This window comes from Onychomys torridus, chromosome 6 (genome assembly GCF_903995425.1).
Source record: "Onychomys torridus chromosome 6, mOncTor1.1, whole genome shotgun sequence".
NCBI classification, from domain to species: Eukaryota; Metazoa; Chordata; class Mammalia; order Rodentia; family Cricetidae; genus Onychomys; species Onychomys torridus.
Genome location: NC_050448.1, coordinates 37,538,012 through 37,610,100, shown reverse-complemented (window position 1 = coordinate 37,610,100; position 72,089 = coordinate 37,538,012). Strand labels below are relative to the sequence as shown.

Genomic DNA, 72,089 nt, shown 5'->3' with positions numbered 1-72,089 from the left:
TATGAAGTCAGCATGTGATTTCAGCTGTAGCAGCATTTCATTTACAAATGTGGTTGCCCTCGTGCTTAGGGAATAGACATTAAGAATAGAAATGTCATCTTGGTGTATTTTTCATTTGATGAGTATGTAATGTTCTCACCTGTGTTTTCAGATTAGTATGAGTTCAAAGTCTATTTTGTTAGATATTAAAATGGCTATACCAGGTTGCTCTTTATATCCATTTTCTTGTATTTTTTTTTTTTTTGAGACAGGGTTTCTCTGTAGCTTTGGAGGCTGTCCTGGAACTCGCTTTGTAGACCAGGCTGGCCTTGAACTCATAGAGATCTGCCTGCCTCTGCCTCCCGAGTGCTGGGATTACAGGCATGTGCAACCACCACCTGGCCTTTTGTAATATATATATATATATACCCAACCCTTATCCCTGAGGTAATAACTATACTTGATGTTGAGGTGTGTTTCTTAGAAGCAGCAGAAGGATGGATGATATTTTTGCATCCATTCTATTAGTTTGTGTCTTTTTTTAACTGTAGAATTGAGATCATTACTATTGAGGGTTATTAATGACCAATGATAATTGATTCCTGTTATTTTGTTGTTGTTTTTGTGGTGGTGTGTCTATGTGTATGCTTCCCTTCTTTTGACTTTGCTTGTCTGAGATTATTTATTACCTCTGTGTTCATGGTTGTAATTAACTTTTTTAGGTTTTAGTTTTCCTTCTAGCACCTTTTGTAGAGTTGGATTTGTAGATATTGATTTAATTTGGTTTTATAATGGAATGTTTTATATCTTCCATTTATGGTGATTGAAAGTTTTTCTGGGTATACTAGTCTGGGCTGGCATTTGTGGTCTCAGAGTCTCTAGCACATCTGTCCAGGCCCTTCTGGGTTATGGAGTCTCTACTGAGAAGCCAACTGTAATTCTTTTTTTTATTATTATTATATTTGTGTTTTACTTTTACACGTCAGCCATGGGTTCCCCTGTCCTCCCCCTTCCCGGCCAACTGTAATTCTAATAGGTCTACCTTTGTATGTTACTTGGTGTTTTTTTCTTGCAGCTTTTAGTGTTCTTTCTTTGTTGAGCACATTTAGTGTTTTGAATATTGAAAGAGACTTTCTTTTCTGGTCTAGTCTATTTGGTGTTCTGTATGCTTTTTTTGTACCTTTATAGGTATCTTCTTCTTTAGGTTAGGTATATTTTCTTCTATGATTTTGTTGAAAATGTTTTCTGTGCCTTTGACCTTGGGTTTGTTCTTCTTCTAGTCCTATTATTCTTAGATTTGATCTTTTCATAGGTTCCCAGATTCTCTGGATGTTTTTGTTCCAGGAGATTTTTGGCTCCATTTAAAAAAATTTTTTTTTTTTAAATTTTACTGATATGCCCGTGTCTTGTTTTGTGTCTTCAGTGCCTGGGATTCTCTCTTCCATCTCTTGTATGTATGTACTTCCATCTGTTGGTGAAGTTTGCCTCTGTAGTTCCTGTTTGAATTTCTAAATTTTTCATTTCCAGAATTCTCTCAGTTTGGGTTTTCTTTATTGATTCTATTTCTATGTTCAGGTCTTGAACAGTTGTATTCATCTCCTTCCACTGTTTGTGTTTTCATAGATTTCTTTATGGGATTTACTCATTTTTCCTTATTCCTATTTAAGGACCTCCATCATATTAAAAAAGCCTGTTTTAGGGTCTTTCTCTTGGGCCTCCACTGCTTTGGCATATTTAGGGTCTGCTCTGGTAAGGTTCCTGGCTTCTTGTGGAGACATGTTGTCCTGACTGTTATTGATGGTATTTTATGCTGGTGTCTAGGCATCTTGGATTGAGAAGATTGTAATTCTAGCTGTTGCTATCTGGCCTTGTCTTTGTTGGGTGGGTGTTTTGTTCCTTGGTTTCTGTTTCCTCTCTGGTTCTTAAGTGGCTGTGTGTTGCCTGGTAGGAAATTCTTCTGTGGACCAGATAGATCTGGTCTCTTGGGGTTCCAGGTAGAACATGTTTCTGATTATTGGGAGATGACACCTAGGAATATGGATAGGCTATTGGTCTGATGGGGCTCACGGGAGGGAGGAATGCAGAGTGTTTCACCAGAATCTGCAGTCTTGCAATCAGGAAGAGTGAAGAGAGTTCACCCCAAAAGGTCTGACATAGACCTGGGGATGAGCCTGGGGTTTTGGATCTGGAGAAATAGAGGTGAAGATCTGCAGTCAGCCTACCTACTTCCCTGGTAGTGAGCTGTGGGTTAGCAGGAAGTGCCTGCTGGAGTTGGGGGCTGGGATACAGTAATGAGTTGGGAGAGGGAGGTTAGGAGAAAGTCTGTGGGATCCACAGGAGATGTAGACTGGGGGGCAGGGAGAGGAAGACTGCATCAGGTGTTCTGTGCTAGGGATGAGACTTGGGGATTGGATTTGGAGAGGAGGAGGGAGTGTCGAAGGTCTTCAATTAGCTTGCCTTTTCCCAGGAGCTGCTCAGCTGGAGTGTTCCCAGGGAATGGCTGCTGATGTTGGAGGCTGGGTAATGGGGTGAGCTGGGAGAAGGAAGTTGGAGAAGAACTTTGCGATCCATTGGGGGTGGGTGGGGTCAGAGAGGAAAAAGAGAGCACAGCAGGTGCTCTGCTACAGAGCTGGGGATATGAGACTGGGGGATTGGATCTTTAGGAGCAGGAGAGGCCACTATCTCAAGTTGGCATACCTGCTTCGTTGGCAGGAGTCAAGGTATCTTTGTTGTTGTTGTTGTTGTTTTTCTTTGTTTGTTTTTGGTTTTTCGAGACAGGGTTTCTCTGTAGCTTTGGAGGCTGTCCTGGAACTCGCTTTGTAGACCAGGCTGGCCTTGAACTCACAGAGATCCACCTGCCTCTGCCTCCCGAGTGCTGGGATTACAGGCGTGCGCCACCGCCGCCCGGCATATCTTTTTAAAAGAGACTCATCTTTGGTTTTTGTGTTTTACATGAATACATTTTAAGAGATAATTTTATATTTATGGTATTCAAATGCAGGGGCTTCACAAAGGGAGCCAAGCTAGGGTCCTCTAACACAAACAGCCTTCCCGACATACATCTGCTCCAGAAGGCAGCCTTCCTTTCTCCCCATCTCCCCATCCTGATCTTACTGTGCAAACTTACCCCGAGGTTCAAGCACAGGGATGGTTTAAAACATCAGCTTAGGTTAATTGTGTGGGTAACAAATCCTTTTCCCAGGCAGGACCTCTGACCTCCACGAGCACACTACAGCAGTGTGCAGCAAGCCCCACCCCATGTCCACACAAAATAAAATGTAAAAAAAAAATGCTCTTAAGAAGGGATTAAGTCATTTATTTGTAAGGTAGGCCTTATCAGACATGGTTAAACGACAACTGGATATCGTGTGTCTGCTGCTGTGAAGTAAAGACAGGCTTCAGGAACTGTTTTGGAGTTTTCTGGCTAAAAAGGTGGAGTGAGAATTTAAGGCAGTTTCTAGAAACAACCCCTATTATTAAAGGACATGAATAGGAGAAGAAAAGCTTAGATCAAGTGGAGCATGGTTGTTACACCTGTAATCCTAGCACTTGGGAGGTGGAGGCAGGGTGGCTGCAGAGAATTGGAAATTAGCTGGGTTACATAGCGAGACTTCAGCTCAAAAAACAAGCAAATAAAACATGGAGGGAGGGAAAGAGAGCTAAGGGAGAACAGCATCTGCGTTTGGAAGCTGGGGTTTTTCTTGACAATAATTCAGCAAATAAATAAAGTAAAATGAATGCCTGTTAGTTTCTACAGATTTTCCTGTCCTAGTTCTAAGAGCCCAAACCAAGGTATCAGGGGAACTGTATCTCCTCCAAGACTGGAGGCAAAATTTGTTCCCTGCTTCTTTGAGCGTCCAGGTAGGTGTCCCATAGCTCGTGACCAGAAATAGAAAGGAGTTTATTTACCCCCTGTGATAGAGGGTTCCTTAGTAGAAGCCCCCAGCTAACTACAAGCTTAATGCCAAGAGACCAAACAAGACAACGAGGTGTACTCTTTCTCTTTTAGTCAACGTTCTGCTGAGGTCTCAGTGGTGTGATAGAGGAGACAGCGTTAATGTGTTAGCTACATACCTCTAGATAAGAAAGGAAGCTAATTGACAGTTGATGTAGTCCTCCTAGTTTATGAATGTAGAAACCCCATGGGGAACACCCTTCCCCATATTAGACACACGTGAGCCACCACAATAATGAAAGGGCCCAGGCTCCAGCACTCACACTTCAGTGTGGCAGGGTGTCCAGCAGCTGCTTCCAGTCAAGCAGCAGGCCGTCAGGGAGCAATCTGTGGCCCACAAGCAGAAGCACCTGAGGAGGAGGCAAGCCAGGCTGGGGCTGAGGTGGAAGAGAAACACCCGCAGAGGGAGGGAGAGTGCAGGGGGCTAGAGGAGGGGCAAGGGGCGGGTGGGGATTGGGGGGCTGGGGGGGGTAGGGAGAGGTGGAGCTGTGGCCCTGAGACTCCTTGGTAGTAGCTCTGAAGTGGAGAGGGGCCCCAGGAGAAGGTGGTTGCCCTGCAGACATGCCTCTGCAGAATAGGGAGGAAGTGCTGGATGACCTCCTTTTGATATGTGACATCTGGGCAGAGGTCCACAGCATAAATAGAAGAGGGTCGTTTGGTGGATTAGTACTATAGATGCCACCATGGAGCTTAAGCAGAACGTGTGTGTGTGTGTGTGTGTGTGTGTGTGTGTGTGTGTGTGTGTGTGTGTTTGTGTTTATCTTGATGTAAGGTCTGGCTAAGATGTCCAGGCTGGCTTTGAATTTTCTCAGTCGCCCAAGCAGCCCTTGAAGCTGTGGCTCTCCTGTCCTAACCTCTTCAGTAGCTGGATTACTGACCTATGCCACCAGGCCTGTCTTTATGTATCCTTATGAAAGATCTGGGGATTATTTCTGTATGTTACAATGAGTCACTTCATCTTCGTTGAGTAGCAAATCTACTTTTTTGCACAGACTTGGTCTTATTCAAAGATTCCATCTTTCTGTCTCAGATTTCTTAGTAATTTAATGAGTATATCTTGTCTATTTTGCTGTCTTTTAGCTTAGCAACATGAACCAATTTTCTTTCTTAGATCTAGTATAAAACTCCACACAATCCCTTGCAGGAAGAAAGAATAAGTAAAAATTCCCTTAATTTTTTCTTAAAAGTCAAGTGTTTTATCTATGAAAAAGGAGTAAATTGTTATTTTTAACTTGTATGAAGTAGCTACCAGCCTTGCAATTGCCAATTCACAAGTAATGTGTGGATGACTTCATTTATCCTAATCCAAATCACTGACTGGTAGGGCCCAAGAGCCTGTTCTCCGTTATTTGTTGTATTTATGAGGCTTCACGAGTATTGCAGAATATTATTTTAAGATGTATTACATTTGTTTAATGACACAAAGATGTGCTGCATTCTTTTATGTTGCATTTGTTAACTCTGTAAAGCTGTGTTACTGTGCCTAAAGAGCTGAACGGCAGGAGAAAGGATAGGTGGGCCTGGCAGGCAGAGAGAGTAAATAGGAGAAATCTGGGAGGAAAAAAAGAGCAAGAGAACAAGGAGAGGAGAAAAGAAGGGGACAGCCACCAGCCACACAGCCAACCACAGTGTAAAAGTGAAAGTAAGATTACAGAAGTAAGAAAAGGAAAAATCCCAGAGGCAAAAGGTAGATGGCTAACTTAAGAAAAGCTGGCTAGAAACAAGCCAAGCTAAGGCCAGGCATTCGTAAGTAATACACCTCCATGTGTGGGAGTGGGTGGTGGGCTCCCAAAGAGCCAAAAGAGTAAAAAAGTAGCCAACAACACACAAGTAAAGAAACTGTCATGTTAAAAAAAAAAAAAAAAGTACACCCTATTGTTTAAAAAATAAATATCTTAAAAATCTTTTCTTTTTGAGACAGGGTCTCATTATATAGCTCAGGCTAACATAGACTCACTAGATAGACCAGCCTGGCCTCAGCTTGACATCCTGTCTCAGCATCCCAAGTGATGAGATTATAGGTGTGAGTTACCACACTTGGCTTGAAAATCCACATTCCTGATGAATAAGCAATCAGCACTGATTTCAGAGAACTGAGTGCAGTCTGCTTGGGTGCAGGGTGTGTTGTCACGTGTTACCTGTCTTCTGCTCATCCTGAATGGCCAGTTGTTAACTACGAACCCCAAGATCGATCGATGTCATGAGCAGGAACCAGGTCCAGCTTCAGCAGGCTTGCTTTTGAAAACATGCTTTCCTTCCTTCGAGTCTGAACCCACTCAAGCACAATGTGGAGAAGAACGGCATCCCGGGTCCCTTAGAATCTAGATCTTGGGCAGATGACAAGCTCTCCAGGCTCTCTCAACGTGTCTCCACACTTGTCAAATGAGCAAATACTTGCTGTCCCAAGCCTTGGGGTAGTGGTGAGGCTCTAAGGGGTAAGAAGGAAAGATTTTGTCGAAAGGGTTGTAAATTGCCCAGTCTTTCTCCAGAGCCTCCAGTCAAAAGAAAAATAAGAAGGAAAAAGATCATGGTTTTAGTTAGAAAAGTGGTAAAATGAAAAGCAAGAATGGCCGTGAGGGACCAATGTCCCAGTTAAGTGATTAATTTATATGTTTCACCTTGTTCAATCTGTACATCAAGCCCATGAGTCAGTTATTATCCCTATACTTAATGATCAGAAAATTTAAGAATTAAAAAAAATGTATACGGTTCATGTGAATCTTGGCTCATTCATTAATATGAGTACTCGGTGCCATATATACGACTGTAAATATGAAAGTAGATCCCAGAGAATGCAGCTCTGAGGCCAATGTGCTGTGGAGGGCTATCAAAGGGCAAAGGGCATTTTCTTGTTTAACCTCATTCTGCTAAGCTCCTGCCTTCCCATATTGATGCTCTCCTGACCACAGGTCCCGAAGCTCAAGTATCTGTAGGTCTCAGGCATGACACCAAGTCTCCTGTGCCTGGGCTTCCCCATCCCGAGCTGGCAGTAGGAACGAGGCGGCAGAAGCTTGTTTGAGGGTGTGATTATCTGAGAAGAGAATGCCTCCAGGAAGGCTCATTTCTAAATGAGTCAGCTGGCGTCATAGCTATTACTGAATGCTGAACTGGGGTAGGTTCCGGAAGTTAGGTCAGTAGTGAACGAAACAAGACTCACAGGTTTGGGACGCCACTTGTTCACTCTCTCTAGAGAATAAGACAGGGCAGTTTATAAGGCACCCATTTTCATTCTGAAAATGGACCCCTTTTCAGATTTCCTCAGTGACTGTTTTAACAGTTGGCTACTAGGAGCAGGATGGAAGAGTTGAAAAAAGGGAGCCCATGCCAGCTAAGAAAAGTGGATGAGAGGAAGACCGCACAGACCCAGGTTCTTGTACAATCTAGATTATTATGCTAATGCTCCGACACTGAGTCCTTTCCCTGTGTCTGGAGAAAGTCCAAAAGGATGATAAATGGTCTTTGTGGAGGTCTGCTTAACTAAGGCAACAGAACCCAAGGGTCCCAATGTTGCTGAGCACGAGTTGTCTTGATTAGAAATAGTTTGCATACATTGAAGGTCATTCGCCCCTTGCTGTCTTTCTTCGTGAGCTTTCTGGCTCATGAGCTTGTAAGGAAGTGTGTGCAGTCACCATGGCAGAGGGTGAGCATGTAAAAGGGGACTGCTTGTCTGTGTAGTGACTCCCTGGCATCTTGGACAGCTTCCACTGCTTTGTTTCTAGCTGCTGCTGTTTCTCTTCAAGCAGTGCCAGTTGTGCCCAGATGTGAGCTTCCCATTGTGTCTTAGTTACTTCTCTATTGCTGTGGCAAAACACCATGAGCCAGGCAACTCATAAAAAGAAAAACTGGTTTACTTTGGGATTAGGGTTCCAGAGGGATAAGAGCCCATCACTATGACAAGATGATGGCAAGAACAGCTGAGAGCTCATGTCTCAGAAACACACTTTTGAAACCTCAAAGCCTGCCATTAGTGATGTACTTCCTTCAGCAAGGCCATGGTTCCTAAGCCTCCCCAAATAGTGCCATCAACTGGGAACCAAGCATTCAAATGCCTGAGACTATGGGGGACATTTCATCCAAACCACCACACGTCCCTACCCCTCAGTATGGTAACTTTTTTTTTCCTTTGTGAGATAGGGTCCCATTTCATAATCTGGGCTGGCCTTTAATTCATGGCAACCCTTCTCTTTCAAAATCCTCTTGACTCAGAAGTTACTCAGTCCTTGACTCAGCAGAGCATAGACCAATTGTTTTCTATCATCAACTTTTCTTTAGTTATTTCCTGGCTTCTCCCTATAAAGCACCTGAGGTTTGGCAACCCAAATGAGCTCACTTCATTCTTCCACAGAGCAAGACATCAGTTCTTGGCATATTTACTTTTATTCATTTGTAGGAACTCAATATATTGACACTGAAGGTAAAAGGAAGGAATAAAGGCCCTGCCTTTCTTAGATGACTATGTAACAGGGTGACTAAGCCTCCCCAAATAGTGCCATCAACTGGTGACCAAGCATTCAAATGCCCGAGACTATGGGGGACATCTTATCCAAACCATATATAATGAGGACAAGTTTCTCTTTAGAGGAGTGTCCCACCAGTGCGGGAGAAAGCACAACAGGACCCACAGGCACAGCGGACAACTCTCAGCAACGCCTATATCACAGAATAGAGGCAGCCAGGCGTAAGTGTACAGCAAGTATTATATTTGAATAAATTCTGACAAAATATAAATTTGAATCTGTTTAAGATTTAAGATCTGATTTATAATTATAGGGGACAGAGGACTCAACAAAAATGCTACCAGGAAAACTCAAGCTTCAGGAATAGCCACAGGAGAATAATGCAGATTATTAGAGGATTTGAGGAGGGGCATGGACCCTCCCGATGAAAAAATTTAGAGGCAAAACAGTCACTTACCATGTACAGTCATTTCTTCCTTTGATCCAGAGTCAAACAAATAAACTATAAAAAAAAAATGTGACAAGCAGGGAAATGTGAACACTGGCTAGATTTCCTGTGAGACAAATGGATTGCTCATTTTGAGGTAGTGCAATGGTATGGTTCCAAAGTCTTTGTCTGAAGTAAATGTGAAGCCTAGGGCATCTTTGGCTCTCTTCAAAATAATCCAGAGGATCATAGAAGAAGAAGATAGAAACCTTAGTAGATATAAGATTGGCCATGAGCAGATATAGTTTAAACTGGATGGTGGGTACATGGGCATTTACTCAACTACTTCTGCATATGATTGGGGATCTCCAAAACTAAGTGATAAAGAAAATGGTAAAACAACCACTAGGGTGAATAGACATGGGATGTATAACTTTCCAGCAATAAAAGGGGTAAGCAATAAATAAAAACTACCAGTTGAATAAGCTAAGAGAGGGGGAAAATGAGGAAGGTCTCAGAAAGTATTTTAAAGAGAAACACAAACACAAAAATTAGATGGCAAAAATACTCGAGACATACCAGCAATGATGATACATAGGAATGGATTAAATTCACTTGTTAAAAAACAAATTGGGTTAAAAACATTTTTAAAAAAATCAGCTATATGTTTTAAAAGAGACACCCCTAAAAATAAAGAGGACTTAATAACAAGTGAGGAAAAGTAAAAGAACTAGAAATGATATCCCGTGTCAATGAAATGATAATCAGGAATTAGGCACAGCACTCCAGTAAGAACACTGGGGTTGACAGCATCAAAGGAACATTGGTGGTCTCTGGACAATAGCTTCAGAGGTGCTGAGGAGCTGAGGTCAGACGGCATGGCCATGGTAGCTCAGTAGAACAGGGGAGGCAAAGGAGGAAGCAGGGTGGTGGTGGGGAACAGACTTGGTTAGAGGAGGAGTGTTGCTTATTATTTATCACTTATTATATACTTACATGAATAATCCAGAGGAGAGGGTGATATGAAAGCAGTGTGTGGGGGCGGGTGAGGAATGGAAAAACGTTCCTGGAACAGCCGTCAAGGAGGGAGGCTGAACATGAGACCCAGGGGAGATATCATTAACAGTAGAGAAGAGGAAAACACTTTCTATTTCATTTTATTTCTAATTTATTAATTTGTCATTACACAAACAGTACATGAATGCGGATTCAAAAACATCAAATATTACAGTTTAAGCTAACGCACACACCACCAAACTACTGTAAACAGCTTGGGTAGTAAGTACCCTTCCAAACCTTCTCTCTATATTTATATTGTACATAGATAGGGATTTGCAGAAGTACACTATACAGTATTGGGTATGGCATGGTTTTTTTTTTTTTCATTTTTAAACATCAACAGTATCATGTGTATTACATGTATTCCCCCCTAACTTTTAACAAATTTAACATTGCATCCTAGAGATCTACTGTCAGCACACATTCCTACTTTTTAATTTTTTTCCTGATACCTAATATTTTATAGCATTGAGCATATCCCATTTTCTTGGTGGATTTTGATTTTTCCAATTGTATACTTTTGCAAGCTGCCTTGTGAACACATGTGTGTTTTTTAGGATTGATATTAGAAATCAGAACCATTGGGTCACAGGGCATCTAAAAGTTCAATTTCCCAGCTGCCTTTAAAAGTGGCTGTGCAAACTTGTATGACATCAGATTCCTGTTTTCTCAGACTTGTCAGCTCTTAATCCTATGTATCTAATGCTCACCAACTGGATCTGAGATAGTGTGTTTCATGTGCACTTTGCTTTGCCAGGGATGAGCAGCTCTTCATAACTTATTTGTAAAATTACACACTTTCATGCATTATCAAGGCTTTGAATTTCACAAAGCAGAAGACTCACTTCTAGTGTAGCTGGAAGTTTTAATTTTTGTGAGAGAGCCAAGCTTACTTTTTTTTTTTTTTTTTTTTTTTTTTTTGTCAAAGGTTACACTGTCTTAATACTACCTGTTGACTAAGCCATTCTTCCCACCCTGATGGGAAATGTAAGGCTTATCACTTACTTAATGGTCTTGTATTTATCTCTGAATTCTCAGTTCTATTAGAGATTTATTTTTGGCATCAGGTACCTGAGTTATTAACTTCATTCATTGAATGATAGCTGGTTATGACAGCCAAAAATGCATTTACTTGTGAGACAAGACACAATATAATTCATGACATGTAAATTCTAGTCATTAGGTTAAATTAGATCCATTATCTACAAACTGAGAGTATTAAAAATGTGTAAACTTCTCTCAGATTAGTTCTTTTTTAGGGGCAACTCCCAGGCTCAGTATACGTGTGGAAAGTCTCCTTTTGCCTGGTCTCCTCTTCCAGGATTAATCTTGCTAAAGCATTTTGGTGACTTAGTTATTTCCTGGCAATGGCAAGGGGTTTCACATGACACAGCAAATTACTACTTTCATCTAATAAAGGACACAAGGTCTATAAACTGTATTTATTCTGGGTAAGCAACATGGTACAGCAGCTTCTACTTTCTCATTGGATGATGAACTCTTGAGGGGCACAGATCATGCCCTAAACAGCTTTCTGTTCTCAAACATTCAGTATAGGGGTAAGCACCTAAGTTGAGATAGAATCGAATCTCTTTCCAATGTTTCTAAGAAATAAAGCCCAAATTATTTCCCAAAACGTCAGCATGTATATTTGTCTATGTAAGAAAGACTGCAACCATATCAAGAGATTTGCAAATTTTGTTTCTCAGTGAGCTAGAACCAGATGCTGGCCTAGCATCACACATGCCATGGGTGGGAGATGCTCCCTCGTCTGCCGTCTTCAGGTTTATCTAGCTATAGATGAGCTGATTGCTTGTGAAACAGCAGTAGAAACTGTGATCTGGAAGACATTTTGAATTGCAGTAGGCAAGAGCACTTTACAGTTGTTTTATGGAAATAATGAAAGCATGCAAACAGTTGGAACTACAAGTGACCTCAACTTTCACTAAAGAGAAGTTGAAGTGTGTCATTTGGCTTGTCTGAAACTTCATTTTTCTAAGGTTAGCACATCTCCTTTCCTTCCTTCTTCCAGAGGAACATTATGGCTTCTGTGGGCAGGTTCTAGTCTGTAAACACAGGGACTCTGGATCCATGACACTGGGCAGTCAGAAAACACTCCAAACTGCCTACTTTATCAGTTCCCCTGGTAAGAAAAGGAAAACCAAAGCTAACTCACTATCCAATCATATTGAACAAATTTAGTGTCCCAGTGGACTGTGCCAGTGCGAAATAACAGCTTATCTTGCCATCACCAATCCTAAACGACTGCCGATTTTTCTCACAAATACATTAAAACACAGAAGAAAGACAAAGTACAGGTCTGTGAACTTTACATTGCTTTCTATAGTACTTTTTTAAAAAGCAATTTCTACATTTGAATATGGCAGACCAGTGATAGTCCACTAAGAGCACACTTGTATAACCCTTCACTTATATAGAAAAGATGTGCATTTAAAGAGATTTAGATGGAGAAATTTGTAACCTGGTATGGAAATATTAGACAGGGATGTAAATTGGAATGTCAGTTTGCCAACTGGTACAAATAAACACCAGAAGTGATTAGCACAGAAAACAGAAACATGAATTATTAGGGGCTTAAAGCAGGGGGCAGGAGAGAAAGTCTGTTATTGCATCAACAGAGTATGGGCATGAAGGCTGTGGGTTTGACCTAAGTTAGAGAATGAAAGGCAAAGCTAATGGAAAACCTATCCTTACATGTCAGTACCTGCACTGGAGTCAGAATTCATACTATCTCTTCAGAGAGCAAGAGGCTATGAAATTATGGTGATACCCATCACCAGAGGATGGTTTATCATTGGGCTGAATTTACAGAGGCACAGAGTGACCAAGTTCCTCTCTTTGCCCCACTCTTTTGTCAAATTCTTGCAATTCCTTCAACGGGAAACAAAGACATTAATTTTGCAGAGATGCATGGCTACTGGACATAAGACTGACTGAACTTTCCAGTATTGGCTGAGATGTTTCCTCAAAGAAACAAGAGAACAAAGCAAAGTGCTGACACTGGGAGTGGAATATTCACTGAAAAGGGGTAGAGGAATACTCAACTTCAATAAACTCCAATTTGCCCATGGAATGCTCTCACTTTTCTGGATTACTTTTTTCTAAACTATTTGTCTCCAGTTTCCACCCACCACTCTACCATTGAATTGAACTGAGCACATCCCACTAGCCATCACCCAACAAGGCACTCCTGTTTGTGAATAGTGCCAAACTACCAATACTGATGGGGCAGTTATTTCTTGTTTCTCTCCCACAAAATTCTGTGCTCTTTAGGAGCCCTGTTTATGTTTTGAGAACTTTGAGCAGGCTTTTCTTGTGTTTGGAACATCCTTCTTCTTGGCTCTTGTGACCTTCAAAACTCAGATGCCACACTTCAGGAAACCCCTGAGCAATCCACCCTTGACTGTATTTCTTGTCTTACTGTATTGGTTGGTTTGTGCAGCCTCAATCTAATTGTGAATTCTGATAGGGCTTCGCCTCTCAACAGAATCACTAAAGAGAACTTAAGCATATCCATCATAACGGACCTGTCCCGAGGACCAAACAGCTTCATCTAACAGTTAAAAAAGCTGAATGCTTGATTCTCCAACTCCCTACATATTTTTTGTTTTGTTGGATACATCTTAAGATTACATTAGGGCTACCTAAAAATAATTTTCTCTGGGCAAAGTTAGGTTCCAATTGTACATGAATTACCATATCAGAAAATTAAGCCAACATAAAGCTTATGTAGTAGCACCTGCTCTATAGGCTGAGACTGAGAAAATTAAAGGTGGATGACATTCCTGTAAGACTTGCCCCAAATTGGAATTTCAAATATTTGATGTTCTACCTATTTGGAGACTTTAACCCCAACAGAGATCTAATTCAAATGAAGATCCTAAACAAACCAATTTGGGGGAAATAATTAAAATTCAATTATTTCCAAACAAAAGCACAATACTTGGCCCACCTTTGTTCCTGTCTCTCGAGTTCAATGTGCTTCATGGAAATGGGAACAGATTTATATGTAAACTTCATTGGACAACTTTAAGTAGGGGACAGGGTAGGTGATCAAACTTTTTGAGTTCTAAGGTAAGGAGTGGACACACAGGACAGGCACATGCTTGCATTTTTTGAACACTGCACCTTGAGTTAAGCATCACGCCACTGAGCTAGTTTATTATCTAAAGCTCTTAATATACATTGCCAAATTTCATCCTAGAGAACACAGGAAAGCCCACTTTACTTTCTACATTAACTCTTGCTATTTAAAAGATGGAATAACTGATTAAAATCATTTGTATTTTTTAGTTTACTGGAGGTTAATCCTTTTGGAATCAATTTTATTTTTTGTTAACCATGTTCTAAGACTCCCCCTCTCCTTAAAGAATAGTAGTGGTGGCAATTGCTGTTATCATTTTAAACCATAAAATACTAATTATTTCCTTGGTGACTACTATTACATTTTGTTTATGTTTTTCTAGCCCTAGAATAAAAACTCATTTATCATCACAAAAATCACACTGAATTTTTTTTTTTTTTTCAGTGCCAGGCATTAAATAGAAGATCTTGTGCATTCTTGGGCAGCAGTCTGCCATTTTACTGTCTCCTCCTGCAATCTTTTGCTAGTGCCAGTTTTTCTTTGAATGAAGTACCACACTGTTAGCACTGGAAGGGCACCAAGAGAATCTTCGGGTTCACATTCCAGGAGCAGTTTCACATCCTATCTTGCTCATGGTGGCTCTATGAGAATCTCACTTTGCATCTTTAGGGTTATTACATACTCAAGTTTACATACTTATCTAGTTCTTTTAAGTATTTCTAATGTTACTAATTAACACGAAAATTTTGCTTACTGAGCATTATTTCCTGTAGGACAAGTAGAATATAAAATATTTGGTAATCTCATGTATGTTTCAATTTTATGACTTTTGTTTGAAGCTAGAATGATTCAAATAGATAAAGAACATTTAACCTCTTCTAACATGGAGAGCTAACTACTGTTTCTCATTAAGACTGAATCAGCTAGTGGGCTACCGATACAGGACATGTTAATTTCTACAGGCACCTTTCTGAATTCAAGTAAAAGTTTTGGTAGACGAGGATTTCCTATTTATATTGTTAACATAATATGAATATTGAGTACAAATATTGCTCACCATTCTTGTGTTCTTTAAATTACTTCACTTTGAAAATTTAAGAACTACCATTGTCATTAATAACATCATGGGTTTTCATTTAAGGAATTATTTTAAACTGTGAAAATACAAATCTAGTCAAATTCTGAACACATATAGAGCCAAATATTTGAACAAAACTGTAGTTTAATTTCAGAAAATGTGTTAAAATATATATTTTTACATCAATTTCTGACATACACTTAATGTGTTAGTATACACAAAATGATGCTTTCTCTTGAAACTGTATTTATGAAATGTACATTTTAATTTAAATACTCAGTATACACTGCACTTAATCTGCATGTTGCATTTATTAAATACATTAAAATCTGCAATGTAACAAAACGTTTTCTGCATATGAAATTCAAAACACCATTTTAAATGAACAAAAGATGGCTCACTTCATTTTTGTTTTTGTACAACTGGTGCATTGTACACTAGCTCAGTTCCACCATACGACCTGTTCGTTCTTTTTATTAGACATTGTTCACAGACTAGTACACAGTACAATAAGAGTGCTGGATAAAAACATGAGGTACGAAAGTGGTTCAGAGATTACAGGCCATGCAGATCATGCTAGACAGCAAAGAAAATTGTGACCAAGAAAACACTAAATAAAAATACATAAAGAATGTGCATTATAAAACAAAACAAAACTCCATTACACAGCTTTGCTTCTTTGGTTACAAAGTAGGTTGAACAATTTCACAGCTTTTTTATTCCCACCCAAAAAAAAAAAAAAAAGAAAAAAAGAAAAAAAAAAAGTCATACGAAATGTTGAAAAGCAGAGGAATCGTGGCAATTTCTATTAGAAAGTAGAAACAAATGAACAAAGTTCTCTTCATGAAAATAGCCCAATTATTTATTATATCACAATAACTGGTGACTACCTGTACAGGTGCACTGTGTTTTTCATACTTACACTATACAAAATTTACATTCAAGCTGGATCTTTACTAGTGAAAATAAATACCAACGGTAAATTGCCATTAGTGTTAGAAATGTGCCAGGATTCTTTTGTTCAATTATTGCCTAAACGTTTTATTTATTAAATGTAATCCTGTCTTTCAATTCCTTTACTGATACTTATAATTATTCAAAAAAATTAAAAAAGTTCTGTGACATTGTTCATGTACATTATGAAAATAGCAGCCCTGTAATAAATAAAACACAAAATAAATGAAAACTTACGTAGGCAAATGTTACTGATATTGAAAGAAAAGTGGCTCTTTAGATGAACTGTTATTTATAAGTGACAGGAAGGCTCAAGGTAAATCCATGGGTGATAAGAGACATGGGAGAGCCACCCAAACTTTTAAAGATCCCACTCGTGCGTACACGTAGAGTGAAGACTGCTCGCTTTAATAAACCCCGTCTATTATTCTCCTCTGTACTGATGGCATACAAGTGGACATCAACAGTGCTGCAGGACATCTTAGAGAGGGAAAGCTCCTGGAGAACGATTGTCTAATACTGAAAAGGCCCAGCACACAGCCGAAGGAAGCATGGCTACTTGCTTTCTATAAAGTGGGAAGAACACCAGTGGCACACAAGGAAAGATTGCTTTCAGTTTTTCCTTACTGAGGCTTAGGAAAGCTTTATGCTGAGGAGACATTCGGCTGCTGTGGAGGTTGCGTTGGCTGAGGCGGCTGTGCTATCATTGCTTGTTGTTGAGAAGTGCTACCAGGATTGGCCTGTTGGGCTGGGAGTTGGGACAACTGATCATTGTTGGAAAGAGATTTTAACAGTGCATTTTCTCGTTCAAGTAAAGAGTTTCTTTCCACTAATTCTTTTATTTGCTCCTTTAGAACTTCCACTTCTTCTCTTACTGCATACATCAAATGGCTTTTCACCAGATCCTGTGAAAAACAAAATTAGGAATGTCAAAAGAGTTATGAGAAACAAAGAGCTACTTAGTTCTAGACTGGGTGCCTTATAAACACTAAGTAGTTTTTTTATTTTTATTTTTTAAAAGCAATTTTCTCCTCATGCTTTTAATGTTTCCACTATATCTTGACTGGGCCTGTGGGAGATGGGGTGGAAAGTCTCTTTTCCAACTAGTATATTTACAAGTACTCTTTCATCCCAAAGTTTAGAATGAGCATTTAAGATGTTGGATAGAAACAACAAAGGAGTAATATTCCTATGGAAAGCTGCTTGCTAATAAACTAGTCACAGGGCTATTTTAGAGACTTAAGTGTCACATAGTCAACACTTTAAATGGACCAATGGCTGATACTTTTCAGATGAATACATACTCTACTGAATTATGTATGATACTGTCCCACAGTGACACACAAAGTATGACTTGATCAGATGGAAGGACTATTTACGCAATTAGTACATGTGGACTAGAAATTTTTAATGTTCTAGCATCTTCAAAATCTTGATATCAAAGAAGGTCATTTTTGGCTTAAAGAAATTAGGTTTCTGTGATCTGGAATCGACCAACAGTGAAGTAAAAGGACAACTGTGAACCTACTTACCATTGCTTGTTCTATTTTGTTGTCAATGGCTACAACACCGCCCCCAGATGCACTGGAAAAAATTAGAATATTTTATTAAATTATCCTTAAAAATTTAACCATCCTTCCAAATCTTAGAATAATGTAAGACATTTGTGTTTTACCCAATACCAAATAAACTTATCAAGTATATTTTTGCAAGTCAGTACTCAGAGATTTAACTTTTTTACATGAGGATTTTGGTGCATGGCTGACTTCTAAAAATCCTTATAATCCCAATATTCATAATTTGCATATGACATACATATACCTCTTTAAAACTTACTCCAAATTTCAATTAGGAGTTTTCTCTTTGGTGGTCTTAATACATTAAAATTCAGATGATGACTGTATTTCTTTCAATTTTATATTTTAAACATCTGGTTTTTAAGTATGTAGGAAGAGCTTCTAAAGAGAATTCAGAGAATTTTGGAAGGGCTGGTTAAAATGGAACTCAACATTCTGGTAGACCCATGTAGGTACTTTGATTATAAGTTACTTGCTGGCAAAATTAACCTAAGAAAGCATGTGTTTTTCTTGAAAATAATTCAAAGTTGTCTAGCTACTAAGTATACATCACAAGTTCAAATACTACCTGGGCATTTATAAAATGACATAGAAGATTAAGTAATTAATAGTTTGTATTCATGCATCTTTTTTTTTCCCCCCCAGATAGGGTTTCTCTGTGTAGCTTTGGAGCCTATCCTGGAACTCACTCTGTAGACCAGGCTGGCCTTGAACTCACAGAGATCAGCCTGCCTCTGCCCCCCACCCCCAAGTGCTGAGATTAAAGGCGTGTGCCACCATGCCCGGCTTCACCCATCTTTTAAGTAGTAGTAAAAGTATCAAGAATCTATACACTCGTTTATATTTCATTAGATTTTTAAAAGACAGAAAGAAATGTTTTGTTTTAGACTAGTCTTGTAAAAGAAAATCTGATGCTTCCTTGAATCAACACAAAAAAGGTCTTTAAAATATTTTTAATTTTTTGTTTTGTTTTTTGAGACAGGGTTTCTCTGTGTAGCTTTGCGCCTTTCCTGGAACTCACTTGGTAGCCCAGGCTGGCCTTGAACTCACAGAGATCCACCTGGCTCTGCCTCCCGAGTGCTGGGATTAAAGGCGTGCACCACCACCGCCTGGCTCAAAATAATTTTTGAATAAAACATTACTAAGTACTATTTTATAGAGCATGCAATGCCCAGCTAAAAATAATTTTTGAATAAAACATTACTAAGTACTATTTACAGAGCATACTATACCCAAGAAGAATTTGGTATTTACAGTATCTGAAGAGTGCTTTACTTTGAATGGTATGGGCTGTTGGTATTATACCAGGTTGAGGCTCAGAAACACTCTTTTCCATGTAGTTGCGCCTTTTAGATTCTAATCCACGTAGGTCAGGCTATCATGCCAGGTTCTACTACTCATTCATTTAATGTTCCTATACCTTAATTCCCCATCTGTAAAATGAATGAGGTCATTGTCTAAACTTCACTGGAGTTGCCTTTTCTAACCCTTTGGTACTTGCAGCTAACACACTGAAACACTAACAACACTGGTCATAGTGTACTATTTATCTTTTTGCTGATACTAAGATCAAAGGGCTCTGGATACTTAAGATCTCAAAACTGTCTATAAGCTCGGCTTTCAGTTCCTAGAGTGACATGTGCCAAGTAAAGTAAGATTATGTGAAACTAAATTACTGACCAACTATATAATATATATGGCTTTATTTAGTCTAAAATAATAAAAAAAATCACAAATAAAGATGGCGATAGGCATTTAGACGAGCACTTGCTTGAGAATCCTGGTTTATACTTTCTGGATTATTACTTCAACCAAGAAAGAGTTACTTTAAATCATTTCATGGTGTGAATACATCCTATTTCTTTGATACATGTGGTTTAAGAGTACTTTAAAGTGTTAATACCAGTTTTACACATTAACAGTATAAAAATTATGAAAGGAGTTGTTTTTTTTGTTTTTGTTTGTTTTTTTACTTCCTTTTCTTGTTAATTAAAATCAGTCAGTAAGTTTAGAAGTCATTACTACAGCTAAGGACTAATGGTAACTGTTACATTTTGAATGCTGACCTAACAAACCCTTGTCTTGACTGATCTCTTTGCAGCAACAGAAGATATAGATTTATAAGCTATAGAAGGATCATGTTGGCCGGGCGGTGGCGCACGCCTTTAATCCCAGCACTCAGGAGGCAGAGGCAGGCTTGGTCTACAAAGCAAGTTTCAGGAAAGGCGCAAAGCTACACAGGCGCAAAGCTACACAGAGAAACCCTGTCTCGAAAAACCAAACCAAACCAAACCAAACCAAACCAAAAAAAAAAAAAGAAGGATCACGTGGATCATGTTGGAGAAAAGTATTCCATCAGGTATTAACATTTCAATTCAGTCATAGACACAATTACAACTATTTAAATAATATTCAACAATTCAATACCAAGTACAGTATTCTCAAACCAGAATGCACCAGTCATCTGGAGGTCTAGTAACAGATTGCTGGGCTCTAAATGGGACTTCTAATAAGTGCCTAGAAAATGCTGATTCTGCTGCCTGACCCTGTCTTGAGAACCACTGGCTTAGAGTGAATGAAAATTACGGGAGAAAGAATAGACAAAAACAAACAAGACCCCAATCAAAACCCTAATACTATTTTTTTTTTCATACAGGGTATCAAAATGTAACCCCAGCTGGCCTGAAACTATGTGGACCAGGGCTGGCCTCTGGCTCCCTAATGTTGTTATTCTTCATGCTGTAGATGGTTTCTTATCCTTTTAAAAAAATGTATTTTAGTCTTATGTAATATTTATAATCTGTTACATGTTTTTTCAGGTTTCCTCGGCTTTGCAAAAACTGCTCCCCAAGATGGAGATATCTGTAGTTCCAATTCATGTGCTTGCCCTAGTGTCCTTTAAGGCACTCAGGGCCATGTATTTTGCGGTATCTTCGCTGTCCTAGAGTAAAGTCAGTTATTCTATCCCCCTCTGGCCCTGCAATACATGCACTTTTAATTTTAGATGGTGTAGAAGGTACTATATAGCACTATAGCAAATTCTAGCTCCTCAATATATTTACTTACTCATTGTGAATCCTGGGAAACTAGTTTCTAGACTTTTTTTTTTCACCTCAAATAAACATTTTATGTCCTAATCCTCTGAAGATTAAATGAGTTTAATTTAATTTAAATAGTTTACATACTATTTGGCATAGTTCCTGGTACAGTGAATGATCAATGCAAGGTAGTTATTTTTACTATCCTAATACTACTATTAGATTCTATTAGATTAAGCTTATTGAGGACGTTCCATTATCTCTAGAGAAGTACACAGTGCCTGACCCATAAGAGCTCAAATGCATTGACAGTAATTAGAAAGGCAGTAATCTGATTTCAAACAACTAATGGCTTGTATTAGGAAGCCATTAAAATTCTTTGAATTTAGATAAACTAGTTTTCAAAGTGAAGTTCTTTTTAACCAGATGTAGCAACACTACCTGGGAACTTGCTAGAAATGGATATATCTGGATCTGCCTAAGAACTACTGAATTAGATACTCTTGGAATGAGGACAGTTAATATATCTTGGTAACCCCTCTGGGTGATTCTGATAGAAATTTAGGTTTTGGGAACCACCGTTTAAGTAGTCATATTTTTAATGAAGATACTAATACTGTTGCCTTAAGTACAGTTCCAAAAGAAGGTAATGTTTTCTGTGGTGTTCAGCCCAGAGATTCACCTTCCTTAAAATTATGACTGATCAATGAAGCAGGATTTATCTCCCTTCAACTTTTCTTCATTTAATGTTGTTTGTACTTCGATTTCTTTCTTTTTCTTTCTTTCTTGCTTTCTTTCTGTCTCTCTCTCTGTCTCTGTCTCTCTTTTTTTGACACAAGGTTTCTCTGTGTAGCTTTGCACCTTTCCTGGATCTCGCTCTGTAGACAAGGCTGGCCTCGAACTCACAAAGATCCGCCTGCCTCTGCCCTCGAGTGCTGAGATTAAAGGCGTGCGCCACCATCGCCCAGCAATTTCTCTCTCTCTTTTTTTATTATTACATCCACCATATCATATTTTGATATTTAATCAGTTTCAAATTTTAAGTTCCTCAAGGAAATCCCTTCTTTCTTTTTTGCAATCTGTTCATATAGTTTGTCTACCCATTATATAATTAGGTACCCTTATATGTAGTATCTGAATAAATGCAATGTAAGAATAAACCATGTGTTTTAGATTGGGGGTGGTGCACACATGCGCACACATGTGTACACACACACACACACACACACACACACACACACACACACACACTCAAACTGAAATAAGTCTGTTTAAACCAAGTGCCATAACTATTGCCAGAAATATTGAGGAAATGAAGTGCTCAGAATCTTCTTGCTTAAGTTACTATTATAAACTAGAAGTGCAAAATAAAGCCAAAGGATAATTTTCAATTGTGGGCAAAGTCTTTTAGGAAAAAAAATTTGATCAGCATTTATCAACAAGTTGAAAGTTCTAGACACAGAGGCAATGAACAAAAATATAGGGCCGTGGAAAGATAAGAATTACCAGCTATATGCTTAGTCCTTTAGTGTCCAAATAAAGCTAATTATAGTTTTAGTCAGAGAAAAGGCAGGAGTCACTTGAATGTAACCATGCTACAATAGATAGCATGGCCTTTCATGTCCTCTAATCCATGCCAGCTGACTCCTACCAGCTGCTTTTCTTCCCAGGTGTCCTTACTCTTTAGCAAGTGGTCATGATCAAGAACATGTAGCTTCACTGAGAAGGTAAGAGGGCAGAAGGAACCTGGACTTTACAAGGTCATCTAACTTGATTTCACTTTTTCAACATCATGAGAAGTACCTTTTGTTTTATCTATAATAAAGCAGACTGGAATGGTATAGTTACCTATCTAAACTAAGAACGGAAACAATAAAAGAGCAGTGCAAAGGTATTTCTTCAAGTGAACATAGTTTACTATTCAGTCTCCGGTCTTTTTTCTATTTAAGTGCAGTGAACAAAATGATAAAGCAGAGGAAAGAATAGTTTATGACAATTTATTTTATAGCAGGCCTATAATTATCAATAATCCTGGGTAACACCCTCATTCTATAAATGAGGGAACTAAGGCCAGGTAACTTACAATGGTAGATTTCAAACCTAGACCTAAGGTCAAAATACATGACTTTTCTTTCTATGTGAAAGAAAGAAGTACCTATCTATAGTGACCTAAGTAAATCCTGAGCTGTGTATGTTAAAGAGTGCTTTAAATAAACACCAAATGTTAGCTGTGAAACTGTGAGCATGGATCCAAAGATTAAACAGTGTTTGTAACATGTTATTTATCTTATCTAGTACATTCCCAGAAGTAGTTCCGCTCTCAGAATAAGGGAGGAAACTTCTTAGAAAGGGCATTTGCTCAGTGATCTTTGGACAGGCAGCACAGTCTGCTTATTTGATAAGAACTAAAATGTTCTGGTCTGTCAGAGTTAATATGTTAAAATTCTATGTATCTGTAAAAGGGAAACTGTAGACCCTTCTAATTTTCTGTGGAGTCACATTCACAGTGACAAATACAGTAAAGGACTTCTTCTGTAATTAGAGTTAATTACTTTGAGTTGGCCATCCTGATTCTTTGTGCCCAAGCTTTCTTCTGCAAATCAGGTAAAAGTGACTTCACCAATCATGACAAGAGGAAGCTACCTGTTAGGAGCTAAGTCCTCTACCACTCAGAAGTCATATGATGAAAGTAAATTATTTACTTTCTTTATACTGACTTTATTCCTACCATTTCTTAATAGAAGAGGAGATACAATAATAGTATCACTAAAACATTAATTCAAACCCAGGCAGCATTTTGCCTGTTTTTTAAGAAATGCAGTTATTTTTTAAGACAGAAAGCACAATTGTAAGGTGCTAACTGCAAAAGAGTAAGTCTAATTAACCTACAATTCAGTAAGACTGACGGTTAAATATACTTTAAAAAAAATCTACCAATCTAAAAACATAATTGACTCCTTAAGATTATAATCATACCATTTCCTCCTTCTGTTTCATCCCTCCAAAGCCTCCTGCATCCCCACTCCTCCTTGCTCTCTTTCAAATTCATGGCTTTTTTTTATTTTTGTTGTTTTTCAAGACAGGGTTTCTGTGTGTAGCTCTGGCTGTCCTGGCATTCACTCTGTAGATCAGGCTAGCCTTACCTCAAGATCTGCCTGCCTCTGCCTAAGTGCTGGGTGTTACATACATGCACACATACACATGATACTCTAAGTACAACTTGCTCAGTCTGTATGTTTTTACTTGGATGTATTTTTCAAGGCTATTTGGTGATGGATAATCAACTGGTGGGCTCTTCCTGGAGAAGACTATTTCTCCAGCTCACAGTGGCCTAAAATACACAGTTTAACAGTTATTTCCCCCCTGAAAGGTGTCCAAAAAAGTAAAATTCATGTAGAACTAATCTCCAGACAAATGCAAATCTAAATTTCTGGGTTAAGAAGAAAATATGGCTAAGTGATTATAATTATAGTCCTTGCTCAGCCTATGTGAAGTCCTTGGTTCTATTCCTAGGAAAACACATACATATATGGACAGGTAAAATTAAACTGAGCATTCAAAATTTTATGTGTTTTGAAAACTGACCATAAATCCTACTAATATAAAATAAAGAACTCCCAGAAAAATGCTCAATGGAGAATTTTCATTAGTAGTAACCTAAAATAAGTAAAGGGAAAAGGGGGTTTGAAACTGTCTCACTATGCATTCCAGACTGACTTTAAACTTATGATCCTCTTCCCTCAGTCTTATTAAATACTGGGGGTAGAAGCATGTGCTCCTGTGTCTGGATCACAAGTGATTTTTATAGTTACTATTTATCTCGAGCAAGCAGGCATAAAGCTATTATAAAATTTAGGTGTTATTATTTTCTCAAGTAACTAGAATTAACACGGGTGTAAAAACTGTGCATAAGGAACTATTAAATCTGAGCTAAATATTTATGCAAAACTTCATGTTCATAGTTAGCATTTTCTAAGAAAATCTTGTTCACCAATCCAATTTTTTTGGAAAATTCATCAGCCAATTTTAGGTCAAATTCCTGGCCAGGACAACAAATATTTAAAAGGAGGCAAGGATACATGTGAATTCTATGTACCCATGTCAGAGCACATAATTTAGATACTGTTAGGTACAGTCACAGAAGATTATCCATGGGAGACACTCTTGATGAGTTCATGCGTCCCCTCTCTATATGTATATGTTTGTGAAATTTCTTATATTTAGAACAATTAAAAGACATATTCACATAAGAAAATAAATTCAAGGCATATACATAAAAATATGCAATCATTCAATGTTCCTTTCCTAACTTAAACTTCCTTTGTCTAAAGTCAACCATGTAATTTGTATTAGCGGGTTCAAAAACACTCATTCAGAATATCTTTAAGAATGAGAATGGCCTAATTCTGTCTGAAAAATATAGAAAAGCAAAAAAATGTCTTCTATAATTTTTCTCTATATAAAGTACTTTTAGAAATTTGAAAGACTGAGTCCAGTAGAAAAACAGAAAAATTCATACTGACTGCTCACCTAATATTTAAAAAGGCCAGTCTGGTCTACACAGTGAGACTTTGTCCCCCAAACAAAACAAAACAAAGAACAATACCCCCCAAAAAGATATAAAAAATATTTTAATCATAATAAAAATACGGGCTGGAGAGATGGCTCAGAGGTTAAGAGCACTGACCGCTCTTCCAGAGGTCCTGAGTTCAATTCCCAGCAACCACAAGGTGGCTCACAACTGTCTGTAATGAGATCTGGCGCCCTCTTCTGTATACATAATAAATAAATCTTTAAAAAAAATCATAATAAAAAATACAAATTAAAACTATAACATAATAACATCTTTCATTCAGACTCTCCACCCAATTTTCCCTCTCCCTTATTTATTCATTCTTTGAACTAGCCATCCTGTATCTGAAAACTTATCTCTAATGCACACGCTCACAGAAATCCACTTTAACAAGGCTACTCATTATAGCACTCTTTTATTTACATTTTTTGAGATTTTATTTACTTCTATTTTATCTATATGGGCATTTTTCCTGAATGTATGTCTGTGATCCATATGAGTACAATGCCCATGCAGGCCCAAAGAGGGTGACAGACCCCAGGGACTGGAGTTACAGATGTTGTGTGTGAGCTGCCATGTGGGTTCTGGGAATCAAATATCGGCATTCTCTGGAAGAGCAGCAAGTGCTCTTAACCACTGAGCCCCCACTTCAGCACTTTTTTAACAGCAAGGCTTCTATCAATGGAAAACTGGTTAAATCATGGCTATCTATTTAACTGAATGACATGCATCTCTAAAAATCCCAACATGAAGAGTTTTTGTCATGGCATAGCCATTGCATTTAACTGAACAGTATACATCTCTGGGGTGAGGGTGCCCTTTCTATTTACTGAGAGGAGACAATGTACAGAACACCTTTAAAACTAAAGACACACTGTGTAAACAATATATTATCACTTACACAAAGGAGTACTGTATCTTGTATCTGCTTGTGTATGTGTACAAAGAAACCACACACACACACACACACACACACACACACACACACACACACACACACACACACACAGTAGCTGTTTGAAAAGATAGTCAAGTGGAAACCAGAGATAGAAGGCTACTTTCACTATATGTTGGGAGAATACAGGAGAAACACATTCCAATGTGGTGACTTAAGAAGTTATTTCCTTGGGCAGCATAAACTCAAGACATGAGCCCATGGCTGCAGGAAAACTAACAGGGAACAGAAAAGAGGAAGGAAAGGAGGAGGTACTGACAACCACTGTCTCTAGGGATTATTTCATCCTGCAAAATAGGGCTGTTCTTTTTTACTTTTTCACTTAAAAAAAAAAAAAAGTGTGTCTGTGTGCACATGCCATGACGCCTAAAAGCCATCAGAGGACAACTGAGAAAGCAGGCTCCCTCCTTTTGCCATGTGGTTCGCAGGGACTGAATTTAGGTTCCCAGGTTTGGTGGCAGCACCCTTATCTGCTGAGCCACTGCTTCCTTGCTGACTGAAATCAGGAATTTACAATTGTATTATTATTACTCTGTGTGAGAGCAGACATACATGTGCTACAGCACGCACACAGAGGTGTAAGACAACTTCTGAGACTCTCCTCCCACTGGGTAGGTTAGAGGGATGAAACTGAAGTTGTCAGGCTGACATGGCAAACACTTGTACCCACTGAGCCATCTCGCTGGTCCAGAATAAGGCATTTTATTAAATATACGAAACAGAACTTACTGTGACATCTGTGATTTGCAAAACTTAGGACCTTAATTTAGGGAGAATTGATCCTATTTAAGAACATTGCTTATCACTGTTAGCACTATCTGTTCAGTCTACCAACTTAATGAAAATATGACAACAGCTGAATCGTGCAGACGGTAAAACCAGGATTAACAGTATCTTCTTTTTCTGTATCCCTCTCCATTTCTAAATATTATACCATAGGGTGTGTGTGAGGAGGTCATCCCAGTATCTGTCAGTAAGGTTCTGAAATAGCTCTGTGGAGCTGCTCTAGTCTAGTGAGTGAAGGGCAGAATCAACTCTTACAAATTGTTCTCTGGCCTCCACAGGTGTACCATGGCACACTTGCATCCACACACAAAATAAATAAATGTAAACAAACAAGCTAGTGGAACTATATGCCAGTTGATTCTATCATGCCAGGTACTGAGCTCAGACCTCCAGCAAGCACCCTGCCACCTGACCCACTTCCCCAGCCCTCTACTTGCTCTTTTTTTTTTTTTTTTTCAAGACAGGGTTTCTCTGTGCAGCTTTGCGCCTTTCCTAGAACTCACTCTGTAGCCCAGGTTGGCCTCAAACTCACAGATCCGCCAGCTTCTGCCTCCCAAGTGCCTGGCCCTCTACTTGCTTCTTATCCTACTAACATTAGGCTAAGATCTGACGACTTAAAACTTATTTCTTCCTTCTGAGTCAGACTAGACCAAGGAAGGGTGTGAGAAAGAGGTAGAAAAGTGGCATTTTCACTAATGCTTGGAGTGCTTACAATTAAAAAGGCTTTCTTGAAGATTTCATTTTAGTGTTTGCACAGCAGCAATTAGGTCATTACTGAGGAGTGAATGCTACACATCATGAGGCTTAGATCCAAATAAAAAAGCTAACACCATAGTGTTACTTAAAATTATTTCCTGGAGTAGGAGAATACAGCGAATGACGGACAATTGTCTACAACTTACTGGTTTCTAGAAGTGAAAAAAAAAGGATTAAAAAGGATTTTAAATCTTCCAACAGCCCATAACATCAGGTAAAACTTGAAATAATTGAATTATGCTGAAAAGGAATCAATTGGAGAGCAGTTCTATATATTCACATTCTAAAAAAACCATCTTTTAGTTTACTGGGATAGAAGTTGGTGATCAGCTGGCTTCTAAGAATGTGAGTAAACCTTAAAATAAAAAACAAACAAACAAACCAGGGGTTGGGGATTTAGCTCAGTGGTAGAGTGCTTCTTGCCTAGGTTCGGTCCTCAGCTCAAAACAACAAAAACCAAAAAACCAAACAAAACCTACATAGTTCAATACTTAAACACTTAAACAGTTAAAAAAGATTTCAGCTGGGTTAGGAAAGGAAAACAACATTCAGAGCCAGGCATTTTAGAGTAGTGATCAATCCTCCTTTAATAGGTTCATAATATTTTTTTCCTTAACTAAGAGGAAATGGTAGCATTTTCTTTTTCATTATTTAAGGTTCATGGGCAGTTTTCATGGTATAAATCTGTGAAAATGATTACAACCTAAAAAAAAACTATGGCAGAAAAGAATATCTGTAAAAATAAAAACGTAAGTGTAAAACTTCATTAAGATTTGTGTTCCATTTGGGAAATCATGGACAGAATACATTTTCAATCAGCAGTAGGGCATAAAAATAATCTTCTGGAAATAGCTACATTCACCTAACATTAACTTAGAAATCCTCAGCAATAACAAAAGATGTCTCCTCTCCCTGCAAAAGGAATTAGCCTACTGATGGAAGCCCTTTATATTTATTTCAATTGGTAACTTTTTATATTTTCTTTTGTTTTTGTGGTAGTGGCTCACTAGTACAGGCCAGCTTTGACCTCTTTTATGTTCATGCTGAGGTCAAAAGGACAACTTGTGGGCACTGATTCTTTCCTACTATGTAATTCTGGGAAATAAAACTCAGGTCACTTGGCTTGGCCTTTACCTAGAGAGTCTTCTCACTATCCCAGCCTTGAACTTTTAAATTAAAAATTTTAATTTTATGTGGATGGGTGTTTTGTCTACATGTATGTCTGTGTATCACATGCATGCAGTGCCCAAGGAGGTTAGGAGGGTGCCAGATCACTTGGAACCAGAGTTACGAGATGGTTTAAGCCACCACGTGGGTGTTGGCATTGGAAGTCTAGTCCTCTGGAAGAGCAACCACTGTTCTTTACCAGTGTGCTCTCTCTTCAGCCCCTAGGCCTTCAATTCTCTTGATTCTCCTGCTTCCACTTTTAGAGTGCTAGAATTTTTACTACATGTGGTCCTTATGTTCTTTCCTTACCCCATTTCAAATACCTGCCCAAATTTTACATTGGAAATCTTTAACTTCATTAAACCCTTCAAGGTTTCTTTACTCATTATCGATCTATCTATCTGTCTGTCTGTTCAGAGCTAAAGCTGTCTTCTGTGGCAATTCTATCATTCTTTTATTGCTCTCAGCTCAAGTTTTCTCTTCTGTAAAGGTGTCTCTAACCTTAACAATTAGTATACTTGAATTCTGTTTCACTTGCTGCACTGGTTTTCTAAGGCATCTTTCTCTAGAAAATTTTACATCACTTCCCAAACTGTTTCCTGTATAACTTTCTTTATAGTAATTCTTCCTAGACAGTGGACATTGACAATGCTACAATTTTATACTCAAAACAAATGAATGCAGAAATAGTACTTATTTGCATTCCTCATTTTTAATTCGAAGATAAATAATTGCCATTTTAAAAGTTGCATTGATTTCATATAAACACACATACAAATACTCATATACACAATATAAAAATAATGTAAATCTTAGGGGGGCTGGAGAGATGGTTTCAGTGTTTAAAAGCATTTGCTGCTCTTGTACAGGACCCAGGTTTGATTCCCAGCACCCACATGGCAGTTCACAACTGTCTGTAACTCTAGTCCCAGGGGATTCGATGTCTTCTGACCTCCATGGTCATCAGGCATGCATGTGGTTCATATACAGACACGAAATCAAAACATCCATACATATAACAAATAAATACATACATATATACACACACACATTAATTAATTTGATTTTCTTATTTTGTGCCTGTGAGGAGAGCACAATGGTTCATGGTCAAGATGAAAACACAACTTCTGGGAGTCAGTTTTCTCTTTCCTTAACAAAGGTCCAGGGATCTATCTCAGGTTTGTCAGGCTTGGCAAATAAGTACTTTTACAAACCGCTGAGCCATCTAGGCAGCCCTATTTTATGTTCTTACAGTCAAGTATCTAATACATAAATTTAGATAATCCAACTTCATTGGAACAAGTTATAAATCCTAAACAAACTTCACTTCCTATTTTCTATAAAGCCTCATACCAGCCTCCTCCTCCTCCTGGCTCTTCTAGATAACATTTACATACTCTTTTCTCTATCAAGGATGTCAGCCAATGAACAATGGCTAGAAGAAAATTTTGGCAGCATTCAAGAATGGTAGGATCACTAGATACTGTATTAGTAAATACAGTGTAGCTTGACTTCACATCAAGTCATTTATCCTTTGGCAAATTACTCTTATCAGATATACAGTCCTTCATCAATTGGTTTCAGAGTTTTATGAAATCGTATATCCGCACAAATATTCTCTTTCCCTCTCTGTGTAGGAATTGGTAATCGAATGGTAGAAAAAGTTAAAGAGAGAAGCAGATGCAGATAGCAGGATATTCACAGGTATGAAACAGTGCTGTGTATTTAAGAGTTTTCACAATTGAAGCATAGAGACTATGAGAGATCAAACAAATGAAGAGGGGAAGGGACTCAACTGTGAAGAAATGCAAAGGATGATGGGGACAGAGCCCAGGAGAATCAGGAATAGGACAATGGTAGTGTCATGATGAAGGCAACTAGATTTGTAGGTAAGGCAGGGAAGGGGGTAATTTAGGTTTGAAATGTAGAGCCTGGAAGAGAGATACAGAAGACTATAGGGATTAGGTATATAAACTCCAGGGGAGACTCAGGCTGAGAGCTCTAGATCTGGTTCAAAACTGTGGTAGAAAATGAGCATGCTTATAAAGTTAAGATAAAATAGCAAATACACTATAGAAGACATAAAAAGTTATGGAATAAGATGGGTGTGGGAAAGCATATATAGTTCTTAGGAATATTATTTATTCAATAGCCTCAAACTATCTCCTCTTTATCAAGAACCTATCATACTGTTTCTTCCGGCTGAACAGCCATTTTTTAATAGATCCTCTCGATCAAGGCCTGATCAAAATGAAAATGAGACTATTCCTTTGTAAACAAAGTAAAATTCAAATAATAGTGAAGAGTACATAATTTTTATCTATTTTATAGTTATTATTTTCATTTATGCCAACTTCTTGACACAAAAGACATATCTAAACCCACCTTCTAGAAAAATTCTAATTCTATGGACAATACACATAACAAAAATAAAAGTTTTAAGATTAAGATTGCATAACTAAAACATTTGTTTTTAGATCACTCATTTTTCCTTGCTATTATGTCCCTTCACTGATAATCTACCCCCCAAAGTCCAGGGCAGTAATACATAAAATGAAGGTTGTCAAGGGATTGTTTCAACTGAGATAAACCCAGAAGAATAAGAGAATATCTTGAAATTTCTAAATATGTAATTGCTTGTTTCTTTTGGATTAAAAGGACACCACCAAGCAAAGCCATTATTCCCTAGGGAAATGAACAGTATTCTTTATTGGGGGAGAGACAGTATCTGCTCTGTGTTTGCTTAGGATTTCTTCATGTAGCCCAGGCTGGTCTCAAACTTATAATCCTACTCCTTCTGCCTCTGGAGTATGGTGATTTCTGGTATGTATCAACACACTGTGCTCTTATTTGTCTTTTATAAACCAACCAATGTTTTACAGTTGAGATGTTTAATAATTACATAGACTTAATAAAGAGACAGCACAGATTAAGCATAATGCTATCCAAGTCATCTCTAGCTCATGGTGGGGTACCCATTATGGGAACGGAGGTAAAACAGCTTATCTCTCATCTGTTGTATAAGTAAAAAACTGAATTCACAAAGAATATTCGTTTTCAGGGGCATAGACTTTTGAATTAGAAAAAAGTTGCTTTTGTTTTGTTTTGTTTAAGACAGAATCCTGCAATATACCCCAGGTTAACTTCAAATTCAGGATCCTCCTGTCTCAGACTCCAGATGTTTTTAGATCTCAATTCTACCCACTTACAGGAGGGATGGATCCTAGGACTTAACATACTATGACCAGCCACATTTGTAAAGTGGGGTCACAGCTGCACTATCTTAAAGGAAGCCTATCAAGGGGACTTGTGATTAAAAACAACAACAACAACAACAACAACCCCCAAACTTCAATTAGTCCCTTCCACTGTTTGAAACAGTTACTTCACTCTTCTGACACTGTAGGGTCAATATTCTTAATTTGTCTTAAACTAAAAAGTAAGAACTAAGCTCCTGAGGCCACAAAGCATTATAAAATTAATTATGATTAGTTAATAAAAAGCATGTTTAACTGTTATCCGAAAGAATTTTAAATAATACTAATTATAGCCTACTAGATTTACTTTGATTTCTTGCAGCCAACTGTTGAGACTTCATGCAATTTCAAAATATATTCTAATAAAATTAACTTGAGATTGAAATTTATATTAAGGCTTATGAAACAGCATTTGTGTAGACTAAACATTAATAAAACTCTAATCCTTAGACTGTCAGAATTTCACTGTATAAAAATTTCTGTGGGAAAGAAACCACCAATGGCCACTGAAATGTATCAGATTCATTTAATTCAACATCAAATGTGCAAAAAGTGTAATTAAAAAATTGTTCAGGTCTTCCTTTAGTGTTATGTAAAATCTCAACAATAAATTATTAAAAGAAAAAAAAAACCCAGCAACACTGGGATACAGTGCTGCTTTGCTTAAACCATTTATGATCCTAGTCATTTATTGCTTCAGACCTGCATATTAAGAGTCTGGCCCAGCATTAGGGAAATACAACGGGTTTCAAGTTGGGTTTTTTTTTTTTTTTTTCATTCAAGGAGACTCCTACTCAAAGTAGTACATGGTCAGCTTTTAACTACAAACAACTTTTCCTCAGTTAAAACTGGATCCCAAGTTTCTGAAATGATAAGGAGATATTATAGATAACAGTAAAATTTAGATGTATCACATAGCAGAATTTCATAATAGCTGTTCATATATCAGCTTATGTAAAATATTTAAAAACTTTTTATTACACATTATTTTTGTGTGGGGTGTGTCTGTATGGAAGTCAGATGACAATTTGTGAGATTTAGATTTGGTTGGTTCTCTCTAATCATGTGGATCTCAAGAACTGAACTCAGGATATCAAATGTGGTGGCAGGTACCTTTATCCACTGAATCATCCTGCTGGCCCCAGTTTCCTGTAAAGTCTTTAAGATGAATTCTAAATTTCTATCATGATCTGAAATTTGTTGTATTAATTTAGATAAAAGAGATAAGTATCTGAGATGGAGCCTTTCCTTCAGATTCTTCAACAGACAATTTTGTTTGCTGTCTCTATCAAATGTTCCCTCTTAAATTAAACCTCAACAGCAGGAACTATCCATCTCAAGGGTGTTATTACATATGCTGCCTATGACTAAAAGTCAACATATTTCTCAAAGAAAACTATGAAACACAACTTGCAATATTTAATATATTATCTAATTACACTTGTAAAGTTCAGTTTGAATTGGTGCCATGCTGAGGTTGGTTGGACAAAGATGTAAGAAACTAATCAGGTATTTAAACTACTAGACAGGACTAGAAGGGTTTCCTAAGCACAGTTAAAAACAGGCAGCCCTCAAGAAGCTTCTCTCCCTACTAAAGTTAGTGGAAGTCAAGTCAATAATTACAGCTCTCCATACTCTGTTCGGTTGTGAGCCTGGCCTTTAATGGCATACCCTTTTAAAAATGTTCTTTGCATTTGGTTTTACTCATTGAGAAAAGGAATGGATAGCAGTTTCTCTATGCTACAGGCAACTGAATGATGTATGTGCCAGTGAAATCCATCATTTCATGGAAAACAAGGTTGACTTCAAAACTCCAATCTTTCAGTTAAAATTTTGACAAAGACTTTACACATTACAATCATATTCTGAGTTGCATAATCATTTCATAAATGCCTATCCATGAGTTCTCTCAACTATAAACAAGGCTGGCCTCCAACTCAATCTCTTTGACAATTCAGTCAGAAATGAGTCTAAGAGGAAGTAAAAGAAACCAAAGTTTAATCTGAGGTGAGCAGAGCAGGACAAAGATTTGAAAATTTTGTTAGATGAGATAAAGATAGTTCATAATGCCTTTCAAAGATGCCTTGTAAACAAGTAGGACTTCTTAGGAAATGAGATTTGGGAGCATGAAGAAATTCCAACACTTTTTTTTCAAGACAGAGTTTTCCTGTGTTGCCTTGGCTGTCCTGGAGCTTATATAGACAAGGCTGGCCTCCAACTCACAGAGATTCACCTGCCTCTGCCTCTTGAGTGCTGGGATTAAAGGAGTGTGCTACCACCTCCTGGTGAAATTCCAACACTTCATTCCTTTTACATTGGATCTGGGCACAAATAGCCCTAAGAAGTCCCTGAACCACCAAAATACAATCAATAATTAAAGAGAAGACATCTTGTGATTTCTATTAAGCCATACCTCCTACCATTTCAGAACTATGTTTATATTAGTACTATAACTTAAATGATCATGAACTGAAGCCTCTATTTATAAAACAGCAACTAGACAATGCACCTTCTTCAGTATTTTCATAGAATTTGAAGTGCAGCTAATATTCTCTTATATATATTATGTGGTAGTAATCATCTTTTTGGTATTACCTGATGCTGGCTTTGCAACCATGTAGAATTTAAGCACTGAGTGGCTATGGGAACTTCCACTGATATCCAAAGGAAGGACTTGAGAGCCAAGTAATGTGTAGCAAAATTAGAATCCCTGTGGGAAGCCCTTGAAAGGACAATTATGTGAAGCTCTAAGAGTCATCTTTAAGCTGACATGGAGACTCTGGAAAGTCAGAGATGACAAAAACATGAAGTATTTGCCAAGGAAAGCCATAGGCAATGAACAGAGCCAGCTCAGTAGAGAGGTCATGTTTTGAAAACACAAATGTATTATTACTAAAAAAGGTGAGGCATAAATGTATTCTAAAAAAATAATAGTTTAAAGATAAGATTTTCATATTTTGATCAGATATAAAGTTGTCTGTATACTTTTAATCATGACATTGAACAAAGTTTGTCTTTGATCTGTAAACAATGTCAATTTATCTGAAGAGGAAGCAAACTCTTATGATTTTAACTTGAACTTGTTTTAAGCAGCCATCATTTTGGATTAACTTTACCTTCCCTCTCTCTTTCCATTTTTTATTGTGGTGCTGCAGACTGAACCCAAAGCTTTGCACATTTAATGCAGTCAATATACCATGAACCTATAGCAACAGCTCTTATGTTTTCAGACAAGGTCTCATGATCAAATTTGATTATCCTCAAACTCTTTAATTCTCCTGCCTCCACTCTAAGTGCTAGGATTAGTGGTGTGTACCACTATGCCTGGCATTAAGAAATATTCAGACACACAGAACTTTAAAATATTAATAGTATTTAAATATTTAAAAGGTAGAAGAGGTTATAAGGTTTAGAGCTCAATGAGATATAAAATCAAAACCAAAAAGGTAGGTTTAAAGCACACACAAGGATTAAAGGTTTATGCATCTAAAAGAACTTTTGCAGGGTTGGGGATTTAGCTCAGTGGTAGAGTGCTTGCCTAGCTACCCAAGACCCTGGGTTCGGTCCTCAGCTCTGAAAATTAAAAAAAAAAAAAAAAATTTGCTTTATAAATGTTTTAAAAGTACAAATAAAAGTTTTTTCAATAGAATTATTTACAACAAAGTGAAAAATTCACAAAGTGAGAAATTCTTATGAAGCATCTAGCATAGTTTTACATATATTTCCCACTATCTGAGGAAATAAATGCAATTAGATCTTAATGTTTGCTATTTATAAGACTTCATTATTAAAGGGTGAGTTTCTTCTTCTTGTTTTTTCGAGACAGGATTTCTCTAACAGCTCTGGCTGTCCTAGGACTCACTCTGTGGACCAGGCTGACCTTGAACTCACAGCTTGCCTCTGTCTCTCAAGTGCTGGGATTAAAGGTGTGTGTCACTACTCCCTGGCAAGGGTGAACTTCTTAATAATTTCATTTAATACTATTCTAACAGGTATTAAGACTTTAATGTTTCACATTATTTTAGCGTGTGTTTGTGTATGTGCACACACATGAAGGTACCATAGTGTGCACATGGAGGTCAGAGGACAATTTGTAAGTGTTGGTTCTTTCCTTCCACTTTTCCGATCATGGGGATCGAACTCAGGTCACTGGGCTTGGTGTCAAGCACCTTTGCCTCTAAACTATCTTGCAGGCTCAAGACTTTTTTTTTTAAAAAAATTATAATACACATTTATTTGCTTATAATCATGAACATTAAACTTGAACAGAATGTTTTCTAATGCAAAAACAATTTTAAACACTATACAACTCACAACATGTATTTTGGAAATACTTTATGGATTAAAAGATGATTTTGTAATAGAGAATGACACAGCACCCAAGTTCAATATGAATTAAATTTATGTATTCATGTCTTTGTATAATATAAACTTATCTACCAAGTTATCTAGGGTTATTCTCCATGTAAGAATACTGATATTGAATGAGAATCTATACATATTCCAATGAGAGATAAACTTGACTCCTAGTGCCATCATTTAATGGTGATATGACAGGTTATCCCATCTCTCTATGCCTCAATTTGCTTCTCTGCAAACCAACAAAATTTGATAGGCATGGTCGTGCATACCTTTAATAATAGCATCCTAGAGGGAGAAAGAAGGAAAGCCTTTGTGAGTTCAAGACTATGCTGTCTATATATATGAAGTTCCAGGCCTGTCAGGGCTGCCTCAAACCAAACGCCAAAACAAAGCATCAAAAGTCCCTCTCAGGGATATCAATAAATGGCATCCATATAACTATGAGTTAGAAAAATTAAGTGAGTAATGTACCAAGAACACTGAGTACAGTGTCTAACAGTAGCAGCAAAAGCACAACTAATTTATAGAGAAATCCAATCAACACTTGAACAAGGATTTACAGTATGGGATCCCCCATTCCTCACCCTGAGATGAGGTTTCTCTGTGTCATCCTGGCTCTGTAGACAAGGCTGCCTCAAACTCAGAGACACCCCCCCCCCAACCTCCCAAGTGCTGGGATTAAAGGCACATGCCACCAAACCCGAATTTGAGATAGATATTTTAAACTAAGGCAGCTATGCTCTGATTTGTTCTATCTATCAGGGTCTATTATTAGTGAAAATCAATAGGATCAATGTATTTGTTAAAAACTCCTCTTGTAAATCATACACTTGGGTGACAAACCAGGCTTGCCTTTTAAAATACAAAACATTCACTTTGTTTGCTTGTTATTTTTCAAAGAGAGTCTCACTATGTAGTCCCAGCTGTCCTGAAACTTGCTATGTTAGACCAGGATGGCCTCAAACTGGGCCTCCAGAATGCTAGAATTAAAGGCAAGTGCCACTAAGCTTGGCCAAGACTTTCACTATTGATATTAACTATTCTTGAAGATCAGACTAATTAATGCTCTTAACTTTTTACATAAGACTGCACATATAATTATACTTCCAATTCCTAAAACTTGCAATTTTCTGAAGCCTTTAACTATTCAATATACATTAGAGAAATTAGAAATCATTTTTGATTGAGTTGTGCAAATTTGTTAAAGAAAATGAACAGGAACTTACTGGTTTGTTTTCTTTCCAGACTCACAATTACTACTTGAAGGAATTTAAGTTTATAGAGAAGTTACAGAAAACCGCACTGGAAACAACAGGATATTACTCAGAAAACAGAGTAGGCATGAGTGTGGATAAGGAGATAGTGGATAAAGACCTATGTTTGCCTGAGGACAAAGCTTTAAACTCTACAGTGGCTGGCTCAGTTCCTATTAATCCACACCTTTTAGCTTCCTTAGGAAGAACTCCAAATAGTTCTTGATAGCTTGGTAGGGTATGTGTAATATACCTTAATAAGAGCACTAATTCTATAATGGTATAATTACGGACGTATAACTTAGTCTATACTTTTTTTCTTCATTTTCAAAATATGAATTTCAGATTAAAAATTTAAGATCTTATCCTGAGTTAAACCTTACTAAGAGCCCACTTCATCAAAATACAGCTCCAGTAAACAAGCCAAAGAAAGTAAATAAAACACGTTGTTTTTCTAAGCAGAGACTTCTGAAAGAATTTAATGTTCAGGATATATTATTTTTATATGACACTGGCATTTTAAGTATTCTCAACATAAAAACTGGGAAAAAATGTGGCTGTGTTTAGAAACAATTAAAGATGGCCTTTATGAAGAAAGTAAAATCCTCCAAAGAAATAAAATTAATTTATACAGTATTTTATGAAAAAAATGGATATATTCCTTTAAAAAAAAAAGAATTACTTCTCAAGTATTTCCTGGAAAAACAGCTGCAAAATATTTTGGGCTTTTCACTACACTGTAAACATCTATAACAGATGCAACAGGAATATTTAATGCTACTATCATAAGGATTTCACTTTCTTTTTTAAACTAATGTATTTATTAAATACTACTACAGAGATAGGGTCCTGAGCTTTGTGAGACTCTGAAATGATTACATAATCCAAGTATTTAAAATTCCAAGTTTCAACTTATATTTTATACTATTAATTATACAACGTGCTCATTTTGTTCATATAGTCATCTCAATACAATAACATCAGGTATAGTACATAAAATCTAATCCATTAAGTCTTACCAATTTATGACCTGATGAGACACTCTTGTGGACAACATTCAGTCCTTAGAAGCTAGAATAACCCTCCAACCATGTGAGGGCATCACAACTTTTAAACTTTCGGCTTTCGATCATTATTATGTCACATTCCTCCTCCGATGCTGAATTCTAAAAAAAATTCTAGCAAAGAGTTTAAGTAAATAAGTGCTTTAATCAAATAGCTTTTAAAATCGTTTATAGCAAAGGTTTGTTTTACCATGATTACACAACTGATATTTTTAGATGTAAAATAATTTGAAATATTTGATTTGGATTCTTAAAACTTAAAATTCCAACACGGACTTTCAGGCCACCAGGATACTTATCAGTGAAGAGTCAAACAGAAATGGAACCAATTAAAAGTTCAAGATCATGATCCAGAAATTCTGATTTAACACCATCAACCTGATATAGACAGTTTTAACCCTAAAGAATGGCACTGGAGCACTACTCTCTGGTCCATATCCATGTATGTTTCTAAACTCTAGTGCAGCTGGCAGGACCATAAAAATCTGCAGGGATCACTTCAACGCTTAAGAAAGCATTCCATTTTTATTTGACGTCTCTGTCTGTCTATACTCCTCCCAAATTATGAAAGTAGACATGTTGGTAAGAACAAACTTTATCCCAAGCTATATGTACAGAAATAAATAGTATATCCTGAATTATTCAGCAGTGGTCCTGGAAACCATCTTGGTACGGGTGTTGAAAAAAACTGGGGAAAGATTTTTAAAATGGCCAAAACTACTTTGTTACAAGTTATCTTCTTAAATTATTAATTTTTTGCCAGAAAGTTTCCTATTGGCCATCTATTTAAATCCCTAAAGAATGACATCATTAAAAACATCTCCTGTCTGATATTCCTATTTTTATTTTTAGTTGCCAGTGATCCACAGCAAAGGCAACAACTGTGGATATAGTTTTACCTAAATTAACACTCTAAATAAAATGAATTAACAGGTAGAAGGGAAAAGAGGAGGAAAAAAGAAAGAGACCCATTATTGAGGAAGAACAGTATGTTCAAAATTCAAGACAGTTTTGGAAAGGAAACTCTGCAGCTATCTTAGGATATCTGACTTAAATGTATGCGGTGCATTATGCTGCCACAGACTTTACCTTTGAATGGAACTTTTCTATCATACAAGGTTATTTACAAATACAATCTTTCCAAATGTAATCTCACAACACATTTGATGTCATTAAAATTATATGAACTGGATTTTTTTCCCCAAAGTGTAAGCTTAGAATGAAATCACCTGGTGAAGGCAAAAATCCATATTTATCCAAAGCTGTGATCACTGTATTATCACCAAATGTCCATGAAAAATTTTATGTCAAAATACTCACTTAATATTTTCAAAATATCTAATTTTGATGATTTATTCTGTTATGGGGAAAATCCCACAAAAAGCTAACATATACAGTCCTATTTAATAAACTAAAGGCTTCCTAAATGTGTATTGATAACACTGGTAATTTCCTTGTCTAGTAGGCCTGAATGAACTAGCTAGCCATTTAAAGAGTAGACTGCTTGACTCTTTGTTAAAGGACTTGCTTACACATGGCATGCCTAGGAAGTCTTTGGAAAACAGAATTAAACTAGTCATATATAAAGCAAATTCTGTTATTTTACTGATAAGCTTATAGGTAAAAATATATGCATATTATGCAAATGTAATTTCAGAGTTAAAAAAACTATGTTTAAAAATACAAAATTTCTACTTCAATTTTAAAAATTGAGCACACATTTTAAGAAATTAGTTACATAGGACAGGGCAATATTTGAAGTCTTATTTTAAAATGAATCTAGGTAGCTGAAATACTTATAGATGAATAAAGATTAATCAGCCTTTGAAATGTTAACATTAGAAATTCCTTTTATGAGTACCTAGAAAGCTTTGTTAACCATAATCTAACAATATCTCTATTGTTAGGAAGAAAAATCTCACTAGCTGACAATGTACTGTTGAAAGTTTTTAGTTTAGAACTAGGTTTATGCTTACCATCACTTATTTCACCTTCCTTTATGGAAAAACAAAACAAAACAAACAAAAAAAACCCCACAACAAAACAAGAGCAGGAGAGCAAGGATAAATGACTTAAAATTTCCAAGTATTAATCTGAAAGGTGACAGACTCTGAATAACAAGCCTATAAGATCTCCCCAGATAACTTTTTGGGGAAATTCCTTGAAATACTAGGGGTTAAACCCAGGATTTTGAGTTGGTGAATGCACTACCACTAAGAGCTATCTATATTCCCAGCCTGCTGTTTGCTATTTGAATGCGTTATCTTTGGAGTCACACACAACTCCATTTTCAAGTATAAACCATATTTCTTTTAAAATATTTTAAAAATTCTTAAGACTACCCATGAATATGTAGACATAATTTCACTGCTGTTCAAAAAAGTTCACTACACATATATTGTTCCATATATTATGTATTAGGAAAATGAACTTAGAAATATCTAAGATAATCATTTAATCCAAATATTCCTGACAGAATAAAAACATGGCAAGACCACATGTTCTCAGAAATTAACACAGAAACTACAATAAATATGCTATTACAGGTCTAATTATTATGACAATAACCAAAAAGTTCCTACATGCTGATATGTGATTTTTATTTTTGTGTGCACATGTATGTATGTGTTCATGTATGTGGGAGTAGATATGGAGACCAGAAGTCTACATCAAATGTCTTCCTCATTCACTTCGACCTCAGATTTTAAAATAGGCCTTCTCATTGGCTGACCATTAAATCCCAGGGATCCTCTCCAGTGCTGGACTAACAGATATGTGTTGCTATTCCCGGCTCCTCCCCCAACCCCCAAATGTGTGCACTGGGAACCAAACTAAGGTCTCATGCTTGCACGGCAAGCACTTTACCCACTGAGTCATTTCCCTTGCTCATTGTCCTTTTTTTCTTCTTTTTTAAGTGCTGAGGCTTGGGGCCAGGGTCTCACATACGCTAGACACAAACTTAGCATTACCACTAAGCCACATCCCTCAGCCCTATGTAAATTTATGAATTTCTAAAGGATATAACAGAAAATTTTAAAAAATGAAATTGGAGGTAGGAGAAGATATAATGGAGTAATAGAGTAAATGGAGGCCAGTTAAATACTCTCAAGTATATGTAATAAAAAACACTATATACTTTAGCAGGAAACTACATATTTACTCTGAGTTGACTTTCTTTGATACAGGGTTGGTTCCTCTGTGTACCTTTGCCTGCCCTGGAAGTTGCTATGTAGACCAGGCTGGCCTCAAATTCAGAACCACCTGCTTCTGCCTCTGCCTCTGCCTCCTGAGTGCTGTTATTTAAAAAAGGCCTGTGCTACTGCTATTGACACAGTATACGCTAAGTAACTATAGGCAGTGACAGCCATACTGCCTGCACACATACTTCAATGTACAGAAATGGAGGATACCACCATTTCTGGTCCAAATACTATAGAATTAAAAAGCTGAAAAAAAAAATAGCATCTTCCAAATCTTTTACTATTTATAATAATGAATCTTCAAATTCTGAAGAGATAAACTGTCTTAACATGAAAATGCTATTTTTAAAGGATATTTAGCAAAGGATAATAAACTGTAATTATTTTCATATATTAAAATTTGTTTCTTCCAAATATAACAAATATTTATTTTAGAAACAGCCAACTACAGTCCAAATACAGAAGCTAATTTTTGATAATCCACAGCATTTAAAAGTTCTCTTATCAATTACAAAAACCAAAATATTCAAAGATTTATTTGCGGTATTAGTTTGAGAATGTGTGGGCAGGCATCTAAAGAACTCCATCTACAGTTTAAGTCAGCCATATATATCTCTCCAAATCTTAAAAAAATAAAATAAAATTTCATCTAATACTTCTTCCCCAAAGGCTTATAAACTTATGTACACATGAGTTTAAATACACTGAAGTATGAACCTAAGTTTTTAAACTGTCTAGGAATACAATGAAAAAACAAAACAATAACAAAAGAAAGATATATTTGTTCTAGTTCAGTAATTTCAGGGTATATTTAAATTTTCTTTTAGTCTGAGCAAGTCCAATGATAAGCTTTTCCTAACAAATCTTTGCTATAAAGTCCAAGATTTTGTAAAATAGCTTAGTGAACTGATTTACACAATTTTGTACTAATTAATGATTTGGTTTTCTTAAAATATGGTGAGAGATATAAATAAATAATAAATCTCACCCTGAAAATTACCATGACCCTGAAAGTAGGATGGGTGACTTAGGTTGAGTAACTCAAGCAAGGAAGAAAGGCGGTATACAACGGAACAAAATCATGTAGACCAGTAAACAGCTAAACAATTCTCACTGCCAATTCTAAAATCCATCAGTGTGCAGAAAATAGATACCAATGTCAGGTGTTCTGGTTGAACTACAGAAAAACTAAGAAATGTTTAGGAACTAATGAAACAGTATTGCAAAGAATAAGGTTAAGATTTATGGTTAAAACTGGGGCAGCAGACAATTGTCTAAGAGCAGATACTAACATTTTCTCTTCTTTTGGTTAGGAAGCAATATTCCCAAATGTTCCCATTTCTAAAACATACTTTTTAATATTATCTCCTCTCCTGATCTCAATGTTAGGTGCTATTGCTTATGGTTCTGGTTTGACCATCTCTTACCCTACCTACTCTCTTCCTTAGAAATCTAGCCTGTTCTAAAGTTTGAACTCTAAATACAGAGAAAAAAATTTCTTCAGTATCTTACTTCTCTACCCAGTTGCATACCTGGATATTTCTACCAGTCTGTTAACTAATTCACAGAACAGCTAAAACCATAAACCCCATTTATATATCTATTCAAACGAATTCTTTTACTAATGAGCATTCTCTCAGTCAACTGGGTTTTCAACACTCTGGAGTCATTTGAGTGCTTCCTTGTGGTCCTCGAGTTGTAAAATCTTACTAATTCCTACTTTTTGACAATGATACATTTTCTCTGTTCATTCAAATTTTTCTTCCCTGTTGACTTTATATTATACATAAATCAAATCCAACTATTTTTCTTATACTTACCCACACATATACGTAAGTCCTATACTTTCATGAGTGATCCACAGTACCATTCCTCTCACTGGATTGCTTCTTTTCCTCAGTTTTCTAGCTCTGAAATACCGAACTCTACCCACTTTCAACTAAGAAAGCTACCTCCTGAAACAGTTTTGACCAATCACTCCAACTTTCCTTGTGAAGTAGAAAGTCTGCTTGACTATTATAAAGGGCCATTATTTTCAATTATGTGATAATGATTCTATCTTTTCCCAAAGTAAGACCAAGCTCATTAGAAATAGGTGTTGAGTGGCTGGAGAGATGGCTCAGCAGTTAAGGCACTGGCAGCTCTTCCAGAGGTCCTGAGTTCAATTCCCAGCAACCACATGGTAGTTTACAGCCATCTACAATGGGATCTGATGCCCTCCTTCTGGCATGCAGGTGTACATGCAGATAGAACACCATATACATAAAATAAATAAATCTTAAAAGTAGGCATTGAGTTTTATAATTTTGCTTTTCTTGATATTATAGAAATCAATAAGTGTGTCAAATAATGGCATCTAACCACTTTCCTTATTAATTTACATTTAAATATTGCTGCTACCATAAGGACAAGCTAATTCAAGGAAATCATGTATCCCTTATAACTGCTTACCACTTATTGACTAAATTTACCTGATTTCTTCATGAAGACAAAACACTCCAAGTGTTTATCCATAAAGCAAATACTTATAAGCATTCTGGTTTCCTCCCTTTGATCTCTCTAATGCTTCCTTCTCTAACTGACATGACATTTAAGAGATCATAAAACTAACTGCTGTAATTCTTACATTAAGTTTTCATAGAGAAAAAACTCTTAATGATGTTTGATTCCCAATGATTACTGAGACAGGTTTCTAAACTAATTCTTTAGATTTAAGAGAACCAAGAATGAACACAAATTTTCAGATAGTCAAAATTTAGCATCACTAAAATGATAGTATGTCAGGATACCACAAAAAATTGACTTTACAATAATTAATATACCCTCTTAGAAAGTTAATTATATAATACATACTATTTATTGGAATGAAAAAAGCTTAAGAAGGGGCTGGGTTTTCTTTGAGCTATCAGTATCACTCTCCTTCTATTTGTAAGTACTCCCATTGATTGTTTCCCAAGGACTCCACAACTGACAAATGAGGAACACAAAAGATTGTTTCCCAAGGACTCCACAACTGACAAATGAGGAACACAAAAACTATGATGGTACCTAAAAGGATTGAGAGTAGCTTCAATTTCAGTACATAAGTGAGGAAAACACAAAATTTGAATATAGACAAAGGCAATCTGGCTACTGAAAAACCTATCAAATTATTAATTATAATTTAAATATAGGAAGAAACAAAGGAGAACTGGTAAGCTAAAGAGGAACAGCATATTAGTAGTTATTCATAGTTTGAGTGTAAAGACACTTGATAATTGAAAGTATCCTGGCAGGAGAAAAAGGTTTCAGTCCTTAAAATTGGGTACAAGCATGGACCTTCAGATACTCAGGCATGATTAATGAGGGCTCAGTGATTAAGAGTGCTCCCAACTATTCCGGAGGACCCAAGTTTGGCTCCTAACATCCAGGTAACTAACTGGATGCCCCTTTTCTGGCTTTTGTATGTATCTACACACTAAGCAGCATTACCCGCCCCTGCCCCCCTTAAAATAAGTCTCAAAAAGGCTACCCCCACTGATGGAGAGAACACAGATAGATCATATATAGGACTTATGGTCTCCTAAAACCAGTGATTCTCAACCTGTGGGTCACAACCCCTTTGGGGTTGCAGGTTAGATTCCTAAGAGTGGCAAAATTATGCTATAAAGTTATGAAGTAGCAACAAAATAATTTTATGGTTGGGAGGCACTAAAACATGAGGAACTGTATTAAAGGGTCACAGCATTAGGAAGGTTGTCCTAAATTCTTGAATGGTTCTATTTAACAACAGAATTACCTTTGTAAAATACTTATTTGGTAAATTAAAAAATCAAACAAACAAAAACACATAACAAAAGTTATAATTTGGGGTTGTGGATTTAGCTTAGTGGTAGAGTGCTTGCCTAGCAAGTGCAAAGCCGAGTTCGGTCCTCAGCTCCGGCAAAGAAAAAAAAAAGTTATAATTAATGTTTTAAACTTAGTATTACAAAAATCTTCATCCCGTCTGCTATAAATAGAACCATAATGCTTTTCTTGGTGTCAGTTAACAAACTGTAAGTATTTGCCAAATAAAGTTGGATAAACTGTTCTGTTAGAACTAATAAAGCCAGTCACTTCTCACTTTAGATTGTGTGTGTGTGTGTGTGTGTGCGCGCGCGCGCTCGCGCGTGCATGTAGACAGATGAGAGGGCAATGTCAGGTGTCTTGCTCTATCACTTTCCTCATCTCATTTATCAAGGTGAGGCCTCTCACTGACGCTGGACCCTGCTGATTGGCTAGACTGGGAAGACGAGCAGGCCAGTGAGATCCTGGGAGTGGCCTTTTGCCGCCTTCTAGTGTCCGAACCGCCACATCTGGATCTTTTTGTACATGGGTGATAAGGATCTAAGTTCAGATCTACTGCCTTTTTCCCACCCAGAAATACATTTTAACCTATAAAAAAAAAACTATAAAGATGCAGAACTTGCCCCATTTCTAAGATGCTAAAAGTATCTGGTATCTACTAAAAACAAGTATTTAGCTGTAACAACAAATTATGAGCAAGTAATTTCTGTGGTTGTCTTACAATAAAATTAAAAGACCACTTTAATATTAGATCAAAATTATAGAAAATAAAGACCAAACCTTTCCACAATGTATTAATGAAAACAATATATCATTCATACTGACATGACAGCTTATGAAAGCTAGATATTACAAATAATTACATTTGAATACTTATCGTATTCAAATAGAGTACATTTCCTTTGAATTCAGGAAAAGTATAAGGTATATCTCAAGTACTACTTGAATGATTAAAACTTCATCTGTTTCATACTATAATCTACTTATATATTTCCTTATAATACTTTATACTGTTAGAGCAAAACTAATTAAAACTTGATTATATACAGTGTATTACAAATTTAAAAAAACTTCCTGTTCAAAAACTTTAAAATAATTTTTGGTTAAGTAAGGAACAAACCATCTAAAAGATATAAAGTATAAAGTATTAGAAAATATCTCTATAGTTATACACACAAACAAATCAAGACTAAAAATTAAAAGAAAGTTTTACTTATTTACTATTAGGCAATGCAGACCATGTCTTAATATGACATGTACATGCACTTAGCAACTCTCTTTTCTAAAGAAAGAGGTAGTAGAGTTGAGTCCATGAGTGTTATCCAAAAATATGCCAGAAGACACAAATACGTTGCCAGGCAGAGTTAAAAGAATCTAACAAGCTTTGTGGGAATTTAAAAAACACTGTGCTCAACTCCTATTAATTAAACACAGAATGATGGATTGCTAATAAATATTCAGCCAAATAACTGAACGAAGCACATACTATTTAAAAATGTATGTTAAGCAGAAAGATAAACCAAAGTATCTTTTGCCAAAAGTGAAGTCAAAGAGGTTGTTGTTGTTGTTTTAAGTGAAAAATAAGACCTAAACAGTAAAAGCAATGTTTGGGGGGCCTATACATTGTTTTATATATATATATGAAATTCTAGCAAGCAAATGTGACAATTTTGTGTCAAAATTAATGATAATTTTGTTATCCAGGTCTTGTCCCTCTTCCAATTTTTAATTTTTGAAATAGTTTGTTTTATTATAAATCCTATAAAACAGCACAAAAATCAAGACTGATTTAATAGAAAAATGTTTTGCATTAAAATATATGAAGCAAGTGACTCTCAAGACAATGGAATATGTAAATCCTTAAAAATAGATATGACATGCACAGGACGTAGTAAAATAAAAAGCACATTTATATTACAAGAAAATAGTCTTTTTGGTTTATTTTGCTGCTTTGTCCCATGCTAGATATCATGTGATTTCCACCCCCCTTTAACAAAAACCAGTTTTATGCAAAGCAATTCATGCATACACTTTTGCATGTATGCATTCCATATCAAGTAATCATACCTATCCCAGAGGCTCTTTGATTCCTGAAACGTGTTCAAATGGAACGCTTGGTAGAAAGCTGTTGAAGGATTCCTGTGAGATCCAAGAATCAAATGGAAATGAAGTTGAGAATGTACAGTATATTCAGTACTTATAAAAAATTGGAAGATTTTAGATTCTCATACAGTGTAACCACTTAAATTTGAAAAAGGAAAAAGAAAATGTTGAGATTGTTTAAAACAGTACTTTGGAAGAAATTATAAAGCACACAAAATTCAAAATCCACAGTAATTCAGGATCAAAGTTCTAAAGAAGAATAAATAACAGATAAATACTAGCGTTTAATTGTGTGCATATATACATAAATGTAACCAGCACGGAGCCTATCAACACCATGTTGTGTCAGATGCCTTAATGAGGTCATCTATGGTTCTAGCTATTGTTCTCCAGAAGCATATCCACATACAACACTAAGGTATAGCTTTCTAGGATTTGTTTAAAGTGAGAAGGGTTAATGATGAGTAATGAAGAGTCCTTCCTTGGTTGGATGTGATACATTTCCACTTTAAGTTTATCTGTGTGTAGTTTCTCTGGGCTAGAAGGGAAAAGCAATGCAATTGTATGGAAGCATTCTAATTTCTTGTATGAGTATAATGCTCCCTTTAAAGGGGAAAAAAAAACCCTACCAATTTTATCACTCATTCCTACTATCCCTAGGGACACATTCCCTAGGGCCAACACCACAGAACTGCTGGTAAGTTCATGTAGGCCAACTCCAGTATGTACAACTGACTCTGTATGTCAGGAAATAATTACTCAAGGAACAAAGTTTTTTACTAACCTGGGTTCCTAACAGTTTTCACTCATTAAGCATAATTCTAATGTCTTCCTCACCATCCACCTGTACTTTAGGGGAGCTAACATGTACCTGTCACAATCATCCACTCAATCAATCAATCTTTCTTCTCTGAGGCCACAAGAAAAAAAAAAATCAAATCTTTTGATTCATGCTATAGTATAACAGCAGCAAAGAACATACTTATACCCAGTGCTATTCAAACTGCTTTACATTTATTGACTCAATTTCTACAACAGCCCTACCTAAAAGGGATAAAAGGTAACTTCCCAAATGTCAGCAGGTGGCCTAATTTTATGCTTTTAACCACTATATTAAGCATATCAGAGTTAAAACCTGACTTCTCTAGCTCTTCTTTTAAATAACATTGTTATTAAGTTATTAAACATTATGATTAAATAATACAATTGTTTTATTGAACCTTGTCCAATAGTTGAAGACTTGTGACCATATCTAAATAAATCTTCTGGGTACAGTCAATGCTCAATTGCTATTATAATTAAACAATAATCTTCAGATGCTTTTCTGAAACCTTAGTAGGTAAGTGCTTTAAGAAAGGTTTCTGGATTACAGTGAAGTAAGAAAACTGTTTCCGGGGCTGGAGAGATGATTGGCTCAGCAGTTAAGAACACTTCTTGTTCCTGAAGAACACTCAGATTCAATTCCTAGCACAGATGTCAGGCTCACAACTCACTGCAACTCCAGCTTCAGGAGATCCAACCAACACCCTCTTGTGGCCTTCACCAGCACTGGCAGACACATAGCAGACACTCACAGAAAACACATGTGTATGTATACAAGTAAGTGAAAAAGCAAAACAAAACCTTAACACTATTTACAAAGTTGACTGCAACAGCAACCAAATATCAACAATCATCAAATAAAAACAATAGAATTCTGACTTCAAAAACCTCAATTGAATCAAGCTATGTTGTATGCACAATCATTTTTTTATACAGCATTTTAGATTTTAATCAGTAGATACCACTTTTGCTAAAGCAGAAAAAGCAGACACTGCATAACAGAGAATCACCAAAGTAGCTGTTGGATTAATTAGGACATTTTAACAATGTGTAGTTTTTACTGATTTCCTTATTCTATTTCCTTTCTATTCTCTGAACCCTTTTCTTAACTAGGTCTAAGGCAATCAAAAGCACAGAGAGCATCTGCCAACAAAGTTTAAAAGGTTACTAACATCTAACTTTTGTTAGGCTACCTTTTTTCCACTGTACTTCAAAATCAAGCCAGCCAAGTAAGATAAAGGGCAAATAAACTGAAAACCTAATTTGGCTCCTCCCACCAAATTAGGATTGCCCAGGACCATATGAGAATTGGATTGCTATTCCTTATATTGTTTAGAAACTTCAACTTTAATGGAATGACTCAAAGAAGGCAGGAGGAGGAGACTAGTAAACTTTGAAGTTAGTCCCCAGTTCGGAATTACAAATTCTTTATAAAGAGCACTTAAAATTGAATATATTCAGAGGGATGACATTATAAAAAGAACTTCAGATATTTTGAATTTGGAAATATCTACATTTTAGTGGTTTTGAAAAATGTCTACAAACAAGAAAAGAGCATTTTCATTTAGATGATTGCAATAAATTCAAAATAAACTACATTTTATTCTTCTAAGAATTGCTTTACTTAGAGTAGTAGTTTATATTCACTCCAAATAAGGTGTTTGAAAACTGGTTTCAAATGCACTTTCTTGCAGAGGAGAATAAATAGTCAAAATGTACAAAAGTTTAATATCATGTCAGTTACAATTTTATGCTATCAAGTTTTATTTAGCATTGAAATGATCTTATTAACAGAGGTTTCCCTGAGACATCAGTACTCTCAATTTTTAATGTCATTTTTTTCTCTATTCCCTGGCTTCATATACTAGTCTGTAACATTAATTTCCCAGTACATATATACCAGAAAGTGACCAACAAATATAACACATATCCACTTGCTTTAACAAGACATTCTATTTGTAGGGTAACTATAGTAGGGAGACAAAACACATATGCATATTCTACATCTCAAAATAAAGCTAAAATGCTGGTGAAATTTAAAGGGAAAGGTATGTGAGCCTTAATTCAACTTCTCTTTCCTATGTCAAAACTCAACTTTTAAGATTTAAATAGAAATCGGACAAAAACTCAACAAAGGCCATTCCAAATTTATGTGTGGATTTTAAGTATTTGTGAGTATCCTTCAGGCAAAAGGTCACAACATAACCTATCAGTCCTTACAGTAATTTTCCTTTCTTTTCACATCATTCAATGTTTGCTAAGTAATAAAGCAAGGAGTACTTTGGAGTGGCAGACCTAAGTGTCTATGTTTTGTCATGTTTCCTTAATCCATAAAAGAGAATAAAATACTTGTGTACAGTACACAAATGGGATTATGTTTATATAGGGTTTGACATAATTAAGTTTTTTATTTTGCCTTTTTGTTTTTTGAAACAGGGTTTCTCTGTAGCTTTGGAGCCTGTCCTGGACTAGCTCTGTAGCCCAGGCTGGCCTCGAACTCTGAGATCCACCTGCCTCTGCCTCCCGAGTGCTGGGATTACAGGCGTGCACCACCACCACCTGGTCTTAAGCTTATTTTTATGTTGTACAAAATCCAACTTTTGGTAGAGAATCTTAACATGTAACAAGTATCTCATCGCCACCACGGTACTGTTGAAGCAATGGGAATACTTAAATTTAGAACTAGGCGTACCAAATCATTTAGTACATTCTACCAAATAACAATTCTGACTTTTGGGCCTCAGTGCACCTCCGCCACAACTCAAAACACAACTTTATCACACTTTAATGTGTAATACAATAATCACCAAAATGAGTACTGAAGTAAGTTGTAAGATAAACACTACTTTAGCAATAAAAGCTTCAAGAAAAGCTTTTAAGTAGCAACTATAAAGTTAATGTAAGAATCTAAATTTACTGTGGTATTAAGGCCTTTACTCTGCTTCCTGTCAAGTTAATCAAATAATTTCCCAAGTATGACAGAGTCTCCCTCTTCAATGTCATTATACAAGCTGCCACTTCTCTGAACTTAGCAAGTTATTTCTCCTATCAGTGATCTAATGTGAACGGCCCTTTTAATTAAAACTCAGTTCAAAAGTCAGCCTCAGAGGAATGCACAAATAATGGATTGATCTGAAGAAAGGAACTGGGTGGCTGGATAACAGAGGTAAGAAGTCTTCAATTTGTCCGGGTTGAACATTCTGAGTTCTGAACTATATACATCCATGCATATGCAAAGACAGTGTCTGAACCAAAGCCAGTCTACATTATGAAATCAAATTTCTGAAAGACTGTTTCCCACAAGCACTTACTGTCTACTCCATCAAAGACTAACACATATAACAAATATAACCTAATCATGTAGACTACTACCTTGGAAGAAACAGAATCTCATTTCGGTACCCTAAACTACTTGGAGAACACTACAACAATGAATGTCTGGAATGTTGTTCCTTGAGCTGTTTACTTTGCATTCAATTTACTTCTTGAGTGAGTATTTGAGTATTTAAGTAAAGAAGTAAGCTTCATTTTCTTCCTTCCAATCAATCAGTCATACAATGGTAGTGGCAAAAAAGGGGAGATTGTGACCAAAAAAAGGTTCATCCCAACCTCATCTAAAAGTGTGGGTTCAATAGGACCAGATAGAACCTTAAAATATGACCAAGTCCAAAATGCTAACTTTACCGATGGGGGTGGGGGTAACTAAGGGGAATTAAATGACTTGATCAATTAACTCAGCAGAGTAGTTGGAAGAATCCAGATTAGAACACAATTTGCTATAGTCCTTACTATATCAAGACTAAAGTAGTATTATTCTCCTTTTCCATGGGCACCAGCAGGCACACAAACACAGGCAAAACATCCATCCATATCAGTCGTATGCTTGCACATCAAACCTGAGGAGAACAGGACTAGTAAAATCTGTACCATTTCAAGGGTAATCTGCAGAGTTTGGAGCTCGAAATATTTGCTCCAATTTCTGTAATGTATACTTGCCACCATACTATCTTATGCTATAAATCACACACATAAAATTTAATACTTTTAACCAGTACTTCTCAACATGTGGGTCAAGACCCCTTTGGGGTTACATGTCAGATATATTACAGATATATCAGATGATTCATAACAGTAGCAAAATTATAGTTATGAAGCAAAAAAGAAAATAATTTTTGTGGTTGGGGGTTGCCACAACACGAGGAACTGTATTAAAAGGTTGTAGCATTAGGAAGGTTGAGAACTAATCAAAGGTAGGTATCCTCATTTTTCACATAAAGAAACAGTTTACAGAGCTAAGTGACTGGTTTAAAATCCATTACACCAAATACACAGCAAACAGTAGATTTTAATTCAGGTATATCTGACTTAACTATCTGTAGTGGTCATTTAGCTGTTAATACACAAATACACTGTTGATTTTATTTAATCAAAAGAACACCCTTTTCATTTTTGTTTGTTTCCATGGCAGAGTTAAAGTATATAAAGAATTTGTTTGGTTTAACACATATAACTTCCCAAGTGGTAAAACTACAGTTCTATTTTAGAAACTAATGGGCTTTAAACTCTGCTTTTGAAATCCTTTATTCATATATTATTCAATTTACCTGTTATATAGGCTGCTAATAAAAAGTAACAGCCTAAAAGATTCAAAATAGATTTAAAATATTCCAATGTTCTTTATAACTGACATTTGCCAGAAAATGTTTATCTTCTATAGTGTGAAATTCCAGCCAAATTTTAGTGAATACTTACAGAAAAAGAGATTGAGGTAATTTAAACCAACATTCAGATTTCACTTGTTTACTCTACCTAGTCTGACAAATAGAATATCCTAGGTAGATAGCAATAAAATTAGTAACTTAAGTATCTGCAGAATTTTCACTTCATACACAAATAAACTATTTTTATATATAGAGAGATAACGTTTTCTTAGAATATAAGAAACATAGCTATATCTCTTTAACAACAATTAGCACAGCTTACAGAAATAAGGTTATTTAAGTCTGATTTGGAGTTTTAAATTTGAAAGAGAAGGGGGCTGGAGAAATGACCCAGTGGTTTAGTATTAATTTAGCAGAGGAGTGGGTTTGACTCCCCAAATCCACTTAGCAGCTCATACGATCTGTTACTCCAGTTCCAAGGGATTCAATGCCCTCTTCTGGTCTCCAATGGCACCCAGCAAGCACATACATGGTGCACATACATACATGTAGGCAAGACATCCATACATATAAAGCTAATCTAAATTTGTTTAATTTGAAAAATTCAGAGCAACATATATGAAATTTCATCCATCTGACTCATTATGCAAATATTTATAGGGATAAATGTTTTTATATGTACCTTCAATTTATATATCTTCAATATTACCATTCAAGTTTGAAGTATACACACTGAAGTGTATTTATTAGTGCCATGGAATGATAAGGCAAGCTGGTAAATCTTTATGGGAGGCATATAATTTTGTTTTTTGAGACAGTGTCTCATTATGTAGCTCTGGCTAGCCTGGAATTCATTATGCAAATCAAGTTGGCCTTGAACTCAGACACCAATCTGCCCCTGCTTTCCAAAAAGGCACCTAACTTTTGCTTTAAACAATGCCAGGCTAAGAACATAACAAATATTGAATAATTAGTATGTTCTTAATTTGCTATGGGAAAGATCAAGGATTTATGTATGCACATTCTTTGTAGATGTACCCATCAGTATTGTGCTATCTAAAATAACAGCTTAAACCACTAGTTGAGTATAAAGAAAAAAAAACCACAAGCTTAGAGGTTTATTCTACTACATGAGCTTTGCTGCATAATACCCCACAAACAATACTAACAATTAAGATTTATTTTTAAAAAAATCTGGCCTTTTTTTTCATAAGCATCTAGTAAGGGGTCAACATTTACGGTACACTTAACTAGACAGACTGGCTTTTTTAAAAAAAAAAAAAGGATTCTTTTAAGATTTATTTATTTATTATGTATACAGAAGAGGGCACCAGATCTCATTACAGATGGTTGTGAGCCACCATGTGGGTGCTGGGAATTGAACTCAGGACCTCTGGATGAATAGTCAGTGCTCTTAACCTCTGAGCCATCTCTCCAGCCCCAGATTGGCTTTTATAAAGCTCCTTCTCTTTATATTTATTAAAGAGTAATACAAGCCAGGTGGTGGTGGCTCATGCCTGTAATTCCAGCACTCGAGAGGCAGAGGCAGGTGGATCTCTGTGAGTTTGAGGCCAGCCTGGTCTGCAAAGCGAGTTCCAGGGCAGCCTCCAAAGCTACAGAGAAACCCTGTCTCAAAAAACAAAACAAAACAAAACAAAATTAAAAAAGAGTAATGCAATTAGTAAACAGTATCTCCTCTGAAAAGTAAATACAAAATGGTCTAAAACAATTATCCAAAAGTAAAGAGTTACAAGAACCAGACAACTAGTTCTCATTATTGTCAAGTTTATTTCTTCTAAGACAAACAGATGTTATTCTACTCTTATTTTCTTTCATCAACTCAGGCCATCATGAAAAATCAAAAATCAAAATCTCTTTTCTACTCTTCTAACATCCATCTTTCTATTAAGAAGAACATTGGGAGGTGGAAGCATCTCCTTAACAGATTGCTATTTGTCATCGAATGACACTGTAACTTCCCTCCCAGACAAAAATGATACCCGTGGGTTGGGGATTTAGCTCAGTGGTAGAGCGCTTGCCTAGCAAGCACAAGGCCCTGGGTTCGATCCTCAGCTCAAAAAAAAAAAAAAAAAAAAAAAAAAAGTATCAGATGCATAAATCCTAGTATCTTACCATCTCCAAGTAAATTCTGTCAGAGCCTTAAAGAACAAATGTATTGATACTGTGCTTATTCTCAGGGGTACTTATTAAATTATTATGTAAAATGACTTATCACATAGATGATTTCATAGATTTATGATCCCATATGCTTCTTTCACCTACATGAAAAAAATCTGTACTAAAATAGTTACTTGGAATGTTTCATCCCTATACACGTTTTTCTTTAAAATAATAAACATTTGGCTCAAATTAATTAGTTCTCAATTAAAAAAGTGTCCCTGTGAATATCAAACTCTTATTGATATAGCTGTAGGAATTTCAGCTTCTTTGGAAAATTAGCCTTTTTGTTAATTCAGAATTTCTTTTATTTAGATCCATGTTTAAAACTAATGTATATTTTAGTAGTTAGATATTTCTAATGAATATATCATCATCAGTTTTTTTTTTTACTAAATAATGTCATGTATACATTTGATTCTATGCTTTTGTTTTGTTTTTTAAAGATTAATTTATTTATTATGTATACAGCATGTATGACTGCAGGCCAGAAGAGAGCACCAGATCTCATTACAGCGAGCTACCATGTAGTTGCTGGGAATTTAACTCAGGACCTCTGGAAGAACAGGCAGTGCTCTTAACCTCTGAGCCATCTCTCCAGCCCATTTTGTTTTGTTTTTTGAGGCAAGGCTTCTCTGTGTAGCCCTGGCTATCCTCGTAACTCAGAGATCGGCCTGCCTCTGCCTCCCAAGTGCTGGGATTAAAGGTGTGTGCCACCCTCACTGATTTTACACTTTGACTACCTACTCCTTGGTAGGAATGCATTCCCCAAGTCTTAGGAATAAGACAGTATCTTGCTCGTGATTTACTCATTAATTGTAAAGTTGGAAGATCAAAATTTCCTTCATGATGCAATAGATTAAAAAGAACACACAAAGAAAATAATTCAAGGAGCTTTCATATTTTTAAACTCATGTGCAGGGAGCCGAATGAGGCCTTTCTGTAATATAACTCTTTTTTTTTTTTTTTTTTGGTTTTTCGAGACAGGGTTTCTCTGTGTAGCTTTGCGCCTTTCCTGGAATTTGCTTTGGAGACCAGGCTGGCCTCGAATTCAGAGATCCTCCTGGCTCTGCCTCCCGAGTGCTGGGATTAAAGGTGTGTGCCACCACCGCCCGGCCTGTAACATAACTCTTAAAAAGGGGTCTGTAGGTTTTACACCAAAAGAAGAGGATAATGTTGTTCCTGGTATGTATTTAAATAAATCCTCTCACTTAAACTTCAAGTTGAAAAAGAGAGAAGTCCATTAAATATATACATATGGACACTAAATATATGTAAAATCCATTAAATATATATATATATGAACAAATTTGTATTTATCATGCCAGTTAGCATTACTAGTCATTAGCAAACTATTCAAATTAAACAAGACACAGAGGTATATGCCACTAAGGGATCCTTACAATAATCAGCTTTTCAACTGTCAGTTAGACAGTTGACAGTTCACAATTATAGCCATTCATGAGTTCCTGGAATGCTACCTTCAGAGTTCACACTGGTCAGTTATTTAGGGAAAACAATCTGTACTGTGCTCCATTTAGGGCCAGTAATAGTTTATATCTCCTCTAATTTACAGTAAAGGAGTCTGTTAAATGTACAGGCAGTTTAAGCAAATTTTGTAATGTTCACTGTAAAAGTGGCTATATAATTCTTTATCAACCATCATTATAACCACTTTACATGAATTCAATCTGACAAGTCAATGTGTAATCATAATTTTTTTCTACTCAAAATGGCTTGAAGAATCTCACAACTTGATACTTAATAATGTCAGGTCAGCAGGCAGGTAATTGAGACCCCTTTGCATCAGCCCTTTTAAAGGTGTCATAGTAGTTGTGTACTATAAATGATCTCAAAATTGATTCATATAGGACTTGTATGGAACAAAACCATGACAGGGCTTCAAATATATGAAGCTAATCCCATTTTGTTAACCTCCCATTTCCCTTCTTTTGCTTAAAAACAAAAGAACAAAAACTGTTCACTAAATTTGGAATTTAAACAAAATAATGAATATTTACAAATATTTCCCTTAAGATCTAAATGTATTAACCTATTCACGAAGTTTAGGACATAATTCCTCAAGACCTCTCCAATTTATATCATATTTAATGGATCATAAATAATGCTGCAGATTGAGAAAGTAACCTCAAATCATTCTAAAAGTAATATTTCTAGTAAGTACTATTCCTTAAAAGATATTCATCTGGTTAATTTAAATGTGTGCCTAGAAAACCATTATTCTCAAGTGCAAAACTTTACAATGCCCTCTTTTATAAAGACTTTCCTTTTAAAAAACAAAAAATAAAACAAAACCCTATTTCTAATTAATGGATTCATTCTTTCACCAGGTGTGTTGGTCCAGTGACAAAATATCAAATGTGTAAGATTACATCTTGGAAACCAGCATGCTAAATCAATGGTGCAATGCAGAATTGAAGACTGGGTTTGTAAGGGAAGAAGTGGCACCTTTCAAGTGGGGTTACACACATCAAACCCTGAAAAGGATTGACTGATGCAGCTAAGAACAATGCTATAGCACCATCTGTAGTTAAGACACTCATTATATTAGGAAATACGGTTTCTGAGATTACCTTTACTACAGTAAGGTAAAATATATGCATCTGTAGCACGTATTCAAAAGGAGTATGCTTCAGAGTTTCCATTTGTCAACAGATTTCTGCTTCAATAATATATTATTATCCTTTTAATTTCTGAGGAATGTGTTATAAACTGCAAAGTGTGTGAAGAGGACAGGAGATGTATTCTTCATTCATAGGTTTTATGTGTGAAATAGGAGGTTGGGAAAAAGTCATCTATTGAGGAGATATAGGGCAGTGCACAGATCAGAGAGGGTAAGTAAAAGGTCATTACCAACTTAGAAAAGAGAGGTTCCTGGTTGCTAGAAAAGATAAGTTACTAGTTACCATCCAACTTAGGGGCTCCATCTGCTTCTCAAATGTGCCTTACCAGTGAGAACAGGAGCAACTAAAAAGAGGATTTTTACCTTTTACAGTTGCTTCAGAAATCTTTTTTTAAAATTTGTTTTTAAACTTAGTAATCTAACCCATATTAAATCTGTCAATGACTAGCTAGCTGACTACCTCACTTATGTACACTGAGTTCTTAAATGCAAAGACTTCCCACAACCTGGCTACAAAAATCATGAACTTTGAATTACAAAGAGATGAATGATTCCAATAAACATTTTTTAAACTAGCAAAAGAATATATAAAATAAAACAGGAATAATTAGAAGTAAAAAGACTGCGAGGGATTAATGTATAGAAAAGCATTAATATTTCCTGGTAGTCTTCTACATACCAATGATTCTATAAACTCATACCACATTTTGATCCTTTTAGCAACTAAAATTAACCTCTCAAATACCTTCAAGTGTAAGACGATACCCCACTCTTTTTCTGTAATTTTTAATGTAGTGTTAAAATGTTGCAATTAAGGTTTTTAATAAGGTTGGAATTATATATAATGTCAAAGGTCTACATGACAGCTCCTAAAAAAGGCTAAAATTCCTAAACATAAATTGTTATAGAACTGACTTTTATCTAAACTATTAAAAAGGCACTCCTTACACTCTAGGTAGAGGGCATTGGTTACTGACATTTATACATTGCAAAAACTATAGTTTTTAACTACTGGGTAAGCAGTTCACACCTCCCTTCCCTACAGTAAAGACTGATGATAAGAGAACAACTATCTTCCCAGCTTTTTTTTTTTTTTTTTTTTTTTTTTTTTGTTGCTTAAACAAAAGAAGTATCTTTGAGAAGTTATTGGGAACTCTCAAGACTCCCTTTTGTTAAAAGTCTGACTTAGGATAGTCAAAGCTAGATTTCATTTTATGTTACCATTCTCTCTCCAGTCTTTCCAAATCTACTGATGGAGACTGCTTCTATTCCCTATTCCCCTGCCCCACCTAGACGTCTGGTTTTTCAGTCTGTTTCAAAACTAACTCTGGCAAACTCTGCCATAAGCACTCAAAAGTAATTAGTACTTTAGAAAGGAACAACAGTACTGATGGGAGGGCATAAAAGCTCTCATCTTTAAACCATCAACGAATCAGATGCTTAAAAACAAACAACCCCTCCCCCCAAAAGAAACCTTGACCATGTCTCCTTATACCTCTACTTCAAAACTCTGTATCGACTTTACTAGACTGAAAAGAAAAATAAAGGCCTCAAGTGAAAAAACCTTCCAAAACTATCCTAAGCTATTTGGGCCAAGCAATCCTAGCAGATATTTAAAATAAAAATTTCCATACCTGTCTTCATCACCATCAACAGGAATAGCTATGCTGAATACAGAGGTGGCCAAACTGTTCATAGGTGTTAACTGAAGGGGGTTTGCCAGGGCATCTGCAACTGGAGGCTTCACAACAGGCTTATTTTCAGCAATGAGAGAAAGTGGTGGTTGAGGTAGGGGTTCTGATTTTCTTCTAGTATCGTCAACTTGCCCGACTAAAGGCTGGGTCTGAGTCTGAAACTGGCTTAGGTCAGACTGTGGTAGACTTGTTGGTGCACTGTGTGTGCCTTGCGCTAAGGGCGGCCCAACTTGTTGGATGACGCTGCTGCTCCTGCTGACTGGCGTATGGCTGCTCAGCTGCTGAGACTGGCCCAGAGACACGGGTACATTTGGCATAGTAACAGAAGTGGTGGGCGCACTAGGCACGCTTGGAGCGGGCACCGCTGCAGGCACGTTTGGAACTCCGGGCACCACGGTGTGAGGACCACCAGGCACGGCTGACAGCTGACCACTGCCACCCATCTGCGGCGGAGGCTGCACGGTCTGGGGCTGCCCAGCTCCGGTAAGCCCCGAGCCTGGCTGCACCACGCCTCCTATAGCAGCTGGGGCCACTCCCGCCGGCTGACAAGGAGCGGCCTGGACGCCAGGAACCGGACCCGGAGCCACAGCTTCACTGGGCTGGGAAGAGGGACCCATCATCTGCGCACCCAAGGAGGAGACGCTCTGGCCAGAGCCCAAAGGAAAGCTGGCCGCGGAAGCAGAGGTCGTGCCAGCGCTGGTGGACAAGGGCTGCGCAGGGCTTGGCGGCTGCAGGGCCACGTGCGGCTGCAGGTACTCGCTCTGGCCGGAGGGCTGAACGGGCAACAAATGCCCGGGTGGAATCTGAGGCTGGGGATACGCGAACTGCTGGGGATGCTGCGGCAACGAAGGGCCGACCGCCGGGCCCGGCTGAGTCCCCAGGGCCACGGGCTGCGCCAGGCTGACAGTCGTCGGTGGCAGACCCTGGCCAACAGGCCCCGGGAGGGCGCCGCCGGCCACGGCTCCCTGGAGCTGGGCTGGCTGAGCGGCTGCCGTCATTGGCTGCGGCCCGGTCGCGGCTCCCGGGAACGGCGGGAGCGACGCCGAACTCGGAGCCACAGCCCCACCTACGGGCGGCGGAGGCTGCGGCTGCCCAACGCTGAAACTCTGCGGCTGGGCCAGAGTGGGCTGGCTCATTTTCTCCGACGGGGGTAGCTGTGACACAGCAGTCAAGGAGCTGTCAGTTCCCGAGTCCAGCCCGTGCGCCCCCTGCATGGAGGCCACCACCACCACCACCGACCCTCCGGTGGCGCCCAGGCCGCTGTCCCGCTCCGCAGTCTGCTCCAAAGTATTGCTGTGTCTAATGCAATCCCCGGACCTCGTGAGGACGCTACTATCTGAATCTCTCTCGTAGTATTCCATACACGTCCATCGGCCGCGCCGGTACGGCTCTCCGCTCCCGTGGTCGAGCTTGATCACGCGGAAACGGGAACTACAAGTGGCGGGGGGCTGAGACGGGGTTGCACTACTCGGCCCCGGAGTGGACGCCGAAGCGGTGGTGGCCGCCGCCGCCGCCAAGGTCTGGGCGAGTGCCCCCGCCACGCTCCGGGCCGACACGCCGCCGCCGCCGCCGCCGCCGCCTCCGTTGGCGGGCGCAGCCGAGGCGGCTGCCAGCTGCCCATCCAGGATGAGGTTCGGGGACACGGTCCCGGGAGTTTCCGCATCCCCCACATTGTTGAGCGTCTCTTCCGAGGAGCTGCGCTCGCACACCTCCTCGGGGCCGTAATCCGTGGCCCGGGAAACGTCGAAGATCTCGGAGGACACGTCCTCCGTGCGCGACTCGTCCGGGTCGTCCAAGCTCTCTGTGTCCTCGGTGATGCTCGTGGCCACCTGAGCCGTGGTGACACTGGTGATCTGGAAGCAGCTCTTCTTCTTGGCCGGCATCTTGGACATGGTGGAGACGGCTGGAGGCCGGAGGCTCCTCTGGGATCCCACCGGAAACCGAGAAGGGCCGAGCACGGGCCCCCAAAGACAAAGTCCGAGTTCGCGCCTGGGTCTACGGCCCGCGCCGCAAGTCACGGGCTGCTCTGGGCGCCGGCCTCTCGGCGCGACATCCTCCTCGTCCTCCTCCTCCTTCCTCTCACCTCCGGCGGCCGCGGCGCCTCAATTCAAGCCGTCAGTGACTGCTCGAGCGTGGTTCAGGGGCGGCCCGGCTGCTCGCCAGGCTCAGCCGCCGCGGTCAGTCCAGCCCGGCGCTCGGCGCGGTCAGCAGGCCCGGCTGGGGGTGGAGCGCAGGGCGCAGGGCGCAGGGCGCAGGAGGCGGCGGCGGCGGCGGCGTGAGGGGCGGTTCTGCCTGCCCCGCTCGGGCTCCTCCGGCCGGGGCCCGCGGCTGCTCCCGCGCGGCGACGCGGAGGAAGAAGGCGGAGCGGCGAGGCCGGGAGCGGCGCCCCCCGACGGGGCTGGAGGAGGTCCGCGGTGGGAGGCAGCCCTCCGTCCCCGGCTCTAGCCAGAGCGCAGCCCGGGGGCCATGCCGGCGGTGGCGGCGGAAGCCCGCTCGGGGGCGGGGAAGGCCGGCAGTCTGGCCTCCCCTCCGGGAGCCACCCGCGGCGGCGGGCCCGGCCTCCTCGCAGCTCAGGCGCGTGAGGGGCGGCGGCGGCGCTCGGCGGCGTGAAGGAACGGCAGGCGGGCGGAGGCGCTCGGCGGCGTGAGCGGACCGGTGGCGGCGCCTTCCGCCTCTCCTCGGCGCGGCCGGCTCGTCAAGCCCGGAGAAACTGAAATTCAAACTGCTGAAGCAGCGGCTGCAGCTCCCTCCCCTCGGCCAAGATGGGGCTGAAAGGGCCGCGCCAGGGATGCTGGGAGGAGCAGCAGCAGCCCCGCAGCCGCCGCCGCCGCCGCAGACTAAAATGCCGCCGCTGCCGCAGCCACCGCCAGCGCCGCAGCCGCCGCCGTTCCGTGACGCGCCGGCGTCGTGACGTCACCGACAGCCCCGCCCCCTCCGGTTTCCTGCAGTTTCGCGTGGAGCCTGGCGGGCGGGCGGGGGAGGAGGGGCGGGGGTTGTGTTCGTGGGCGGGGCTACGGGTGAGAGAAAGGGGAGCGGGTTCTGGGTTTCAAAAATTTTCAAATTTAAATGTCACGCTGCAGGTTCATTAGGAGTTGAGAAGCCAAAGGACGGTTTTAAAGCGCACGCCTGGAGAATTCGCACGGTTCAGTACCGGTGTGTGGAAATCCTGGATGACTGGAGGTCACGGGCTGTGTCTAACGTTTAGCAGAGTCTTCATGGAACCAGGGCGATGATAGGGGAGAAAACTAGGGCGATCCAGCGTCAGAAGAGGTGTGTGACCGGAGAAAACGAACCACGTTAAAAGCCTTGAAAATACATGTTGGCCACTATAGTCACAAAAGTGAAATTTAAGAGAGAAACGAGAGTGACTAACACAGGACAGCCAGCCAGATTGAATTGGAAAGATGATCTTTTAGACGGAAATTCTGTCGTCAACAGCAGCATTCAGGGATGGTGACTTGTCCAGAGTAAAGTCGGTTTTTAGAAGACGTTAGGAATTAGTAACATAGTCCGAAATTGTCCTGAATTTGCTGTGGTTCAAGGCTGGAAGAGTTCATTGAAACTTTTGAGACATGGAACGTGAAATCAGCTTATGGGTCCCAAAGATGTAGAGCTTACTGAGTTAAATACGTGCAGCTCTTTTGAGCGTTCTGAGGCTCTTTATTAGAGCCATGCTGTTGCACCATGCACAATGAGTGAGTAAACACCTCTTCCTGTAGTAGGTCAGACATTGGCTCTGAATGTGCCATTGAGTTTACCATCTTGTAGCTGCTTTACAACCAAAACTCAGAAGACCATTCTTCAGCTCCCTGCTTAACCAAAGTGGCCTTAAACTTGCTTTTTGTTTGTTTGTTTGTTTGTTTTATTGGTTTTTCGAGACAGGGTTTCTCTGTGTAGCTTTGCGCCTTTCTTTCCCGGAACTTGCTTTGGAGACCAGGCTGGCCTCAAACTCACAGAGATCGGCCTGGCTCTGCCTCCCGAGTGCTGGGATCAAAGGGGGGCGCCACGACACCGGGCCTTAAACTTGTTTTGAACCAAAGAGGCCTTGAGGCAGAGCTTCCTGCCTCTGCCTCCCAAGTGCTGGGCATGTGCTACCTCTTTGGGAGCACAAGGATGTTATTTTTAAACACTGGCCACTCTTGAGCTCTGACATATGAAAACAACCCTGTTAGCTAAAATCTGAGAAGTTTTGCTAGAAATGAAGAGACCAGATTTATTGCAGCTTTTAGAGATCATTTCAAGGTGACATATTTAAATTAGTTTACTCAGTTCTCTAAACTTCAAAGAACATACGTACTCTTTTATCAAAAAATGGGTTGAGAATTAAAATTTGTACAGAACTTTTTAGGGTATTTAGCTCTAGTTCATGGAGATAGATCTTTTAAACTCAGTAGAAACTGTCCTTCAAACCCAAGTGACAGAGGTCAGTATATGAACCAATACCTCATAATAACATCCCTATTTCTTTTTTACTTTTCCCTAGAGCTTTATTGGGGTGGGGAGAGAGAGAGACCGAGTGCAGGGGGGCTGGGGGGAGAATACAAAAGAAGAGAGAGGGAAAAGAGAGCACATCCCTGTTTCTTGATGGGGCAGGACAGTAAAGAAAGTGTTAAGTTATTTTGGTATTGTGGCAAAGATAGCTGAGGGAATGCTTCATTTCTAAATCTGTAATTTCAGTAATTTCTCAAGACAGTTTCTATGGATAAGATAGAAATAATTGAATTATTAAATCCAATGTGAATTTATAATAGCTTATTTTAATTTTGATATTAAACTTGGTTATCAGTGGGTATTGTTAACCATATGACTTTTGGTTATAATAAAAATAAAAAGCATATGCCTGATCATGCCATTACATTATCTTATTGTATAAACTTCTTAATTATTAGTTATGATATTCTTCGGCCACATATTTAAAGAGGAAAAAGTAATCTGTAAGCATTCCTTCCTGTTTACTATAAAATGAAACTAAAGATAAAATTAATTCGAAGAAATGAGAACATTTCTGGTACAAAGAGAGTAAAAGATGCTTAAAAACATTCAGGATTCTTTCTTCTTTTTGAGACAGAGTTACTTTGAGTAGTCCTGGCTGTCCTGGAATTCGCTCTATAGAGACCAGGCTGGCCTTGAACTCACAGAGATCCTCCTGCCTCTGCCTCCCGAGTGCTGGGATTAAAAGCATGTGCCACCACACCCAGCTGCATTTCAGGATTATAAAGTTAAAATATTTTATTTATGTTTCACAAAGTGTGTGTGTGTGTTTAATAGTTTTGTGAGAATATTATTTTTCAAAAATTTAAAGACTTCATTTTTTTTTAAGTGTATTTTCCTTTAAAAAATGTAGAACTCATGAAGCTGAGACAGGTGGATCACTTGAGCTCAGGAGTTTCAGGCCAGTCTCCTCACTACCTCATCAAGATCCTGTTTTTTAACAAATAAGCAATCCCTGGGGGGGGGTGCAGAGAGAGAGAGAGAGAGGGAGAGAGAGAGAGAGAGAGAGAGAGAGAGAAAGAGAGAGAGAGAGAATCGAAACAAATGAAAAGAATTCTAGTTGTTTTAAGAATTTTTAAATCACTCAACAGAGGAAAAAATAAACTATCCCCAAACTACAAAAAAGTATATAATTCATAGTTGGACCACAAAAAATTACAAGTATGCCTGGAGGTGGTGGTGCACACCTTTAATCCCAGCACTCAGGAGGCAGAGCCAGGAGGATCTCTGTGAGTTCGAGGCCAGCCTGGGCTACAGAGCAAGATCCAAGACAGGCACCAAAGCTACAGAGAGAAACCCTGTCTCAAAAAACAAAACTAAACAAACAAAAAAGAGTTTGCAAGTAATTGCTGTGGATATCGCTCTGTATAAATAAAATGCTGTTTGGCCAGTGGCCAGGCAGGAAGTACAGGCGGGACAACCAGAGAAGAGAATTCTGGGAAGTGGAAGGCTGCCAGCCACTGCCATGACAGGGAAGATGTAAAGTAATGGTAAGCCACGAGCCACGTGGCAAAGTATAGATTAATAGAAATAGGTTAATTTAAGATAGAAGAAGTAGATAACAAGAAACCTGCCATGGCCATACAGTTTGTAAGCAATATAAGTTTCTGTGTGTTTACTTGGTTGGGTCTGAGTGACTGTGGGACTGGCGGGTGAGAAAGATTTGTCCTGACTCTGGGCCAGGTAGGAAAACTCTATCTACAAGTAACAAACAAACAAACAAACAAAGACAGAATGCAGTGTATGCATGCCAGTACCTTAGCTAGTGTGTAGAAAGTTGTTAATAAATAACATGGCAGTCCTAGTTCATTGGAATTGGAGAGGTCCCTGGAGAGCCAGACTTAAAGGCTTTAATGCGGTTATCCTGGCTTCATGCCCGTACCCACAAACCATGCAGTGGAGGTTGTGGGAGTCCTTGATTACTGCTTTCTTAGCCCCTACCTTGACCATTTGCCTTACATCTGGTACTTCCCCCAAAGACTTCAATTTTCAGCTGTGTATGGGAAGTACATTTATTAAGGACAATGTAAGGGAATAGCAACCCCAAAAACTAAGGCCCTATTTCACTGATGAAAAAACTGCTTCAACATGAGCTTTTCATTATTTGCAAACAGCACACTTCTGTTAGGTCATTGTCTTATATACCAGTGCAATGATAAATAATTTCATAATCACCAGTCTATAGAATATGAGCAACAGGTTCTCAAGGAAACTTGACATCTCCATCCCCCAGTAAATAATGACACATTAGAGACTCAGAAAAAAATATAATACTGTCAGTAGAGATTAAGCAACTGTAGCTAAGGAAAATATCTGCTTAGTAATGATGCCTAAACTAATGATGTCTATTGTACATTGGATAGCCTATATTCCAGCCATCAAGGTTAGTCTGGGGTTATATTTATTATATATGATGCTCATATTTGTCTTCTATGCTTTTAATCACCAAATTATTTTTAAAAATACAAAACAAAGGGGTGGTTTTGGCTTTTTAAAAGTAATCCATCAAAAAATAAACAGTTTTCTAAGCAAGAAGTCATTGGTTCATTACTTTGGTTTTCCTGGTGCTGCATTTCTGAAGCAATATCACATTAATAAGTCCTCAGAGTGAGACCATTGTGTGAAAATATCCCAAAAGGAGGGGGAAATGCAGTGAGAAAGGGCTAAGGCTAATGGAAATCCCTGGCTCGTATTGTAAAGGCAAACTCAGTCTTACTTTTCCTTTACACAAATTCTTACTTAAAGTTACTCTTAGACATGCCTAGGATGTGATACACGGTGAAATAATGATGGTCTCTATTCATTTTGTAATGATAAAAAGCTCCTTGAAAAACTGCAAATATCTTTGAAGTTAAGGTAAAATGTAACAGTTGCTTTAGTTCATTACTGGATTTTATGCGTGATCTTAATGAATTAAAATGTTAGTTCCGTGGCTCTACCATTTAGCTTAAATACTCCAGTGAAGCAGCATGAGGAGAAAAAGTTCTTAATGACTATTCTTTTTATTACTTTATTACTTTATTCTTTTATGATACATGTGGCCACTGGCAATAACATGGGTAACAGCCACATTATCTGGTTGGAGAGACCAGGAATAAGTTCAGTTTTGCTACGAAATTACTTTATAATTGCTGATAAACCTCTTAATCACTTAGTTTCCCTATTCTGAGGAGAAATAGCCAAGGAGCAAAGAGTTACCTACACTACAGAAAACAATAAAAGAATGTGTAGAATAAGACAATGAGGCAATGCTTTGACACATAGGAAGAAATGACAGCACCACCTCAGGGGGCTGCTATTGGCCGTAGCATTTTCAATATCAACAACAATAATAATAATTAAGAAGAAGAAAGCAGTGGGGCTGGGGAGGTGGCTCAGTGCTTAAGAGCACTTTTTGCTCTTCCAGATGACCCAAGTTCCATTCCCAGCACCCACATGGTGACCCACAACCTGCTGTAACTCCAGTCCCAGGGCATTGGACACCCCCTTCTGGCTGCTACGGGCACTGCATGCACAGGGTGCTCAGACTTACACATATTCATACACACTAATCAAAGAAAGAAAAAGAAAGTGGTTACTAGATATTTTTCGAAGAAATTACATCCTGTCACAGATGAGCTAGCTTATTTGTTTACATTTAATAGCTATTCTTTTGTAATTGAATCATCATTTATTGTATTTTATACATACATGAATTATATGTATGATTATTGCTTAAAATAATAATTTTAAGTTGTAATTTCAACACTAATAAAACATTGGAAGATATTTCTGGTTTCTAGGCTTTTGGCTTATCTCCTGTGTGACTATTGTCAACTTACAATGTTTTTTAAAAATATGTTTGAGCCGGGCGGTGGTGGCGCACGCCTGTAATCCCAGCACTCAGGAGGCAGAGGCAGGCGGATCTCTGTGAGTTCGAGACCAGCCTGGGCTACCAAGTGAGTTCCAGGAAAGGAGCAAAGCTACACAGAGAAACCCTGTCTCCAAAAACCAGGGGAAAGAAAAAAAAGCAGCGGGGCTGGAGAGATGGCTCAGAGGTTAAGGGCACTGACTGCTCTTCCAGAGGCCCTGAGTTCAATTCCCAGCATCCACTCTGTAATGAGATCTGGCGCCCTCTTCTGTATACATAATAAATAAATAAATCTTAAAAAAAAAGTTTGAGTGTAGAATCTTGTATAAATTGGATTTTAATATAAAAGATGGTCCAGCTGTTGTTCTTATATTTTAAAAAAGTGTTTCATGCAGTGCTGAGATAGAGCCCATGCCTTGCACATGCTACTCGAGCACTCTACCCCGAGACACGCCTCCAGGCCCAGATGCTATTCTTGAGTGATAAAAGGCCACTTTAACTTGACCGATTGTACCACTTTTAGTAGCTAGAAACCAGAGGCTGAGAAGCATAAACCAGACTGTGAGTTCCTTGTATTCTCAGTTATGTTTTAATTACAAAATAATTAGCTCTTTAGCCACTGGAAACAAAGCACTTTTAGCATTTGACATTAGAGTGCTTAAAATCACATTTTGAAAATATTCCTGGGGTTGGGCATTTAGCTCAGTGGTCGAGTGCTTGCCTAGCAAGCGCAAGGCCCTGGGTTTGATCCTCAGCTCCACATACAAAAAAACAAAAAAAGAAAGAAAAGAAAATATTTATTAAAACTCATGATCCATGATCACATAAAAATTGGATTGTTGCTGGGCGTTGGTGGTGCACGCCTTTAATCCCAGCACTTGGGAGGTAGAGGCAGGCGGATCTTTGTGAGTTTAAGGCCAGCCTGGTCTCCAAAGCAAGTTCCAGGAAAGGAGCAAAGCTACTCAGAGAAACCCTGTCTCGAAAAACAAACAAACAAACAACATTGGGTTACTAAAATGGCCATACAATAAGCTTCTTTTTGGTAAATTAATATTCTCTCCCTTACCTGCTTCTAACTTGGGATCTTTAGAAGGGAAAGCAGTTATAAAATGGAAGCAAATACAAAATTAAGGTGAACATTAACTAGAAGATCTGTCTAATTTGGGCCATTAAAAATCTGAATATAAAAAAATTTAATACATATTTTCTTCTTCAAATGATTAGTATTTTTTTACCTTTCACCTAATTTTCCTCTAGAAGCCTTCCCTCCTTAAGTTCCTTTTTGTCAAACATCTTCTCACAGCAATAAGAAAATCAAACAATATACCCTCTATAAAATATTGTATATATATAAACCCCTTGTAGAAAATGTATATTTTCAAGAAAGATAAATTATGTGGTGATTATTTATATTATGAAAGTATTTACCACTGCATTTTAAAATCTTAGCTAACTACTGTGTCCAAGATAATTTTAAGTATTAGTATTTCTCTTCTTGTCTTGTTTTGTAGCCCTGGCTGGCTTTGAACTCACAGACATCTGCCTCTGCTACCCAAATGCTGAGATTAAAGTCTTGTGCTGCCAAAGATATAAAGAAATGTAATAATTTAAATACTAATGTCACATTCAGGCTTTGATGGAGACAACTGGCCTGGGTATTTCCTTCACCTTTTATCGTCTCTCAATTTCAGGCCTGTGTGAATGAAGGTTAAATTTCTCTCCTTCCTTCCCTCCCTCTGTCCCCCACCCCCGACACACACACCATGTGTGTCTAGTCTGGCCCTGAACTTGTAAAATTCCTACTTCAGGCTCTTTATAGTTAGTCTTACTGAGGTAAAAAGTGGAAGGGAGCAGCCATATTCGAGTGTTTCAGTGGAGATGATGCACAGACCATGGATAATTTTCTCTGGAACACATAGCTAAGATACCATTATAAAGTATTGAGATTGAAAAATAAAAAAGGCAAGCCAGATGTGGTGGGGAACACCTTTAATTCCAGCACTAGGGAGGCAGATCTCTGAGTTCAAGGCCGGCTTGGTCTACAGAATGAGTTTCAGGACAGCCAGGGATAAACTGAGAAACCCTGTCTTGAAAAACTGGGAAAAACAAAAAAAGAAAAGAAAGAAAGAAAGAAAGAAAGAAAGAGAGAGAGAGAGAAAGGGAAAAGAAAGAAAGAAAATCAGTAGCATGCCAAGATTATCACACAATTCTTAAGGGATATGCATACTCCAGCATTGCATTTTTGTTAAATACCATTTTTAAACTCATTTTATTTTTCAGCCTAATTGTGAAACTTACAAGTAAAGACTGATCACATTGTATCAGTATAATAGTATAATAGGTTGTTTTGTTGGGAGGTGGTATAGAGAGTCATTGCCCAAATTTTATAATCCACCTTACTAATGAACTTTGCTGATAGTTGAATTCTGTTTTTAAAGATCAAAATCAAAACCATTATAAGAATACTTTTTTTTTTTTTTTTTTTTTTTTTTGAGCTGAGGATCAAACCCAGGGCCTTGTGCTTGCTAGGCAAGCACTCTACCATTGAGCTAAATCCCCAACCCCACCCCTTTTTTAAAGATTTATTTATTTATCATGTATACAGAAGAGGGCATCAGATCTCATTACAGATGGTTGTGAGCCACCATGTGGGTGCTGGGAATTGAACTCAGGACCTCTGGAAGAGCAGTTGGTGCTTTTAACCTCTGAGCCATCTCTCCAGCTCCAAGAATACTTTTTTAATTTGATGAATAAAATTTAAAGTTAAATGACTACCAAGCAAAAAAAAAAAAAAAAAATGAAACAAAATTGTATCTTATCTGTCTTAGTAAGTGTTCTAATGCTGTGAAGAGATACCATGACCACAGCAACTCATAAGAAAAGAAAACAGTTGGCTGGGATGTGGTGACGCACACCTTTTATCCCAGCACTCAGGAAGCAGAGGCAGGCAGATCTCTGAGTTTGCGGCCAGCCTGGTCTACAGAGTGAGTTCCTGGTCTACAGAGTAAGTTCAGAGGCCTAGTCTATTGTCACTCTGGGGGGAAATACAGCTGCAGGCATGGCAGGCATAGTTCTGGAGAAATAGTTACTTCCTGATTTATAGGCAGAGAGGAAGACACTGAGCTTGGCATTGGCTCTAGAAACTTTAAAGCCCACCCCCAGTGACACACTATCTTCAACAAGGCCATACCTCCTAATCCTTCTAATCCTTTCAAATAGTGAAATAGCCACTTTCTGGTGACTAAGCATTCAAACATATGAGACTGGGGGGGGCGGGAATTCTTATTCAAACCACATCATCATCTTTGAAAGAAAGTTATGTGTATATATAGGAAAGGAATTTGGGAAGAAATATGCCAGAATTTTAATGATGGCTATCTCTGAGGTGTGATTATAAGGTGTTTTACTTCATTTTTTTTAATTTCCAATTTTCTACTGTTTTATCTAACTTTATTATTTTTACATATTTTAGAAGCATAAACTATAAAAGCCTAAATCAAAATAAGGTAGAACAATAGATGACAGTACTATCTTAGCTATGGAAATATGATGGATGACACTTTATAAATGTGAATGTTACCAAATATTAGGAATGATTAGTGCATTTTTCAGTCAAATCTAGCTAATGCAAAGGGAACTTTGGGAGCTGATACATTAAATAAAATAGGCTAGAAAGGGATTAGGAGGACAGGAAAATAACTAAAATAAGGGAAGCAGAATTAGAAGAAAATGAAATGTTTAAAATTTTGTCCTGTGTGGGCTCTGCAGAATCCTCATGAGCTATCTGTCTCTGAACAATTTATAACCACTCTGGTCTCA

The 72,089-nt window shown here is 38.1% G+C and overlaps 1 protein-coding gene across 4 annotated transcripts; it reads right to left on the bottom strand.

The window, feature by feature from the left end:
- Positions 1-14,389: 14,389 nt before the first annotated feature.
- Positions 14,390-62,063, bottom strand: Tsc22d2 (TSC22 domain family member 2). 4 transcript variants are annotated; one of them, XM_036189890.1, is made up of 4 exons: positions 59,870-61,831; positions 47,895-47,966; positions 17,547-17,598; positions 14,390-16,919 (listed from the first exon to the last, which is right to left on the bottom strand). In XM_036189890.1, the coding sequence occupies exons 1-4, from the start codon at positions 61,819-61,821 to the stop codon at positions 16,659-16,661; spliced, it is 2,337 nt and encodes a 778-aa protein (XP_036045783.1). In that variant the 5' UTR covers positions 61,822-61,831; the 3' UTR covers positions 14,390-16,658. The 4 variants fall into 4 exon arrangements, 2 of the variants coding, with proteins under 2 accessions (XP_036045783.1, XP_036045784.1); XR_004945184.1 differs by lacking the exon at positions 14,390-16,919 and adding an exon at positions 38,758-38,916 and having other exon boundaries at positions 17,546-17,598; XM_036189891.1 differs by lacking the exon at positions 47,895-47,966 and having other exon boundaries at positions 59,870-62,063.
- Positions 62,064-72,089: the final 10,026 nt, after the last annotated feature.

Bases quoted from the DNA above. Each gene is read 5' to 3' on its own strand.
- Tsc22d2 (XM_036189890.1), bottom strand. From the start codon at position 61,821: ATGTCCAAGATGCCGGCCAAGAAGAAGAGCTGCTTCCAGATCACCAGT. The intron at 47,967-59,869 runs GTATGGAAATTT...TGGATCTCACAG, and splicing joins GTTGATGGTGATGAAGACAG to GAATCCTTCAACAGCTTTCT. The intron at 17,599-47,894 runs GTATGATTACTT...AATTTTTTCCAG, and splicing joins TCAAAGAGCCTCTGGGATAG to TGCATCTGGGGGCGGTGTTG.